Source organism: Labeo rohita, chromosome 22, assembly GCF_022985175.1.
Source record: "Labeo rohita strain BAU-BD-2019 chromosome 22, IGBB_LRoh.1.0, whole genome shotgun sequence".
Taxonomy (NCBI): domain Eukaryota; kingdom Metazoa; phylum Chordata; class Actinopteri; order Cypriniformes; family Cyprinidae; genus Labeo; species Labeo rohita.
The window spans coordinates 30,667,667-30,729,515 of NC_066890.1; the positions used below are offsets into that span (position 1 = coordinate 30,667,667).

At 34.3% G+C, this 61,849-nt stretch overlaps 2 protein-coding genes across 2 annotated transcripts; one reads left to right on the forward strand and one right to left on the reverse strand.

The window, feature by feature from the left end:
* Positions 1-17,483: 17,483 nt before the first annotated feature.
* Positions 17,484-48,003, reverse strand: cbarpb (CACN subunit beta associated regulatory protein b). The gene is given in 11 exon segments (XM_051095280.1): positions 17,484-21,948; positions 25,073-25,125; positions 25,127-25,263; positions 30,292-30,526; positions 30,686-30,838; positions 34,563-34,734; positions 36,087-36,249; positions 36,469-36,530; positions 41,028-41,173; positions 44,797-44,873; positions 47,852-48,003. Coding segments are annotated over 10 exon segments (2,598 nt in total). The 5' UTR covers positions 44,848-44,873; positions 47,852-48,003; the 3' UTR covers positions 17,484-20,522.
* A 4,320-nt stretch (positions 48,004-52,323) lies between these two features.
* Positions 52,324-59,169, forward strand: atp5f1d (ATP synthase F1 subunit delta). The gene is made up of 5 exons (XM_051095299.1): positions 52,324-52,574; positions 53,966-54,119; positions 57,226-57,314; positions 58,391-58,526; positions 59,039-59,169. The coding sequence occupies exons 1-4, from the start codon at positions 52,461-52,463 to the stop codon at positions 58,511-58,513; spliced, it is 480 nt and encodes a 159-aa protein (XP_050951256.1). The 5' UTR covers positions 52,324-52,460; the 3' UTR covers positions 58,514-58,526; positions 59,039-59,169.
* Positions 59,170-61,849: the final 2,680 nt, after the last annotated feature.

Below are 61,849 nucleotides of genomic sequence, written 5' to 3' on the forward strand. Positions count from 1 at the left end.
TGCCATTAAATGTTACACTAAATTTACTGAAATTTAAAATTGATATAGAAATGGACTAATAGTAAGAGATACAATCAAATTTATTTGAAAATGATTCTGTGATAAGTACCTAAGTATGATAAGTAAAAAACGTTACAAGCTGATTAAAGGGGTCATCGGATGCAAAGTTCACTTTTACATGTTGTTTGAACATTAATGTGTGTTGTCAGTGTATGTACAAATCTACCCTATAATGATCAAAATCCATGCAGTGGTTTTTAATTAATCTGTAAAAATATCCCCTTTTTCAAATCGAGCCATTCTCAGATGACTGACGGTGTGGCGTCACACCGACAGAGGCCGCTCCCACGATAGTTGATTGACATGAGTGTCTTACCTCAGATCAGCTGTCACGGTCCAACCTCCATTGTTGCGATGTGGAACAGGAATGTAAGTTAGACAAGAATATCTCAGATTGAGCGACTGAGGTGTTGTGTTGCTGGATGTAATAATGAACATAGTGGTCGTCATTTACTCCGGACATCTGAGCTGCTGAAGATGCAGTGGATTAAGTTTGTTTGTGAAAGGAATGCGCCTCCCAATCTACATAAATGTGTCTATGTTCACGCAAATCATTCGTGATCCAGCTTCATCTACAGCAGAAGCGAGAAGGTTTTTTTTTTATGAATCTCTGCAATCACCTTTCCTAATAATGTGCTAGTTACCAAGTTTAGCGGCTAAACGTGGCTAAATGCGGCTAAAATAAACAGGCTCGTCACTCCACAGAGAGAAGAGAGGGACGGGGTGAGCAGAGCTCATTAACAATTAAAGCAGCCTCGACCAGAATAGGATGATTTTTGCAGAGCTGATTTTGGCAAAGTAAAAAGGGTGTTGTTTTACACTACCATTGAGAATTTTTAACCAAAGTATATTATACACTTTACATTAAGTCCCTAAAGAACCATATCAACTTGTGGAAAATGGGCACCCAATGACCCTTTTAATAAAAAAAGTTATTAGCTGTTGAGTTACTGCTAAATGTAAAAACACTGGTGGAACTAGCAAACGTCAGCACTCTACACTAGTTACGTAGCAGTGCTGCAAGGAACACTTCAAAAAAAAAAAAAAAAGGGAAAACATATGTGACCATGAACCACAAAACTAATCATAATGGGAAATTTTTTGAAATTGAGATTTATATATCACCTGAAAGCTGAAATAAGCTTCCCACTGATGTATGGTTTGTTACGACAACTTTTGGCCGAGATATGACTATTTGAAAATCTGGAATCTGAAGGAGCAAAAAAAATCTAAATATTGAGAAAATTACCTTTAAAGTTGTCAAAATAAAGTTTTTAGCAATGCATATTACTAATCAAAAATTATGTTTTGGTATATTTACGGTAGGAAATTTACAAAATACCTTCATGGAACATGATCTTTGCTTAGTATCCTTTTTGGCATTAAAGAAAAATCTATCGTTTTGACCCATACAATATATTTTTAGCTATTGCTACAAATATACCCGTGCTACTTAAGACTGGTTTCGTCATCAAGGGGTCATATATTTTAAATGTTCAGTTCTGTTATGGATTTACCCAAGTGTCTTCTTCTGCTGATACTATAACAACGCTAAAGTAGTGTTTCCTGAAATCCTGCAAAAAACAGTGTGACAATTTAAATCAGATTTCTGCACAGAGGACCATTATAAGCCGTTTATTTTTAGTGAGTCACAAAAATTTATGAAACGTCTGGAGTAGTTTCTCAGTTAATTTGTCTCACTTACTGAACCACAGTCATTAGGTTAGTCATATCCGAATACAATACCCTGTTGTGACTAGTTGTTTACGTGACATTAAAGATAAACGTTATGAGTTTGGTTATTTTCTAAAAATAAAGGAATGAATTAAATTTGATACAAATTCAAATTGATTTAATGTTCTTTGATTTTCGATATTATTTTTTGAAAAGATCCCATTCAGAGCATTTACAAACAGAATTGCATTTCCTTTTCCCAAAAATATTTCTGCCTCAAAAGAATTAGTATTCAACATTTCCAGTCCATCTTTACTTCATCGATAGCGCTCACCCAGTGCAAAAACGTCATTGTAATTATTCAGAATAGGGAAGGATGCAGCTGTTATTTACTCCTCTATGAAATAAATTACCCTTCAATCACAGGGCGCATCAGTACTCAACATGAAGCAGGATATGAGCCAAAGGTTGAAAGAAGAAGAAGAAACTTTATAAATATTTAAACAACCAAAAGGGCAGACGGGTCTTTAAAATTAACAGCACAGCTCCATGCAGATATCAGCGTTAAGGGGATTTACCGTAGGACGTAGGCACCATGCTGTAACATATGCATATTTAATGACTTCTTTCAGAAAACGTCCTTGTCTTGAGAAGCAGCATTAAGCAAGCGCCGAGTTATTGTATGCACAGCATGTCTTCCTTTTATGTTCTTTTGGCCACAGTGATTTGTGTGGAAATGTATTGGAATCCTAGAACTTTTTCACTTTTATAGCATCGCATCTCTTGTTTGTGCATTCGTGAGGCTGAAATTTACATTCTGCATGATTAACATGGATCAGGTGTAGTCTTTTACATATTCATAAAGAGCATGATGTCTGAGTGAATCAGCTGTTATCTGAATTCCTCATCAAGAAACTTTGACCTTACTCCGTATTTGCATCCTTTTGGGACTATGTAAGGTTCGATGACTCATCGCCAAACTGGCAAAGTTCTCACTTTTATTGTCACAAGATAATGGTTAGAGAACATAAATATATACACACCTTCCATGCACATAGTTGCACCCTTATGTTGCTGACGTTAGAAACCATATGGTCAAAAAAAAGTTCATTACTACCTATGCTGCATAAGTAGAGGCTGAATTGTTCCTCAGTATGATAATAATACTTCAAAATGTGACTCACTGTTTATTCTCATGCAAAATATGCTAATCTGTTCTCCTTGGACCTAAGAACATTTCCATCTGTGGGCATGATTAGCCTGTCCTGTCAGACAAATCACCCTCAGAAGTTAATGATTTTTGGTATGAGGACATCTGCTGTGGCAATTGTGTTTACACTCTTAAAAATAAAGGTGCTTGTAAAGGTTCTTCACAGCAGCGCCATAGAAGAACTATTTTTGGTTCCACAAAGAATCATTCAGTCAAAGGCTCTTTAAAGAACCATCTCTTTTTTATAATCTGAAGAACCTTCTTTCACTGTAAAGAACCTTTTGTGAAACAGGAAGGTTCTAAAGATGTTAACGGTTCTTTATGGCATTGTGAACCACCTTTATTTTGAAGAGTGTAATTGAGAAAACACTGCAGCTTTCTGAGCAATATGTTTAAACTGAAAAACCTCAGACAGACCTACTTGTTCTCTTAGGGCATGTTCACACTTGGAAGGTTCGATTTGATTTAAACAAACTCTGGTGTGACTGCTTTGTTAGAGCGGTTTGAGTAACGTTGGTGCGCACCAATAAAGCGGGCCAAGACTCGCTGAAAAACTAGGTCTCTGTTTGCTTCCAAGCCAACTCTGGTGTGGTTGGATGGAAATTTGAACGTAACAGAAACCAAAGACATCTAAACGAAGTAAAAACAGGACGTGATGTCACAGTAATTCTGTCATTAATTACTCACCCTTGTGTAGCTCCAAACCCGTAAGACCTTCGTTCATCTTCAGAACACAAATTAAGATATTTTTGTTGAAATCCGAGAGCTTTCTGACCCTGCGTAGATAGCAATGAAACTACCATGTTCAAGGCCCAGAAAGGTAGTAAGGACATCGCTAAAATAGTTCATGTGACATCAGTGATTCAACCTTAATTTAATGAAACTACAAGAATACTTGGGTTGTGACCTTATCTTTATGCCTTTTGTTTTGTAGCTTTAGGTTTGTGTTAAAAATGACAGTGTGAACACTTAGCGAACCAGGACTAAATGTACCATTTTAATCTTTGGTGCAGACCCAAAAAAAAAAAACCAAAAGTAGCAAATTACAAGTGTAAACACACCATCAAATGAACATTAAATAAAAGTAATTTTACAGATAGATGTTCATTGGGTTTATCTTATTTTCTCTCTGCGTCGCTTTTTCTTTCTCCGCTCTTACAAATACACACAGTCATAGATTTGTCCTTGAGGAGAATCTGAAAAGCTTTTTTCAATGATCTTTGACTTCCTTGTATCCATTTGCTTATTAAGGTTTGTACCAAAACATATGCCTTTTCAGACAAGCATTATTTCATCATTTAACATGTTGCATCTGATTGGTCGACACATTAAGCTTTATTCCCTGGTGAGGTAAAAGCAATATTGTATAACACAGAGAGCTGGCTAAAAGACTTTTTCTTTGAGGTCATGACGCACGAATTGCCAGAAACTGCTGCTGGGACTTAAAAGGTGTCAATTTTAAACTCTCAAGGTGAAGTTAGACAAACATACTGTATATATTAAAACAAATTGTCACTGGTGTCTCACTATAGACTGACTGCAGGCAGGTTCTCATATATGATAAAATATATATGGCAACTTAAGCAAAAGGTTGTACAGTGTCAGTTTTAGTTCAATTGTTCATGAAATCGAGTCGAGAATATTGATTGACCAAAATTCAATGTCAATTCAACGACTAATGTCAACATTAATTTCCAATACCGATATCAGCTGATGTTGAGATTTTGTTGTTTTTAGGATGTCCAACCAAAATCCAACATTAAGTCAACGTCAAATTGACGTCAAACATTGATGTTAACCCGATTTTCATTCTCAACCAAATTGCAACATCTGTCTGACGTTGGCGTCCAGTGTCAACCTGACATTATATTGACGTCCGGTATCCAGTATAGAAGTGAAAATAATTCGTAACCAATCTTGTCTCCTAGACCTCAGTCTGCAAATTGGAGACCTCTGCAATAGTCCACCCATTCAAAATTGAAAAAGCAGTTAATTTTACCAGCGCATTTGTAGTTTCAGTTGATAATCTAAAATGATGGTTTCCAGGGTCAGGCAGTTCCAACCCCATTACGTATTTCATTATGTGTACCAAGCTCATAATTCAAGCTTGATTTTCTTTACAAATCAGGATGCAGTTTTTGAAGTGTCATTATCCTAGTAAATGGCAAGAAATCTAAAATGATTCATTTGCTCCTCAATACACAATGCTAGCGGGACACCTTAAAGTGCATTTTATTTCTAGGAACTCGTTACTTCCTCAATGTCCTGTTTTGATTAATAAAAGCTTACCTTGGGTTGGAATAATGCTTGGTTCTATGCAATCAGTTATGATAATTTCGATAGTATATTAAGGTGGTAACTGTGTTCTGATTTTAGTCCAAAGGAGGTCCAAAGATGAATGCACAAACGTACAATGTCAATGTGCTTTTACGCATTCGATTGCTTGGTCATGTGAAGTCATCTTTATTTATACAGTGCTTTATTCAATACAGATTGTGCAACCCCAGAATGTACCTGTGGGAACTATTACGCATACCTGTGCAAACTTTTTTGTGAGACGCGAAATATGTACCGATAAGTACATATCATGCTCCATGACGTTTTAAAATGACATATCATCTGCACTACACCTAAACCCACCCGATTTCGTTCTCACATTTTTCAGCTCTTTCTTCATGAGTCATGTTTTTCACGGGATTCGTATCCAAGGATTCCGCATCTTAAGTCCAATTCCGTCCAAAGTCCAATTCGACCCCCTGCCAAATTACTTTTCCCTCTCGTTGAAATCGCTACATGATTGCCTAATCCTAAACCCACACCTAACCCTAAACCTACCATGACTAGGGGGTAGTAATCTGGAAAAACATATGGAGCTGTACACTGTAAAAAACTATTTCTTGAGTCAACTTAAAATAATTTGTAACCTGGCTGCCTTAAAATTTTAAGTTCAGTCAACTCAAAAAAAGTTTCAAGTATTCAACTTGAAATGTTAAGTGTTACTAAGTGACAACTTAGATATTTGAGTTGAATCAACTTAAAATTTTAAAGCAGCTGGGTTACTTACCCATCTGTAAAGTTTAGCAAACACAAATATCTAAGTTGTTACTTAGTACAACTTAACATTTCAAGATGAATAAACTTATTTTAGTTGATTGAACTTAAAATTTTAAGGCAGCAGGGTAACAAATTATTTTAAGCTGACTCAACAAATTGCGTTTTTTATTTTTTACAGTGTAATCATAACTGTGTACGAAAATGATAACAAGTGCTTGCTAGTGACTGCTTTTTTTCGTCATGAGATTAGGTAGGACTGGGTCAAAGCCTGTTTTTTTCAGAATTTAGTTGTCGGAAATTACTAGTCATCCAGTTTTTTATATCCCAACAGTGCATTCTGTTAGTTTTGCTAAATGGTGTGTTCTTTTTTTTCAGGCCACAGAGAAATATAGAGCAGAGTATCATCAGCATAACATTGAAAGCTAACACCATGTTTTCTGATGATATCTCCCAAGGGTAACATGTAAAGCATGAAAAGCAACGGCCCTAGTACTGAGCCTTGTGGTACTCCATACTGCACTTGTGATTGATATGATACCTCTTCTTTCACTGCTTGGTCCAAACCTAAACTCAACCAACACATATTTTTGACCCCAAACCACTTTTTCAAATGGACTTGAATTGAAAGGCAACAGACTTTTTGATGCATAACAATTTGAGCACACAAAACCTTCTGCAACAGTTTTCAACAGAATCCATTAATCATCAATACTACCTGCTTAAAACTCCAGTTCCACTTCTCACTTTCACAATCAGGCCATCATTCTTGTTCATAGAATAATGGTTCTTTATTGGCATATATAATTCCTTGAAGAACCTTTAAGGTCCACAGAACCTTTCCAATGCACAAAAGGTACTTTACTGTGGAAAAAAAGGTTCTTATTAAAATGTTTTTTTGCACTAAGAAAAAATGGTTCGCAGAAAGGTACTTTGGACAACCAAGATGGTTCTTCTATGGCATCACTGCGAAAGGTTGTTAATAGTGAAAAAAAGTTCTTCAGATTATTAGAATGTTCCTTAAAAAGTGTTATTTTAAGAACTGTTCACTGAAAGGTTCTTTGGGGAACCCAAAAAGGTTATTCTATGACATCACTGCAAAAAAAAACTTTTGGAACCTTGCTTTTTAAGGGGGTACTTTCAGTCACGACACCATTTTTGTTCAGCGCCATACGTTGATTATTTCCGGCATGTAGCATTTTACTCAGCTCTGGTTCTCTCTGTCGGGCTGTTGAAATAGCCGATTAGAAAGTGGTGAGTGGTAAAGTTGCCATGGCAACTGTGAGTCATTCTGCGGCAAGCGGAATAGTCACACTTCTACAATAGAATGTGCTCCCCTTTGTGTCTTTCTTTTAACACGGCCACATCTCGGGTTCGGTATGCATTCTTTTGTGTTTCCCAGTGTCAGACACAGGGAAATGACTTCCATCACCTATAAACCACAGGCGCAGAGGTCAGTTGCATTTAAATGAACTCACAGTATCCAGGAGTACACAGTGCTGTTTGCTCTAGACAAGCTAGACTCAAGGCCAGTTCTATCAAGCAACTCCCCAGATTCTTATTCGTTGCATCTGACCTATTGTGTTTTTTAAATAAATTAATAAAGAGCTGTTGGATAAGCAGTGGTGCTCAGTGACACCCACACATTTACAATTGTTGTGTTGCTGTTATTTCAGTCCTGTCGTTTCCAGATGCTGATTATGAGACAGCCAGATTGGGTCGATAGGTGACATATGCCTGTCCTATATGAAAAGTGCTTATGTCACTCTGTTGGTTCTGTCATGGTCCTGACATAATTGAAAGCAATTTACTACGGAAGAAGAAATTGTTGAATAAAGTCATTAGTTTTGTTTTCTTTGCATACAAAAAGTTCTCGTAGCTTCATAAACTTACGGTTGAACCAGTGATGTTACATGGACTATTTTAACAATGTCCTTACTACCTTTCTGGGCCTTGAATGTGTTAGTTGTGTTGCTGTCTATGCAGGGTCAGAAAGCTCTAGGATTTCATCACAAATATCTTAATTTGTGTTCTGAAGATGAATGAAGGTCTAACAGGTTTGGAGCAACACAAAGGTGAGTAATTAATGACAGATTTTTCATTTTTGAGCTTTGGAACTATTCCTTCAAATCAGAAAATAAATATTTGCGCTGCATGTTTTAGAACAAAGTGCAGCGTGTTTATTTAGACGTGAGCAGATCATGATCCAGTGTTTTCAGTATCTTAAAGCATCTCATGTCGCAGTAAATTTTGTTTTAAACTCCATGTCTACATCCTCTTCGAGTTTTGTTCGCTTATAATGTGCATTACAATATTTTTTATATTTTTTTATTTATTAATTACTACAAAAATACTACAAATAATTATAATCAAGTTGATACATAATTGCACATTTTTGGCCAAACTGTGCAACAAGCACATCAAAATTAGAGCTTTGAATGAATCTTAATCACAAGTTTTATAAGAAAATTTAGCATTTTTTCCACAAAATGGTGCAGCCCTATTCTACAGTAAGTCTGCGTGTACACTAGTGTGTTTTCGTTTTAAAACGCATAATATTTGCTACAGTAACACCTGTCGTTTACACTACTCTTGTGTTTTCGACCTTCGAAAGCAGAGACTTTCGATAATGCTGCAGACCCCGTATTAGTTTGAAAACTCTGGGGTGGCGTTTCAGTGTAAACGGTTTAAAACGGAGGTCCTGGGTTCACTAGTGTGTTTAGATTTTAAAACAGCATATGGAAAATGACAGGTGTAACCGTAGCAAAAGTTATGCATTTTAAAACGAAAACAATGGTGTGGCTCCCCACATTCACTCTGCATATCATTGATGACGGCTCATTTGTTGCGTCTCATTTCGAAGACTCATTTAAGAAAAGTAACCGTTAAATTGCAAAGTAAAAAAAAAAGAAAAAAGAAATTACAGTATTTTTACATCCCAAGGAATAACGGTCAGTTTTATTACAGTTACTCCTTTTACATTAAAACATCTTTGATGAAGTAAGCAGCCTGAATGGTCATGTCACATGCGTTTTCGGTTGTGTGGTGTAGATGGAGATTGTTTCTGAAACGCAGTGAAAACGCCAGTGTACACGAGGATCGTTTTCATTTTTAAACACTGTTTTAAAACAAAAACGCACAAGTGCAAGCAGGGCCTAAACTGATATTGTGATAACATGTTCAGACTACACTTTTTTTGTCAGTTACGACAGTCACTGTGTCAGATTATGCAATTTGTCTCCTAGGGGTAGATTTACTAACAGATTGTGCTTTTGATGTCAAAATAGTACTGTCAGGATAGACGCACAGTGAAGAATTAGTGCTGAAAAGGCATGGACATAGTTATTTTTGAGCCTAACCTTATTGAATATGCATTTGTGAAAGATTTATGGGAGGAGAGTATTAAATGTATCACGCAACGTGATTTACTAACGTTTGCGCTCGTCAAATTACTGGTATTTGCGCCATTATTTAACGCCCAGAAAAGCATGTCTTAAAGCAGGCAGTAATTTGCGCTACTCTTGGTAGATTGCACTGGTCATTATGGAAATGATCTGGCTGCGTTTGTGTTCTTTAATGTGGGCACTCTCAGTAAATCACACACAGAATCCCCCCCCTCCCAACCCCATCACATTTATGGAATTGCGTGCTAATGCTAATTTGCCCTATTTAGTAAATCTGGGCCTTTGATCAAGAAACATGTCAGACTACACATTGTTACGACCATTCATCGCCTGCCGTCTTTAACAACGTATGTGCTGTTATCGATAAGACAAGACTAGACATAACCCAGATTGCACACGTACTTCTGCAAGATGTCTGTTAAAGATTACTTGATCTGGAAAGCATCTGCTGTGTACAAACATCTCGCAGACATCTGTAAGATGTCACTTTTACATATTCTAAATCATAAACACCTTAAAGACAGCTAATAGACGTTTATTTGACATCTGATAGGAAACGTCCAGTAGATGTATTGCAGATGTCTTGCAGATGTAAATGCAGACATCAAATAGATGTCTCTGAGATGTACGTGTGCTATCGGGGAAGGCGCCTCGAGAGTAAACAAACAATAGCTAGCAAACAGCCTTTTGCTCTGTCTTGAGAGAAAGAAAGAAAGAAAACCTGACAGTGGACACAAATCTGGATTGCATGAAGAGGACAGTATGGATGTCAACGAGAACTGAGGTAAAAGTGTTTATTTTACTTTCTTTCACTCTGTTGCGGTACATTTCCTCTATTGTAAAATTCAACCTAGCAGAACCAATACTATCATCTCCCTTTCGTTTCTGCGTGTTTGAAAGGATGTACGAAGGCCCTTCTGTGCTCCAAATCGTTGTTGACGACTGAAAAAAATAAACGTGTTAGTCTTTCTGTGCTGACGTTGTGAAGTATCACAGACGTGGCATTGGTTGTCGCCCACTATGACACACTATTCGAGATCAAACGATTGAATCTTGCATCCCGATGCCCATTTAATTTACGAATCCCCACAACACCCTACGTCAAACAGATTGTGGCAAAATCGGGCTTAAATCGTGTAGTCTGAACCGGGCTTATCAGTCCGTTTGCATTAATAATACCTCAAAACATGTGACATATTAAGGAGAGTTTACATTTTAAATAGTAATATATATGATAAAATGAATGAAGATGTCTATTTTCGTTACATTGAAGAATTAGTGAATGGAATATCATCAAAGCTTCTGGTTGGGTCAGTGTGCAACCACCCAGAAACCAACTGCGTTTGCACGCTATTTGGAGACATATTTGTGAGACAGCACTGGATAACAGTCATAGTTTCAAAGATGTCCCACAAAGCGTTTTAAAGGTAAGCATGATCTTTAAATATAAAAACTCCATAAAGTCATACAATAGCTCTCAGCAATGGAGAAGAACTCAAAGGCTGAAAAGCTTTTCATGTGAATTCACTCCTCTCTGGTTAAAGGTTTATGTGGTTGTGCTTTCTTTAGATTAGCACCATTCAAGTGTATTTTTCTTTTTTTTTTTTTTTTTACCACAACAGATAAAGACTATCACAGAAGAATGACGCAACAGGGCTGTTATGGAGGTGGACGCAGACAAGAGGAACCCTACGCTCATCATCCTCAGAAGAGGAGGAAGAGAAACGGAGGAGGGAGAGTGTGTGGGTGGATGTGTGGGCATGAGCTGGATCCTAATCAGCTTTCCAGGGATCACTCGTTCTATCTATTTCTCTTTCTATACCTCTCGGTCTCCCCCTCATCTCGCTCTCTCTCTTTATGTCTCTTTCTGTTTCTCTTTTCCATCGCAGTGGCACCTGCCCATTCATGTGGGCTACACTCCCTATGACTCATTCATAAGCACCAGCTCAATCTCTTAACAAGTTCCCACGTTCCTCTGCCTACCCGGCCCCTTAGGAAAGCAAATGCTAAAATCACCTCACATCATGCTCCCTATGCAGCCATTACCATTCATCATAGTGAATGTAAAAGAGGGTTGGGGATAACATGGCAGGAAGCATTAGCATGCTCTGTCTGGGAGGAAACGCACAAATTTGAAAGGTTTGAAAGTTGCAGACTTATCTGAATGTCCATCAGCATTTTATCTGATTCCACGTCAGAGCGAACGCAGAAAGGAAGAGATAAGATAAAGGTTGCTTTTTCTTTACTCAAGTCTGTTTCCTTTAGTTATCAACCCTTTCTTTGCTCTTTCTTATAAAATTACTTATGAGAAATAAACTATATATATATATATATATATATATATATATATAATATTTATCAAGCTTTGATAATTTGGTCTTGGTGGTATATAATGTGATATTTGAATTATTGTAATAATTGTATTAATGTATTAGTATTAACAAATAAATTAATTTAAATAAATAAATATTTGTACAATTTGTATTGTATTATGTGTAAATAGGTATTGTATTATGTGTGTGTAGATATTAAAATATGTAAAATAATAGTTATATATTGTTGTATTATGTATATAGATATAAATATGTGTAATAAACATATGTAAAATAATTATATATGCTGTATTTTATTTAAAAATTTTAATAAAAATATGTGTGTGTATATTTAAATAGGAAGACAAAAATAGCTCTAACAATTTGGTTTTGGTGGTAAATAATGAGAAATATTTGAATTATTGTAATAATTGTATTAATGTGTTAATATTAACATATAAATAAATAAAAAAATAAATAAAATGTTTAATTGTAATTATGCGTTGTATTACACATGTGTGTCTATAGATAGATATTAAAATTATGTAAAATAATAATGATATACTGTTGTATTATATATATATATATAATACAACAATATATCATTATTATTTTACAAAATTTTAATATCTATAGACACATGAAAATATAATGAAAATATGTGTGTGTTTAGTTAGGAAGAAAAAACAGCTCTGATAATTTGGTCTTGGTATATAATGAGAAATATTTGAATTATTGTAATAATTGTATTAATGTATTAATATTAACATAAATAGACTTAATGTAAATAAATAAATAAGAATAATTGATAAATATATGTACAATTGTAATTATGTACTGTAATATATGCGTGCGTCTACGGATATTAAAAATATGTAAAATAATAATTATATATTGTATTATGTATATAGATATAATGTAAATTTGTAATAAAATATGTGTAGTTATACATGCTGTATTATATATGTATAGATATATTTAAAGATTCAATACATAATGAATACAAATATGTGAATCAGAAATCAGAATATCAGAATCAGAATATGCATTTAGAAATCTGAATATATAAAAGTAAATCCGAATATATAGATATAAATGTAATATTCAGATTAATTTCTATATATTCATGATTTACATTTTTATATTACAATTTGTAACTATATATTCAGACCTGTAACTATATATTCATATTTACATTTATATATTCAGATATCTAAATATATATATTCGGATTTACTTCTATATATGCACAATTTACCTTTATATATTCCAAATTTAATATAATTATTTCCTGTTTGGCACTTCAGAGGCATAGATAATTTGGTCTTCGCAGAATTGAATAACATATTTTGATGCAATAGTGCATTATGCATTATAAATTCATATAATTGTTATACAAATGTATATAGATAGCAAAGCGCTTATAGTTTGGTCTTATAAAGATAATATTACACACACATGCATATTGGAGAAACAAATTAGATATGAAAGTTGTAATTCTTCTTTCCTGTGGGAACCGGATAATTTTTTGGCACGTACATTTCGATGCTTCTGAAGTGTGGTACGTCAAAAAGTCCGTTAACCAGTTTTTAACATTTTCAGCATGGCTTAATTGGAGAGGAGAGCCTGAGTGACCTTCGATAAAAGTGTGTCTTATCCAGTCTGAGTCACCGGTGTGTCCCACGCATTTTATCTCTCGCTCTCTTTCCCTCGCAGAAGGGAATGGGCCGATTGAAATGTTGATGCTGTGCTCTCGCGCAGTACCATTCTGTCTGCTGATGGGATGGGGTGGGGAGTGAGTTACATTTCATCTCCATTAATTTGTGCATTGCTGGTGACTCACTGGCCATCTCTGCTTAATGGATTGCACAGGATATTGTGTTTCACGAAGCAGAGATATTTCAGACACCATTTGTTCCTGCGACTTCGACTCTCGCTACGGTTCTAGGCACAGTTGACGCTTTCATTTTCGAAATAAATTAACTACGTGTAGATAAGTCTGCAATGGCAGCCCAGACTGTTTGCTCTTAACAGGCCACTACGAAAAGATAGCGTATAGAAGACGCTTTCCACTGAAACCATATGTGCTGTCACTATGATGATGAGAAGCACATCGTATTCTGTAGCCTCGAGCGGTGCATATGTACACCAAGCACGCTTCACAGCGTACAGTCATCCTAATGAGTGCCAAGCTTCGAAGGGTGAGCCGAGGATTTTTCTTCTCTTAGCTTTCTTTCCGAAGTACAGAATGAGGTTTCAATTAGCTTAAAATGCAATAAATTACATGTGTAACCATGCAGAAAGTACTCTACTCAAATAAGATTTAAAGAGCGCTGTGGCTCTAGAGTCGTGTTTATTTGGTAAAAAGTCGAGGAAAAGCCTTGATATACTTCAAGCAAAATCGAAGACCAAACTGAAAGGTCTGGACGTAAATATAACGTTAGGTTGACGTTGGACCCCAATGTCGGACAGACATTACATTTTGGTTGAGAATGAAAATCAGGTCGACGTCGGTGGGCCAGTTTTACCTGTCTTTAAACCGCCTTTTGCCATAAAAATTGTACTGTCAGGTTTTACTACAGACGCGAAGTGACGAATTAGCGCTGAAAAGACGTAGTCATTTTTGCGCCTGGCCTTATTGAATATGCATTTGTAGGAGTTTTCCTTTCATAAGCAAAATTGATGGGAGGAGAGTATTCAAATGAGTGATGCAACACGTTTTCTAACGTTCGCTCTCGTCAAATTACTGGCATTTGCATCTTTATTTTGCGCTTACAATGGCTGCAGTTATTATTGCTATAGGAGGAGGCACAGCAGAGAACAGAAAGAGCATGTGGTAGAAGAAAGAATTTATGTATTTGGAATGCCAGAAGTACACATTATCCGAACATATTGTTTGCCAACCATGTTATTTTTAATTTGCGTCAGGAAATAAAAGACGACTTGGAGCCCTCCACTAGGAATCACGCAATACCAGGTCTATCAAAACTTCTAGCATACCTTCATTTTTTGGCTATCGGTTCTTTTCAGCATGTGGCATCTTTATTTCTTTATTCTTTATTTGCAACTACGCTAATTTGCACTGGGCTTGATATATACTGCATTGGTTGATATGTAAATGAGATGTTTCATCTGTGTTCTTCAATTTGTGCATTGTCAGTAAATCACCACAGAAATTTCCTTTCCCATCTGCACTGTTTTTGGAATTGCGCTTTCGAGCTAATTTGACCTGTTCAGTAAAACTGGCCCAGTATTTGATGTCAGCTTGATGTTGACAAACTCGGGGCACCATATCAGTCCATTATATGGAAAAAATGCTGAAATGTTTTCCTCAAAAAACATAATTTCTTTATGACTGAGGGGTGAGTACATTTTGTTCTGGAAGTGGACTTCTCCTTTAACATTAGATTTTGGTTACTTCCCAATACAACAACAACTAAAAACAACAACAAAATATTAACATCAGCTGACGTCGGTATTGGACATCAAATAAACATTGATGTTAAAACATTGAGTTTTGGTCAGTCGACATTGAAATTTCCTACTTTCCATTTCTGAAATTGCAATTAGGAGTTTGTCATGTTAAAATGTCTTGTTGCTGAAAAAAACAAAAATCTTTGAGTATGGCAGATTCATTCCTGGCTATTTCTTGGGGGAAATCACATCAAAGCTAAAATGTGACCCTGGACCACAAAACCAGTCATAAGTAGCACAGGTATACTTGTAGCAATAGCCAACAATCCATTGTATGGGTAAAAATTATTGATTTTTATTTTATGCCAGAAAATAATTAGAATATTATCTAAAGATCATGTTCCATTTAGATATTTTGTCAATTTCCTATTGTAAATATATCAGAATTTAATTTCTGATTATCTATATGCATTCACTGTAAAAAAAAAAAAAAAAGTTGTTTCAACTTAAAAAAAGTGTTTGTGCAGCCTTAATTTTAAGTTTAGTCAACATGAAATGTTAAGTTGTACTACATGAAAACGTGGATATTTGAGTTGAGCAAACTTAAAATTTTAAGGCAGCAAGAACTCTTATTTTTTAAGTTGAAACAAGTTTTTATTATTATTTTTTTTACAGTGTTGCTAAGAACTTCATCTGGACAACTTTAAAGGTGATTTTCTCAATATTTAGAATTTTGCACCCTCAGTTTCTAGATTTTCAAATAGTTGTATCTTGGCCAAATATTGTCCTATCCTAACAAACATCAACGGAAAGCTTAATCATTGTTTTATCATCAGATAATGGATAAATCTCAATTTAAAAAAAAATATCCTTATGACTGGTTTTGTGGTCCAGGGTCAAAAATGTCTAGAAGATATTTATTCGATATCAAACAGATATAATAAAACATAGTGTCCCATTAATTGACAACCATGTAAACATAGAGTCGGTATGTTTAGATGGTTGTCAATTTTCAATATGTTCATATTGTATAACTTGTATAAGATTTCTGCTAGTTAGATTTCGTCGATTTCAGAATTTTAGTCAAATAAATGCTATGTTTGCAGTGTAAAATACATACAAGATGCACTACATAGTTATTTTTATACCGAAATAAACTTGAGAGGGTTTTGCGGCCAATTTCTGACTAGAAAACTCAAATTTACATTAATTCCAAAAGCAAGTCAAGACCCTTAAAGGACTAGTTCACTCCAGGATTAAAATTTTCTGATAATTTGTCATCCAAGATGTTCATGTCTTTCTTTCTTCAGTCGAAAAGGTAAGTTTTTTTGTAAAACATTCCAGGATTTTTCTCCATGTAGTGGACTTCAACAGTGGTCAACAGGTTGAAGGTCCAAAATACAATTTCAGTGCAGCTTCAAAGGGCTTCACGCAAGGGGTCTTGTCTAGTAAAATGATCAGTTATTTTCTTTTCTTTTTCATATATACTTTAAATGTATATACCACAAATGCTCATTTTGCATTAGTTCGACGTCACGCATTACGTAATCACATTGGAAAGGTCATGCGTGATGTAAGAGGGAGTACCGATCCAGTTTTTACAAAGCAAATGTGCAAAGAAAGTCAAACGCCCTTTACAAAAAAAGGTAAAACAATGAAATGGAGTTTTCCACCATACGCTATACCTTTTTCGACTGAAGTACACAAACAAAGACTTAATCGCGCGTGACCTTTCCAACATAATTGTGTAATGAGTGAAGTCATGGACCCGCATCACAGAGCTAGTGCAAGATGAGCATTTGTGGTTAAAAAGAATATAGTTTTATTTTTTTAGTATATGACCAGTCATTTCACTAGACAAGACCCTTATTCCTCGGCTGGGATCATATTTTCCTAAAAAAATCAGTTATTCTGTGTACAAGTTTTGATGCCAAACTGTGATCAAACATTTGGTCCCCAATAGAGAAATGAATCTCAAAAGCCTCAATAGGTTTGGTCATCTTCAATTCAGATGAGGAACATTGAGTACAGCAGAGGGTCATGAATAAATAGGATGTGTCAGTGGTCTTTGTTTGTGTCGTCATGCAAATGATTGATAGCCGCTATCACAAGCGTAAAGGCCCTTTCCCATTCTCCCTGGTTACCCGAGGTTGCTATTGATTTAGAATCATAATGACTGTACAGCCATCTTTAATTTATTAGCTTGGCTGATATGAATATTTGATGTTCCCAAAGGGATATTTCAGCACCTAAGATGGAGAACGGCAGGGTGGAACATAGACAGGTGCTGATAACGGTTTGCCGGAGCGAACAGGCAATCTCTTGATCTTGAGATGAAAAACGAAAAGGACTCAGGCAAAGTCATAATGCATCATTCTTTATTGACTAGTTGGAAAAACATAACATGAAAATAAACGTTTAGATTGGTTGGTCCCTCAAGGCTCAGTAGATCTAGAACAAGAAGATCCAGGTAAACAAAACAAACGTTCAGAAAGCTCGCCTCGCTCTCTCTCTCTTTTTTTTTTTTTTTGACTGAGTAATTAGTCAAGCAGATTTTTACAGATTTTTTTCTTTTCTAAATGGAAATTTGCACATAAATATATTTTCTCTTTCATTGAAATATAGCCAGCAATAGAAATAATCATTTTTGTCCATGGAAATATGGCAAAAAATCTCATCGAGTCAGCAAAGCGGAACTTCTAAAATAACAGACTCCTTAAAATACTTTACAATATGTTAGTACCAAGTCTATTTCTTTTTATTCTCAGAGTCACACAAAAAATATCTGTCTTTTGGTGCTTCATTTTGGATCTTCTAAACAATAATTTGTCATCACATGCAAATCTATACACAGTAATCCATCAACCGACAGGCTATTTGATTGTGCACACATCACCCGAAGGTCCCGACTAGGTTTATGTCAAATCCAAGACATAGACTATTCTAGTGCCTGCATTGGGACCTCATTGTGCTTATATACAATTCTACTTTCCTTTGTACAAATTTCGATGTCCCTGACATGTTACGGATTACAGTGAATCAAAACCAAGGACCGGATTTGTAATCACTAACACTGGTGTACATGTTTTTGATAATGCAATTTATGTTTTTAATAACCTTTGTAAGGTAATTTGGCCTATTCAGTTATGATCAAACTTGGTCATAAGAAATAAGTGCTATACTGAGATTTGACCATAACACTTGCTTACAGTTGACAGTTCATCCAAAAAACAGAAATACTGGCATCATTTACTCACCCTCATGACATTCCAAACATGTATGACTGCCCTTCATGTGTTGAACACAAAATTTTTGTCTATGCAATGAAAGTTAATGACTTTCATTGGATGGACTTTTTTGGATGAACTATCTCATTAAATGTTAAACACACAGGAAGGCACCGTATTAATCATGTGAGATGGTCAGTACACCTTTCGTTTAGCCAGAAACAATCAATCGGCTTATCTGAAGCTGTCTTTTTTTCGCCATTGTTAATCACTCTATGCACATCAGTCATTGTTCACCTAGATAATGAAAGGCTTTTATTTCTGGACAGGGCACTTCAGCTGCACCCTAAATAGTACATGTCGCTTTTAGAGTACTACTCAGCAGCTCAAAACAATTGCCCTAAAAGGCCACACGACAATGTGAGCCTTCATAGACAAGGCCTGTGGATGCTACCCAAGGTTCTTCTTCATTACATCAAAAGCCTCTATATATCTTCCAAAGGCCTTTTCTGAGAGTCCGCCAAGGACAACCTTTTGTTTTCATGCTTACAGGGTCAAACCCATAATTATCAATACAGAACGCAATCCATACTGTGATCTGACAGGTGTGAATGGTAGAATCCCATTTTATTGGGTAATTCAAATCAATGTGAATGGTGCCGTTTGTACCGAGATTCGACAATTGCTTATGCTGGGCAGTGGGATTTGCTTTAAGTCAGTGGTTCACAACTCCAGTCCTCCAGGCCCACTGCTCTGCACATTTTGTATGTCTCCCTCATTTACCACACCTGATTCAGATCATTAGCTCGTTAGGAGAAAGATTCATGAACTGAACTGAGTGTGTCAGATTCAGAAACATACAAAATATGCAAGTTGAAAACCACTGTTTTAAGTGACTGTAAATGACGTAGCATGTGCAGTCGTCAACCTCTAGGGATTCTTGTATTGGTGATTTTCATGTAAAAGTAATGCTAACGAACACACAGAGCTCATTTTGTGAAATACATGCAAGAAAAGGCATGCCCTTCTCACAATGAAATTCATAAAAATATCTCAGGCCTGATTCAAACCCTTAGAGAGGCTTATCTGTGATTATTATTTTGCAGGACTGTTCGCACGTGTTGCTTACAGTGTTTTCATGTTTAATCTTTCAACAATTTGGCACTGAATACTCGAAAATCATTCGATCAGTTCTCACAGATATGATAAACGATACAGAACAAATGATACAATTACGATGAAAAGCATAATAATAATAATTCATTGATCATAAAATTACTGTATCTCACAAAGAGGCAGTTTTAACCATTCAATACTTCAATGATAAAATAACGCTGTTAAATGACAAGGACACTTAATAATGGATTGCAAACATGTCGGTGGGGAACAAGCTAACACGGCTAGTGTTTTAGTGCAACTAATCCCATCTTATTTACCCTAAATTACAAACACTGTGATGTTAAAATGGGAAAGACTTGTTTAATTAGAAACTGGACCAGTGCCATGGTGTTTCAGATATGCTGTTGTTTGTCTACCCATTTCTACAGTTTATTCCAATTATGATTATAGTTTACAAGATTTTTATTCTAATATTTGATTTTAAATCTGAAAGCAGGTTTAGCTAGACAAAAACCCAGATGCTAATAATAAATAGAATTGATTATTTGACAACTTCAGAAAGTAAAATATAGTAACCAAATGGAGGGCTAGCTTGTACATTTAAAAACAAGTAAAAGAAAATAATTGGGGTCATGAACAGACATCCGGATAGGCAGCATTGCAAAATAAGTCATGCAATTACAAATATAATCATTCTTTAATCTAATAGCACCCAATTTCACAGTGGATTACCTAGTGCAGAGAAAATATTGGCTTTTGAAGTCAACGAGTAGCTAAATGGAGCGCTTTAATAACAGACTTTGACATTTCATTTGTTTAAGACTTGGTGCGTTGAGCAACATGAGGTATGAGCCTTAATTGCTGTTTATTTAACACTGAGCATGGAAGAAATGTCTCTACACCACTGGTCCAGGACAGAATGACAATGATTTCAACACCATTTAAATGACCAAAGCAAACCTGTTCCAGTTTGGAGCCAATGTCGATCAAAACTTTGGACCTGTAGTTGCCGCAAAGTGTTCTTGTACGAGGAGATGAAGGGAGCCACATGCTACACTGGACTGTGATCGGGCGATGTGTAGGTCACAGTCACTGCACTACACTCGGGCACTTCCCTGGTCCTGCGGAGATCCGAGTACAGACGTTCTTCGAGGGTTGCCGCTAGCTTATCGCTCAGCTCTTCTGTGATTGTCTGTGGGCCATAGTTTGTACGTTCATCAGGAGGTTCAGGCGGTGGCAATGTTTGCCTAGAGTTCTCCCGGCCCACCGGCTGCTCTCCAGCAATGTCACTCATTGGAGGGGGCTGCGATGCCTCAAGGACTTCCTTTTCGTTGATGGTTCCGCTGCTTTCGGTACTGGAAGATATTCTTATCTTGTCGGGATCCACGTCAACAGCAGTGTCCTGATCTGCCTTGGGTGTCTCGGGAGTACTGGTTGCACCTTCGCTGTTCTCTTCATCAGGTGCACTAATGATTCGTGGGAGCGTGCTGTGGTAGCTAGTCTCTAGAGGATAGTTGACAGTTTCGCCCCGTCGGAGCGGAGTGCGGTACCGGTCAAAAGAGGATTGGAAGCGCTGGCCGGGGTCGCTGTACTGTTTGGAGCGTTGCCACTGCTTGCGCAGATGCACGCGGGAACGATGCTTGGAGCGCAGCGGAGACTCCTGCTGATCGAACTGCGGGTCATGCCGCAAGAATTCATGGAAAAGTGCGTCGGTTTTCTCATCAATGCTGTAGTCGCGGCGGGAAAGGATGGGGGGATGAGGTTGAGCATCGCGCTGAGTGAACATCTGGCCGTAGGGGGACCACAGCATGGTGCTCTTGTCCGTTTCCACTCCGTCCACACCACCGCTGGCACCCGCAGGTTCCTCTTCAAGTTCTTCGTCGAAGATGTCCGTGTCAAAGCTCTCGCATACAGTACCCTTGCGACCCGAACTGAAGAAGTGCCTGCGCTCCACGGCGGAGCCGTCCTTACTGCTACTGGTGCTTCCAAACAGTCGCAACTCCTCGGGAGCACGCGAAGGTGCCTCTATCGAGGCGTAACCGCTGTCCATTTGGAGCAGCTTGCGGTTTCCAGTCTCCCCGTCACTCCCTCTTTCAGAATCGACACTATCCTGTTTGCGACCTTTCTCCAGTCCCTCGTCTTGAGGCAAGTCCACATCCCCCTCCATCTCATCCCCGATATCCTGCGAGGGGTACCTAGGCAGTCCTCCCATCTCGGTCTTACCCCCTAAAGAGCACACACTGTCTGCATCACTACGAACGGAGTCTTTGTCATTGTTGCTGCTCTGGTCAGACGAGACATACCGTTCGAGGGAGGCACGAAGAGTCCAGATATCACGGTACAAGGTCTGAGGTTCTAAGCTCTCCTGATGGTAGCCCATTCCAAGACTTTCATCCGGGGCCTCGGAGGTGAGGCCGATCACCCCGGGACCCATCGCTCTGCTGCAGCTGGGCTCCACCATCACCTCCACCTCTAACCTGAAGGACAGCACACATATGAAATCAGTCAAGCTTGTTTTCTTAAATATAGTCGTATTTCTTTAGCAAATGACACAATGTAGCACAACATCTGTTTTATGTCAGTGTGGGTCTGTAAAATAAATTTAATTTAAATTTATTTTTCCATTTTGTTGAAGCTTTGAGCCAGGATTAAAGGGATAGTTCACCCAAAAATGCAAATTCTGTAATTAATTACTCGCCCTCATGTCGTTTCAAACCTGTGAGACCTTTGTTCATCTTCGGAACACAAATTAAAATGCTTTTGATAAAATCCGAGAGCTTTCTGGCCCGCCATAGATAGCAAGGGTCCTTCCAAGTTCAAGATCCAGAAAGGTACCAAGAACATCGACAAAACAGTCAATGCAAGATCAGTGGTTCAACCATAATTTTACGAAGCTATGAGAATTCCTTTTGTGCACAAAAAAATAACAACTTTATTTAACAATTCTCAACAATTCTTAGTTTTGTATATATATATATATATATATATATATATATATATATATATATATACACATATATATACATTCTCGTAACTTCATAAAATTATGGTTGAACCACTAATGTCACATGGACTATTTTGTCAAAGTTCTTGGTACCTGTGATACCCAGGAAGGTCTACGGAGGGTCAGAAAGCTCTCAAATTTCATTAAAATTATCTTAATTCATGTTCCAAAGATGAACGAAGGTCTTACAGGTTTGGAACGACATGAGGGTGAGTAATTAATTTTTAGAATTTTTATTTTTGGGTAAACCCTTTAAGACATGTTTTACCTTTCATATATTTTTAAATATTTTTGCAATATTTATGTAACATTCTTTTTTTGAAGATTTATTTTTGGTGTTTTTGCCTTTATTATAATAGGACAGTGTGGGGCAGACAGGAAGCGTAGTGGGAGAGAGAGGGGGGCCGGGATTGGGAAAGGACCTCAAGCCAGGATTCGAACTCGGGACACCCGTAGCACACTGATGTTGGCGCGGCCCACAAGGTTATCTGCACCAACATAGTTTTTATATAACAATTATATAAACTTACAAACTTACTATACTAAACTATACTACATTTTAAAACTTAAACTTGCAGTGCTCCAAAAACAATAATAAAACACAAAGCAATTTTTTAAAGGAATAATAAAAATTTTAGTTTAACAATATCTGAGGGGACATCCACACAGAGATGCGTTTAGCTGTATACATACAAATTTTATATCATATTGGTGTTTCATCCCGACAGATCTGGCATTTTGGGAGCTTGAAACTGCTATTTTTGAAACCGCGTCCCAGAGTAAATAAATCTGAAAATGGCACCCTTGTATTTTCATGTGTACAGCCAATTTGTATATTTTGTGAAACGATAATGTCATCACCCTAGTCAGACACTGCTACGTCACGTAAAAGCAACAGCAACATCAACAAACAATGAATGACTGCATTTTTAGTAACTAACATTAACACAGATGGACAGTGTAAAAAATGTATTGTTCCATGTTTATCTTCTTGTTCTTGTAGGGTTTGTATACAACACAAGATTTCAACGCGAGATCAGTGGTTCAACCATAATTTAGCTATGAGAATAGTTTTTGTGCACAAAAAAATAACAACTTTATTCAACAATTCTTTGTTTTGTGTGTATATATATATATATATATATATGTGCACATCTGGTGTGTACAATCGTGGTCCGAAGTGCCACAAGTGTCTACAAAAACTTTTGTGTATCTCAAAAAAACATGGCCACCACTGGCCGATGTAATTTGAGCACCTGTTAGACAAGGTTAACGGAGGCCGATTGGAACGAAACTTGGTGCATCTGTTCAACTCACAGCCCCAAAGGTCCAAGAGCAATTTGAAAGAAATCGGCCATTCGCATTTTCGATGATATCACATTTTGCAAGGGCGTTAATAGTATTCTCGTAGCTTCATTAAATTATAGTTGAACCACTGATGTCACATGGACTATTTTGTTGAAGTTCTTGGTACCCTTGGTACACAGGAAGACCCTTGGTGTCTATGGAGGGTCAAAAAAGCATGTTTTACCTTCTATATATTTTTAAATATTTTCACAATATTTATATAACATTCTTTGTTTGAAGATTTTTGTGTCGGTTTTAGTGGTTTCATGTGTACGCAGATAATTCTTGAGGCGCTGTGTTTACAGAAAAAAAAAAAAAAAAACAGGTCGGATAGGGAAAGCTCTGGCTTTGTATGGATGAGCCCTAAAACTGAGGTTAACCAGTCAACCTGATTAACTGACTAGTCTAAACTAGTTGAGTAGTTAACCACTGTGAACCAGCCCTACTTTATTATTTCATTTGAAAATGCCACAGTATTGCACAACATCATGTTTTATCTCAGCGTAGGTCTTCATTACTGTTTAAAGTTTGGGGTATGCTCATCAAGGTTGCATTTATTTGTTATTATCAGTGTTGAAAATTTTACTCTGTAGCTGCTTTATTTTTTATAGAAACCCTGATACATTTTTATCAAGTTTATCTGATGAATAGATCAGCAAAACAGCATTTATGTAAAATAGAACTCTTTTGTATATTATAAATGTTTTTAATGTCATGTTTGATTACTTCAATGTGTCCTTACTGAATAAAAGTTGACCTCAAACATTTAAATGGTAGTTTATGTCAAATAAATATGTTTATTTTCCTTTCCGTTAAAGCTTTGAGTCCAGATTCAGAGATGTTAAAACAGATGCCTCCATTAGTGCACAGATGGTTGTGACTCACTCTGTGATGGTTAATTTGAGGAGACCAGTACTGACAGATACAGGAAAGTCAGTCGAAATAGGTAAGCAAATATAAACAAATATACTAATTTTCATAAACATGTGTCTGGTCGTTCTTGGCCCATTTTGCAAGACAAATGCAAATCGATTGCTAAAAAAAATACCAAAAGGTGCACTTGTGGTATTTAGCCAAACCACTACCATTTGTAAAGCAAAGCTTTTTGCACTGTAAGCTGATGATGCCATGATAAGGCAATGCGATCAGCGCGCTGAGATCAGTTCAGCATGGAATGGGGTCTGCTGTATGAGGCGTAGTGAGGCAGATGGTTGCTATAGCGAATGCATGGGCGAGGCAATTAAAGATACCTGCCGAGGGAGGGTGGGGGTGTGGAAGGGGGGGATAGAAGGCGTGGACTGGGTCTTGGGGGGGCAGTAGGTGACGTCCTTGGTGCGAGCAATGTACTGAATGAGGTCGATGTGATGGGCGTCATGCTCTTCCTGGTCCATGCTTTCGCTGGCTGCGCGCTGCCGCTGGAACTGCCTCCGCTTGGGGGAACCTGTACGGATGACGTGAATCAGTAGTGTCACAAAGCAATTTAAAATGCTAAAATGAAACAAAATCGACACATTTCAGCTTTTAATTAGTCAATGACTAATTGGTCCACCAAAAAAAAAACCTGTATAAGCCAACTGTAGTCGCAAATTCCATCGTTACCAACATAGCTCAACAATGAATTCTCACCACTTTTACCATTGTTTACAAAGCGAACATGCAGAGAAAGTCAAGTGGCCTTTACAAAAAGAGGTAAAACAACGATGTTGGGCGATTTTGAAGTTGGATGAGAAAATGAGATTGAGTTTTTCGTCCTACACTACCTTTCTGAACCGGAGCACACAGAAGAAAAATAACCATGCGATTACATAATGCGTGTGGCTGAGGCAGTGCAAGATGAACATTTGCGGTTAAAAAGTATATAATTTTGATTAGGGGTTCAAGTGCGTAGCGCTGAAACCCTACTGTAATTGTTAGAATGGTATGGATCATCGATCTCCATGTAAAACTGATCATGCAGACCAAACCGTAAGTCGTAGAGACTTGAAACTTGGAGAGATGGTAGTACTCACACTGACTACAACGTGACCAAGGCTCACCCCAACTGGCCTGACGGGGGTGCTACAGCGATCAAAAGTATGTAATCGCGCATAACTCCTAAACCAGGGGTGCTCAACCCTGTTCCTGGAGATCGACCTTCCTGCAGAGGTTCCAACCCAAATCAAACACATTTGATAATTATCAAGTAATTATCAAGTGCTCCTTCAGATCCTTATTAGTTGGTTCAGGTGTGTTTGGTCAGGGTTGGAGCTGAACTCTGTCCTAAACCATCAGCACTTTTTGAAAAACCTACTTCTGCATACTAGTCCTAGGTTTTTCGGTTTCTCTGGAGAGTGAATATTAATAAATATCAAAAAAAAAAAAAAAGCTCACTCACTGTTGCAAAGGGGCGCCCAAACGTTTGAAAGGGCTGGGCCACTAGTAGTAAAATGCCTGTAACTCTTGAACGGAATGAGATCTCCAGCAAACTCAAAACACTTATGTAAGAGCTCAATCTAAGGTCACAGGGGGGAAAATGACAGAGCTTGGACACTTGGTGGTGCTATCAGAGGAAAAAAAATCATAAAAAATGGCTATAACTGCACAACCATTTGTCCTATCAACATGAAACGGTGTGTACACAGTGTGTACAGTCGTTGTCCAAAGTGCCACAAGTGTCTACAAGGACTTTTGTGTATCTCAAAAAAACATGGCCACCACTGGCCAATGTAATTTGAGCACCTGTTAGACAAGGTTAACGGAGGCGGATTGGAACGAAAATTGGTGCATCTGTTCGATTCTCAGCCCCAAAGGTCTGAGAGAAATTTGAAAGAAATCGGCCACTGGGGGGCAGTATTTTTCAACGGCGTAAATGATAGTACATCACCCATTTTTTTGTACATACGCACAATATTTGTATCATACTACAGAACTCCTTATTCCGGACAACTTCGCCTCTACAACCACTGCTGTCAATCAAACCGTTTGTTAAATGATTGAGAAGATGTAAAAAACCTACTTAGCGAACTAGTCCAAGGTTTTTCACTCAATCTGGAAAAAACACTGCAGTACAATTCTCTAGACTCTCTAGGCCTATAATTATCCAAAAAAAAAATATGAAATTTACCCTTTGGGAAGCTATAACGATGTCGTTTAGAAAAGGGGCCTGTCCAAATTTACCCAAAATCCTTAAATCCTAAAGGAAAACTCAAAACTTCACGAAACCTACTGAGCATATGCGACAGGTGATTTTAAACAAGCATGCAAGTTTTAAGGGGATCAGACCACAGCTGGCACTATAACACTCATAAACATTAAAAAAGACATGCCACTTTCCGGGGACACATTCAGCACAGAATTTCCAAATTGCCTAAAATAACCAGGTGTTGGCTGTTTGTACGTGTCCCCATAAAGTGGCACGTCTGGTCACTCTATTCTATAGTAAATTACCTGGATTTGCCAAAAATGCTTTTTTAAATCATTGATTTAGGTGGGTACTGCCTTGCTATATAATATGCAATGTCTTTTTCCATATATGCTTAAATGCCTTAAGCGACTGAACCTCAGTAATCGCTGCTTGCAGCTATATTTTATTTTGTTATTTTTATTTTTTTAGAAAATGACCTATTGTTTCGCTTAATAAGACCGTTATAATCCACATATATACAAAACCAGCACAAACACAGCATATGGAAAACTAAAAACATTTTCAATTCATTAACTCATCTTCCAATTCTCGAATAATGGATTTCAGCCTCTCCTTTTTTGCTTTCTAAATGTAGTGCATTAGCTTTAATGCATTCAGAAACGTAATTAACATATTAACAATATAACATGTATCTTATTTGTTGCCCTGGGCATCGAACGGTGGAAATCCATTAGATGGAGAGCATAGCTTTTATCATGACCGTATTGTTTCAGAGAATAAAAAACACTAAGCGTTTGGGACGCTAATTTTCGCTGTCTTTCTTTTAAAAAAACAAAGTTTGGAATGGAAGAGCCCTGCGTCAACCGGCCATCTGCTTGAGAGCGAGTCTTGGCACTCAAATACAGCAGCTTTGTCTTGGCTGAGAGAATATTCTATAGTCTGCTACACATACACACACACAGCCGAACCATTTTTCTGCTTTGTGCTACATGAAGGCACTAAAACTCTATTAAGGTCTTCAATCATTTTTCCACGGTAATACACAATGCAGGGGCTAAATGAAAAGCAAAGAAACATTCAATATTGCTTTGCATCCCCTAAGGCTAGGAAACTGATCGCTTCACAGGTTCATAACACTGTCTGTACTTTCCACAGCAGTGTTATCTCACTTCCTTTCATGCTGACAGACCTGAGAGGATAAATCCAGAGACATTTACAGTAATACTTATATAGCGGCAGCTTTTTTATTAATCTATTCATTCATGTTTATTAATTCATTCAAGTCCCATTAGCTACACAATGCACTTTGCTCATATTTAAAACATGAGGTAGAATAATACCATACTTGCGCTGTCTGAGCACTTTTGTCACGTCAGTGAATTAGTATAATACAGAGGTAACAAAATTAGGAGAAGAAAATGAGCAAAATTAGAACTTTTTGGCACCATTCATACCATTGTTCAACACTTTGAGGAACATATGAAAAACACTAGGCTCTGCATAAACGTTCATATACACCACCATTCAAATGTTTTTTTTTTTTTTTTGTATTGTTTTGTTTTTTTAAATTAATATGTTTATTCAACAAGGATGCTGTTATTTTGAACTTTCTATTAATCAAAGAACTCTCGGGGAAAATTCATGGTTTCCTTAAAAATATTAAACTGTAAAAACTCCTTTCAGGATTGATAATAATAAGAAATTTGACTTCAGCATATTAGAATGATTTCTGAAGGATCATGTGACATTGAAAACTGGAGTAATGATGCTGAAAATTCAGATTTACCATTACAGGAATAAATTACATTGTAAAATATATGAAGAGTTTATTTGCAAAAACAGATAACACTAATTTAATTTTTTTTTAAATCATCATGTTTTTTTTTATTATGTTTTCATGTTTTTATTGTGTTTATCTGTTTTTGCAAATGAACTCTTCATAATCAAATAGAAAACGTTTATTTTTAAATTGTAATAACATTTCATATAATTGTTTTTACTGTGCTTTTGATCAAATAAATTCAGCCCTAGTAAGTATAAAAGCCTTCTTTTAAAAACATTTTTAAAAAATTTTAACGATATTGTATTTTTAAGTAAAATATTAAAATATATATTTTAATTATTTGTCTAATTAAAAATAATTAAATGTTAAATATTTTACAATTTCTAATTTAAAAATGCAAGGCATTAAAAAAAATAATGAAATTCACATCTCACAATTCTAACTTTTTTCCTCGGAATTGTGATACAAGCTCTCAATTCTGACTTCTCTCTCAGAATTCTGAGATGTAAACAATTCACAATTCTGACTTTATTTGTTGCAATTGCGAGTTTATCTTGCAATTCTGACTTTTTTTTGCAATTGTGAGTTTATATCTCACAATTCTGACTTTATTTCTCTTAATTGCACATTTATATCTCGCAACTTTTACTTTTTTCTCGCAATTTCAAGTTTATATCTCACAATTTTGACTTTATTTTTTGCAATTCTGACTTTATTTCTCGTAATTAGTTTATATCGAGTTTATATTCTGCAATTCTGACTTTATATTTTGCAATTCTGACTTTATTTCTCGTAATTGGGAGTTTATCTCGCAATTCTGACTTTATTTCTCGTAATTGGGAGTTTATCTCGCAATTCTGACTTTATTTCTCGTAATTGGGAGTTTATCTCGTAATTCTGACTTTATTTCTCGTAATTGGGAGTTTATCTTGCAATTCTGACTTTATTTCTCGTAATTGGGAGTTTATCTCGCAATTCTGTCTTTATTTCTTGTAATTGGGAGTTTATATCGCAATTCTGACTTTATTTCTCGTAATTGGGAGTTTATCTCGCAATTCTGACTTTATTTCTCGTAATTGGGAGTTTATATCGCAATTCTGACTTTATTTCTCATAATTGCAAGTTTATCTCGTAAGAAGATAAACTCGCAATTATGAGAAATTATGAGAAATAAAGTCAGAATTGCGATATAAACTCCCAATTACGAGAAATAAAGTCAGAATTGCGAGATAAACTCCCAATTCTGACTTTATTTCTCGTAACTGCAAGTTTAATAGTATAGTAATTTATAATAGTATAATTTTGTATTCAGTGGTGGAAATTGGCTTCCATAAAATCTAAAAAAAAACAACCCTAAATTTCAAAAGATATCCTAAAACTAAATCATTTTAATCAGTATAGTCCATGAAAACTTGTAGAAAAAAAAACTGCTTTAAACAACAGAATATAGCAATATTCATGTTTCATTAGCACAGCCTGTTTATTCGTGATGAAATTAGCACCCTACATTCACACCGGATGCTTTCTTTAATCTGCTGCCAGCTCTTGGATGTGTCACTGACCTCTCATGTCTAGACTTGAAGCTCTCTGGCTGCTGTCGAACTTCCACTTTTTGATCTTGAAGTAGGGACTCGCTCCCTCCAGGCTGGCATGTCGGCGGAGCTTGGTGAAGAACTGCAGCATGGGGCCCTGCGGGGCTCCGCCAGAGGAAGAGAGGGCCGTGGACGAGGCCGACGCACCCTCTCTACCATTACCCATGATGCCCGTGCTCCTCCCGAGTCCTCCTCTGACCTCCAGCTGTTTGTGTTCATAAGATTACATAAATGCGATTTACAAATGAACAATCGGATGAGCCGCTGTTATGAGTTTGTGACTCAAATGAACTTTCAATTGTCTGTTCGCATGGACTGTGTTAGGATGTGTCAATGGTTGAGTGTATCAGTGTGTGTGACTCACTAGACACGGACTGGACGGCTCAGGACCGACTGCTGTGATGCTTTCACAGAACGTTGTGTCCACAGTGGAATTGAGAGCGTCGCCAGGAAGGGCAGAGCTGGGACTGAGACTCCGACTGGTCAGGGCAGTCTGGGGCAATGAACATATTGGTGGCTGTGCATATGACAAACACAGTGGCCGGTTATTATTTTAGCAGTAATGAGACACAAACCTGAACATACACTATGATGAATGTTTGTTAAAGCTTCAGACTGTATAACTTTTTTGGAGCAGCATTCTAATGTCCTAATCAGGTGAGGAAACATTTCTAAAATTTGACAACCATTTTCTGTGAATGTGCAAGATTTCCAATTTATTAGTCACTATTGGTAAATAACTAGGAGAATAAGCAGCAAATGCTAAAACTACTTGCGCTACAAACCAGTGTGTTTATGTTTATGTGTTTATATGCTCACCTATCATTAATCGACCTCAAATATAGATTTTCATCTGAAATAGTTAAGTACGTAACTTTACGTGGCCCCTCAATCTAATGTTAACCTAAAAAAATGTGCGCTATATAAGAAGCTGAACAGTAGCCCGCCAGTGCGGTCACTCAAATACTCAGACATTTTTGGACATACAGATAAAAGTAATACATCTTACAGATCTGTAAAGACTCTATGTTTATTTGTGCGCACTCAGAATAACAACGAAACGTTGCACTTTTGTAAAATAACGAAAGCTCAGTCTCTGTGAACTTGAGCACAAAACTTCGAAACTCTGTGTATACTTGTCTACTTTTAAATGAACCAATTCAAATAGAAAACAAATATTCTCAGATTATATCATCTGTATGAAACATGAAAACATGTAGGCCAGTGATGGGGACTCGAGTTGGAGACTCGGACTCGAGTGCGACTTAAGTCACACACACAGTGACTTCAGACTCGACTTGAGTTAAGTAATTTCACTTAAATGACAATTAATAGGTCATTTTCATTGCCATTTAAGTGAAATTATTGAACTTAAATATACAAGCTTGATAAAAAATGATCATTCTAAAGAAAATTTCAGATGGCACTTTTGTCTTTTGCATCTGAACTCTTCATATATTTCAGATCATTTGATTTGTTGCAATAGTGTTTTGCATTTAGCTACAATGTGATGTTTGACCATATTTGGTCTTTCTTAATTTTTGGTCTGTACTGTACTGTGTGTTCATGCTACAAGGCAAAATACAGATATTAACTTAAAAGTAAAGCATTCTTGGTGTTTTTGTCATGTTGCAATAGCCTGTTTACACTGATTATATACCAAAATCAAAGCTGATACTGTATGCTAATAGATAAAGGAGTCATTATAACATATTACATGCTTTGAATTCCTTATATATAGCTATGCAGTGTTGGATGGGTCGCTGTACGTGATGCAACACTTATTATAACCAGAGACTTAATATAATAAAGAGACTTGAGACTTGACTTGGACTCTAGCTCAGAGACTTGTGAGCATCTCTGATGTAGGCACATCACTAATGCGGAGACGATGAGTCAGTGTCACCGACTTCATCTCTTAAACTGAAAACAAAGAAAGCACTAGCTTATCAATAAGTTATAAAAACATTAATGCAGTCTACTTGCTGTTTTTCCCTGACACATTCATAATTATTAGATCCGCCAGTGCGCTGTGGCAAGCTTTTTTTGCATGCGCTTGAGTGCTTATTAGACTATGTAGGCAATTAAAGACTCATTATTATGATTTATATGGTTTATTAAAAGTGTGACTACTAGTCGACTAATGCTTAAAATGAACGATTACTAGTCAACCAGAAAAATCTTTAGTCGACGGCAGCCTAATGATGAAATATCCAGCTACTGTTCTTACCCATTTTTTTTTATTGCTTTTTGATTAGACTAGAAAAGAAATCGCTTATGCTCACCAGGACAATTCTGACTTTATATTAATAAAAAATAAATCTTATGTAACATTGTAAAGATCTTTACTGTCAGTTTTGATCAATGTATTGTGTTCTTGTTGAATAAAAGTATTAATTAATTAATTAAAAGTATTAATAATATTCAAAAACTAACTTTTACTGACCCCAAATGATAGTGTAAATGATGTATACTGTTTAACATGATCTTTTAATAGCAGTCAGTATACAGTGTTTATTATGGAAGCCCATTTCAGTCACTGAATAAAAAATAAAGTTATTTATCTCACAGTTATTACATTTTCCTCGCAACTGCAAATTTATATCTCGCAATTTAGATTTCATAACTTGCAATTGCGAGTTGTTAAGTCAGAATTCTGAGATATAAACTCGCAATTCTGAGAACATATCCTGTTAGCTAATCCTCTCATAATTGGATTGTTTAATTTGCAATTATATCTTGCAATTCTGTTTTTGTCGGAATTTATTTCTCACAATTGCGAGTTCTTATCATGCAGTTCTGAGAAAAAAGTCAGAACTGTGGGTTTATATCTTGTAATTCTGACTTTATAACTTGCAATTGCAAGTTTATATCTCACAATTTGGACAGAAAAAAGTCTGAATTGCGAGTTTGTATTATGATAAAAAAAAGTAAACTCGTAATTGCGAAAAAGTAAAAATTGCAAGTTTATATCTCACAATTTTGACTTTATATCTTGAGTTAAAAAATTCTGAATTGGGAGTTTTTATCATGCAATTATGAGAAAAAAGTCAGAATTACAGATGCAAACACAAAAAGTTTTTATCTCGCAATTCTGATTTTATAACTCGCAATTGCGAGTTTTATCTCCCAATTCTGATAAAAAAAAGTCAGAATTGCGAGAAAAAAGTCAGAATTGCAAGTTTATATATCAACTTGCAATTATGACTTTTCTGAGAGAAAAAAAGTCTGATTTGCCAGTTTGCATTGTGATTAAAAATAGTCAGAATTGCAGATGCAAACTCATAATTGCGAAAAAAGTTCAGAATTCCAAGTTTATCTCGCAATTTTGAGGTTATAGCTCACAATTCTGAGATCATAAAAGTCTGAATTGCGAGTTTGTATCATGAAATTGGGAAAAAAGTCAGAATTGCCGATGTAAACTCGCAACTGTGAAAAAGTCAGAATTGCCGAAGTAAACTCGCAATTGAGAGAAAAGTCAGAATTGCTGAAGTAAAGTCACGACTGTGAAAAAAATTCAGAATTGAGAGATAAAAACTCGCAATTGCCTTTTTTTATCTGAGAATATATATTTTTTTTTTTAAAAATCTGAGTTTGTATCACGCAATTATGAGTAAAAAGTCAGAATTGAGGATGTAAACTCAACTCGCAATTATGACTTTCTATCTCTCAATTCTGAGAAAAAAGTCTGATTTGCGAGTTTTCGCTGTGATTAACAAAATCAGAACTGCAGATGTAAACTCGTAATTGCGAGAAAAATCAAGATTGCAGATGTAAACACAATTGTTAGAAAAAAGTCAGAATAGTGAGATAAAAAGTCGCACTTACTTTTTTTATTTTTTATTCAGTGGTGGAAACTGGCTTTTTTAATAGTATATTGTACAGTATATTCTAGGTTAGTACACCATTCTGAACACAGCTGATTTCTTGTCAAGGCTCACATCGAAAAATGTATAATTTAAGAAAAAACGTATGATTAATTATCGCTTGTCACTTCATCATGACGTGGCTAAAGTAAAACAGGAGTAAAAGCTAACACGTTAAACATTAATAACCCCAATATTTGGATAAATCAATTCCTCCACTATAAAAAACATCTCTTTACACACCACATCACTTAACAAACTGACAATCCATCATGACCTCAATGCTTTTAACTGACCTAGAAAAATACGATCTCATGCTGCCCTTGTTATGACTGACATCATATTCTCCTATTAGCAGAGCAATGTGGCCGTCACCTGAAAAATCGAGAGGCTGGATTTAGCGACGGGGCGCGTTGTCATGGCAATACTGTTCTCTGATGACTCACACTCGTGGATGGTGAGTATCTGGAGGGCGGGTGAAGGGAGGTGGAGATGGGTGAGCCGCGCGTTCTTCAAGTGATGGAAGTCGCCCTCCGTAAGCGTGTACCTGAGGTGAGGCGGAAAAATGACACATGCTGGCTGGATTTATCACTTCATTATAGATTTACACCACAAATATATCACAGGAGTGTTTGCTGTGCAAGCTGTGCTTGTAGACAAATTGCATTGCCAAAAGTAGTCGACCAAAGAAACTGTAATGGTACATATGAAAGTAAATATGTAATTCATTCATTTAGTTGTTTATTTTCTAAATTTTAATGTGTGCGTGTGTGTGTATGTGTAAGAATGTAAGAATATATATATATATATATACATATATATATACATATTATATAATGATATATTATATAATGAAATTATATATCATTTTTTTTTATTCTATTCACACATTTTTAAAAAAACATAAAGCTATATATATATATATATATATATAACAGAGTTATATATATAATTCTTGATTACTTTAATGAAGTACGAAGTACATCTCAAACTAAAATATGTGTATTTTTAATCGTAAATAAATAAAATAGTAATTACATCTCAAACTAAAATATATCTAAAATATATATTTTTTAAATATATATATATTTTTGTTTGTTTGTTTGTTTAATATATATATATATATATATATATTAAAATATAAAAAATAAAACAATTCTTAATTACTTGAATAAAATAAATAAATATTTAGTATTTTTTTAAATATAAAACTATATGTATTTAATATATATATATATATATATATATATATAATTTAATTTCATATATATATATAATTTAAATTCTTAAAATATTTATGACGTACATCTCAAACTAAATGTGTATTTTAATTATATATTATATATATATATATATATATATATATAATTCTTAAAATATTTGTGAAATACTTCTCAAACTAATGTGTATTTTAATTATATATATTTACATATATAATTCAATGTTTATTTTATATATTAAATTTTTAATATATAATAATTTTATAAGTATAATTTTTATATTTTTTAAATACTTTTTGATGAAGTACACCTCATATATATTTATTTGATGATTCTTTATTTATTGTGCATACATTTTTATGACCTAACAAATTAAAAATACTTTTAAATATTCAGCATACTTTTTAATTACTACAAAAAGAAAAAGGTGATTAAAGCTAATTTTTTTAACAAAATATATATATATATATATATATAACTTTCCCTTACATGCCTTTAATTCTCAGAATCTTGATAAACAGGTTAATTCCCCTGTTATTCATCAACAGCTCATGCATCTGACAAGCCCAGATGTAAATGTAAAGCGCATACATAAATGAGTAATGAAAGCTGCAGTCTGCTGCGGCAGTGAGCGCTCTGTGTGTCTAGAGTGGGCGGCATGAGTGAGTGGGCGTCTGACCTTCGACCTTTCTCCTGTGTTTTCTTGCTGTGATCGAAAAGCGCTGCTTCGTTGAAGGAGACCCGGCGGCCAGTTGTGCCCGTGGAGAGGAAACGCTCCGTCTCCATGTCGTGGGAGCTGGCTGCCGACAGGCAATCTGACTCATCGACGCGAATCGTAATCTCTGTGCGGGGAGAGACGGATTAGACCAGAGGACATGTTTGTTTTTTCACATGATGCCCTCAGTTGATGTATGTGAGACTGTCGCTTAAACTTGACCTTGACACTTTACTTGAAGCGATATGTAAATACACATGGAAATGCATTACGTCTTTTCAGAAATAACTGTTACTAGGAGGTTGACATGCAACATGGAAATTATGTTTTTTAGTACAGTCCTTACCATGCACTGGCTGGGCCTCCTCAATATAGGTGGTGTTACTTTTCTCGGTGTCATCGCTAGCCCTGAGGCAAACAATGAACCTTCAATGCAAATACGTAACCAGTCAAATTCAAATTTACGTTCATCTCATTCATAACATGCAGAACTGGGTCATTCTCAAATGTGGTGACAGACATGTGCCTGGACTACACTCAAAAAGGCAGGAAAAAAGAAAGAAAGAAAAATTAACAAATCAAAGAAATCCCATATCAGGCATCATTTTATTCATTTATTAAATTATTATAGTTTCACTTTTAATTTATTTATGTATTTTGATTTTCTATTAAAAATTCCTTTTATCCCTTCTATATTATTATATTATATTATATTACATTTTTTACGATTTAAATTTTGGATTCTATTCTATTCTATTCTATTCTATTCTATTCTATTCTATTCCAGTCTATTCTATTCCAATCTATTATATTATTATAAAACTAGTATTAAATTATGTGAAATGGTTCTGTTTTTAATATTTTTATTATTTAAATTTTGGATTCTATTCTATTCTATTCTATTCTATTCTATTCTATTCTATTCTATTCTATTCTATTATTCTGTTAAAGTATTTTAATTTTGCATAAAAATCCCATTCATGTTATATTACATTATAATATATCATACTATATTACAAAGTTAGTTTTTATTAAATTATATGAAATGGTTTGACTATTGTTTTGCGCATATTTAAATTATTTTATTTTGCATTAAATATCCCTTTTATGATTATATAAATTATATTATATTATATTATAATAACAAAATGCAATACAAAATGGTTCTTTTTAGCACATTTTTTTCTAATTTAAATTTTGCATTAAAATCTTTTCTATTCTATTCTATTCTATTCTATTCTATTCTATGATTCTGGTTTTCACATTTTTTTATTATTTCTTTTTTCATTCAAATCCATTAAATTAAATTATATTATATTATATTATATTATATTATATTACATTATATTACATTATATTATATTATATTATGTTATATTATATTATATTATAATATATTTAATTATTAGTTATATTATTTTTTATTATATTATGTTAAAGTTACTAGTTTTAATTGTATGAAATGGTTCTGTTTTGCATATTAAAATACATTGTCAATTAAATTATTATAATATATTATATCATATTACATTTTCCATTACAATCCATTATATTATATTATATTATATTATATTATATTATATTATATTATATTATATTATTATATAAACTAGTTTTAAATTATATGAAATGGTTGTTTTGCAATTTTTTTATTTAAATTTTGCATTAAAATCCAATATGTCCATTACATTATTATATTATATTATATTATATTATATTATATTATATTTTCCATTAAAATCAATTATAATAAATTATATTATATTACATTATATTACATTATTATAAAGTAAGTAATTGTTTATTTAATGTAAAACAAATGTTTATATTTTGTTTCATTTGTGTTTGTTTCATTGGTGCCAATGTTAAAAAGTACTGAAATTCAAGAAAACATTAAAAACAATTAAAATTAAAACCAGTACACATTACATATGTACTAATTTTCAGGTAATCTATATGCTAGTACTGTATAGCCTATATATGAAACAATATAATAAATATAACTTAAGTTTACAGTCTTTTTCTTTCAAAAAACAAAGCACAAATACTGATGATGTCATCCTGCACTACACAGATTGGTGTCCAATCAAACGCTGTTTAGAATGAGAATGTCCCTCCCCCTAATACCACCTGCAATCAAAAGTACACTGTAAAAAAAAAAAAAATATATATATATATATATTTTTTTTTTACAGAGCTTATCAAGGATTACCGAAGTACATTTTATGATAAAATACAATTTTAGTTGTTCTACCTTAAACTTTAGTTTAATTGAAAGTGTTACTTGTCATTTCCTTGTAATTAAATAGAAAATTTACTATCAATTTAAGTGAAAATAGTTTCTCCACCAAGTGTAGTAAATCACTCATGGCTGCGATTTAATTAAAACCAATCGAGATGTCCTGCCAAAACATCATTTTACAGGCTCTTTAAACGTTGCGCAAGTGAGAAAGTCACGAGATTTCAAAAATGTCCCAGCTGTGAAGAATTGTGAAAAAAACTCTCATTCACATTCACCTGCACTGACATCCAAATAAATGCCTTATGATAGGCACAATAACAACACCGGCTTTATTGCGACAATATACAGTTTCATTCGCCATAAGGCACTGTGGGTAATGAGAAACTGGAAATGAGTTTCCAGTCCTCTAACCACAGTGAACGGTGGCACACTGCGAGTGTGTGTGTGTTTTAGTGGGTGTTGGCTAGAGTGCACTCTCTCCCGCACCAGGAGTGATTTATCGCGGCTGATGGCTGCTATGAGATCTCATTATACTCGTCATTTGTGTGAGCCTGCACTCCTCCAGGCTGCCTGGAGAGCAGGCAGACTCTACACCTCTCAGCAGCCACTGAGAAATACAGCCAGGCTGTGACGAATGTGCACAGAAAACATTTTCAGGGCTGAGCATCCTTGGCTTCACTAGAGGAACGGTTTATTCCAGTTGAATCTCTGTGCTACGGTTTTATTTGATGTGTAATTTAGTGTCAGACGTAATCATATGCATCATCTGTCAGCATGCAAACATCACGCTGTAAGTGAGAATTGTAAGCTATGTGTTCAATATACACTCAATATTTACATATTTCCTTATTTTATCTGTGCTATTTTTCTTTAATTGTGCCATTTTTGGAAAACATGTTTTGTGATGTGTTTTAAGTAAATTCTTCTAATTGTAAAACACATCTTGTGTGAAAGCATCCTAACCTTAACCTCATGCAGTCTTATCATTTGGTGCGACCATCTGTCACGCAGTGCAACCAATTATGGAAATAAACCTAAAAATCCAAAACTGTATTATTAATATCAATCACTGACATGAGTTAGAAATAAAAAATAGGAGTAAAAATAATCCTGGAATAAATAAATAAAGAAATAAATGATAAATAAATACATACATCCATAAAAGTAGACTGCTCTGAAAAGGTAAATAAATAAAGATAATAAAAATATTACTTTATGTACATAAATATATACATCTACAATGAAAACTTAATTTTATAAACCATTACTGTGCTATTATTACTGCACTGTAATTAAAATTGAAACTAAGTATTAAAGTTGTTTTTGTTTGGTAGCTGAAATAATGCTGATATAATTATTGCATTTCATGTTAATTAAATGCAATAATTAATGTTTACTTAATGTTTACTTATAAAAAATTGGAAATTTTGCCTTGAATTGAAATGAAATTAAGCTGAAATATTAAAAAATAAATTAAATATATATATATATATATATATATATATATATATATATATATATATATATATATATATATATATTATACACAATAAATAAATTCATAATAATAATAAAATATCTAACTATTACTACTACTAACTTAAGGTATATTTAAGTTGCACCACATGACATTTTTTTTGGAACAAAGAAAAAAGTGGGACACAAATCTAAATTGAATTATTGTTAGAATCCCTAAAATAATCTAAAAAAAAAAAAATCTAATCTAAAAAATTAAATGAAAAAAAAAAAATATATATAGCTAAAATAAACCACAATAAAATATAAATATTACACGAAAATTACAAAAAAAAAAAAAAAAAAAAAAATTAAAATGTTGACTTGCAGTGCTTAAAATGACTAAAATTAAAATAAGAATGGAAATAAATAAATAAATAAATAAATAAATAAATAAAATGATTAATAAATACTATAATAGTATATAAATTCTGAAATAAAATAAAATAAAACATAACTGACAATTACTACTTCTAACTTAAAATATTATGCATATGAAGGTAATATATTGTTTTAAATATATATTTAGGTTGCACCACATGACATGTTTTTAAGGAACAAAAAACAAAGTGGGTCAAAAATCTAGAATATTGTTAGAATCCCTATAATAATCTAAAATAATATATATATATATAGCTGAAATAAAATATGAATATTAAATGAAAATTACATAAAATAAATAAATAAAATATTTTAAATATATTTTAGATTGCACCACATGACATTTTTTAGAGACAAAGACAGTTGAAATGTTGCTAAAATCTAAAAAGAAAAAAAAAATCTAAAAAAATTAAATAAAGCTAAAATAAAATACAATAAAATTGTAATATAAAGGTAATATATATATATATATATATATATATATATATATATATATATATATATATATATATATATATATACATATATATATATATATATATATATATATATATATTATATATACGTATATATACATATATATATATATATAAACATATAAATAAATATATATATATATATATATATTTCAGTTACACCACATGACATTTTTAGGGACTGAAACAGATGAAATATGTATTATAATGATTGGTTGACTGAAATGTTCTTTCCGAACCAACTATGTTCAGGGGCCTGTGAATGCGTAAGTTGTGAGGGATTGCTTTTACCATGCATGGCGTCTGTCCCCTTCACAACAGCGGCGACAGACAATCAGAAGGACAGAGAGCAGGACCAGCGTCCCTCCGACAAAGATGGACAAGAGGACCAGCAGGAGGACATAGCCATTCTGTGTCCCTGATGACAGTGGGACGTCCTACATAAACACCAGAGAAAGAAACAAACCAGTCACAATGGAAATTCCTTCTCCGAGTAAATCCGCATGACTTCAATTTTCACATTATACTGGTTTCTCCAATTTCATTGTTCAACTTTTTCAGGCCTCAAACCCAAAAAAACCCTTAAGTGCTACCATTTTACTGACATAGACATAAACCAGAGACATTTTTTTGCATAAAAGCCCTTTGTTCAAGTAATATTACATAAAGCCAATTTTCTGGAGAAGAGGACCTTCAGGTGTGGGGGCTTTTGTGTCTGAGTTGAGATGTTAAGTACAGTGTTCACTACGCCAAAGACGAGTTTAGAAAGATCTAAAGGCGGAGATTTTCAGAGACAAGAATGGAAAAGACAGAAGGTTCCTTCCTGAAAGACATCAAAGCACAAAGGCATACAACACCTCTCGCCCCGCCACCTGCTTAATTGTCATCTTCGTTCATGTAAATGAAGAGACGTTCAATGGTAAGAATGCTAAATAAGAGCATAAGAACAAGGCCTGAATGAGCCTTTGGGCCATAGATGAAACACCTTACAATTACTCTTACATTATACAGTGTTTCAATTGGTGGAGCCGAACATCCTAATCACCAACCATTGTTCAGGTGAAGATGTGGAAAGAGTTATTCAGATTAGGTCTATTGCTTTGTTAATGAAAGAGTTTGCAAGACTGATTTCCCTTCATTAAACAATAAATGGTAAGAAGCTATTTATCACCAAGTCTGCCATTAACCTATAGCTTGGCAAGAGCAAAGGATGTTCTCGATCGAGAAACTGGAAACTCTTTCATGGACAGTAGCATCATCGTGAAGGTCTTAAGAAGTAGTAAGGCTAACTTGGTTTCAGAATATACAGCAAAATGCACAAAACAGTAACTTTCACTCTTTAAAGTTTACATTCTGAGTTTTATATTTTCATTGATGTTTTGTAAGGCTGGGTAAAAAAAATATAGATTTCTCGATTTGAACTTAATGAACTTAACATTTTAGTGCGCCTCCCATCCAAGAAATTGCAATAAGCTTTATGCTTTGTTACTTTTGATATGAATCAAAGTCTCAGATTTCAAATTCTGCCCATTTTATTACAGTATTCAAACAATAAATGCCATTTTGGTGCTGTTTAATGTGGAATGACAGATCGCTGTACAGCGCTTCACGTGAACTGATCGTCTCCTCTACTTTTCAGGTCGAAATAAATGAATGAACATCCGAAAATATGTTAAAAGAAAGAGTACAGCTCACCGAAATCCGTATCCTGTCTCATGTAATCGCTCAATCAGTGTTTCAATCGCGGAAAGACGTTAGTATAACAGCATATAAACAGCTAATGTCACCTCAGAAAAAAACATTTGGTGACCATAAAACCGTTAGTCAGCTAGAAAAATATACTCCAGAGGGGAGTATTTTGCTAACCCTGGTGAAAAAAACAGCATATGCTGGTTAGGTATGCTTTGGTGCTGGTTTAAACTGGTCCTTTGCTGGTTTATGCTGGTCCTTAGCTAGTTTACGCTGGTCCTTTGCTGGTTTAAACTGGTCCTTGACCAGCAACATGACCAGCATAAACCAGCTAAGGACCAGCTTAAACCAGCATCAAAACATACCTACCAGCATATGCTGTTTTTTTCACCAGGGTTGGTTTCGAAACTCAAAGAGGTGCGCGCGTTTACTAGTAGTTCGCTTGACTTCAAGTTCGCAACAACACAAGCTTGTTTCTCCAAAGACGTTATGTTTTCTACTAAACGTCTTTCATGTTTACGTTTTACGTGGCGTGAGAACAAAATAAAGCTACGCTAAATCCGATCTGACCGTTCAGACTGAAACGGATTTCCAGAAATGCGATTCAAATGGGATTCCAAACCACATATGACTGTAGTTCGAAACGGATTTGCACAAATCGGATTTCATGTAGTTTGTTCAGACTATCTAAATATGATCGGATTTCAATCGGATTTGCACAAAAGGAACCCAGAATTATATGCTGATCTGAAGAACCATTAATCTCCAAAAAACATATTGAAACTCAAGAAATCCATACAATCATGTCAAAATGTTTTGTTAGGAAATCTAAAAATATGCAACATCTAAATTAACTGCTTTTATTCAAGACAACAACATTATTTCAGGTTATTAAAAAAAATCAAAATGAACATATAGAATTAGAATTAAGTTGAAATCCAGTAATTTTCAAATTTCGCATGATCTGCACTGCAAAATGCTTTTCTTACTTAGATTTTTTGTCGTTTCCAGCCAAAATATCTAAAAATTCTTAAATCAAGAAGGATTTTCTAGACAAGCGAAAATGATTGTCTTGTTTTCAGAAAAAAAACAAGTCAAAATTAAGTGAGTTTTTGCTTGAAACAAATAAAAGATTATTTTGCTTACCATTGGGGTAAGCAAAAAAATCTCGTTTTCTGCTTAAAATTCACCCAATAATTATAATTTTGCCTAATAATGCACTAAATTCTGTAAAGCAGTTTGTCTGTTTAGGGCTATTGTAGAAATATGGCAGCGCAAAAGAGCGATTTCCATGTATTTGCTCATTCTAAGGTAATAAAAACATAACGGTGCATCTTGTAAGGACTTTATACACCTCTGAAAACATAGTTGTGTATATTATATTGCAAAAATTATCTTAGAGTGGTACTTAAAATTTGTTCGGCTGAAATATCAAGAGGTTATTTTCAGTACAGGTTTTTGGCTAAATGAAATTTAGAATGTTTTTTGCCATTTTAGTTTCTAATTCTGCCATCATTTCCTCACCCTCATGTTGTTCCAAACCTGTATGACTTTCTTTCACTAAGTTACAATATGGGTTCAGAAGACTCAAATACACACTCTAAAAACTGCTGGGTTAAATACAACCCAGTGCTGGGTAAAATATGGACATACCTAGCAACTGGGTTGTTTTGACCCAACGGTTGGGTTACTACCCAAAAGGTTGGGTTAAACATTTAAACATTTAACCCAACCGCTGGGTCAAAACAACCCAATCGCTGGGTATGTCCATATTTTACCCAGCGTTAGGTTGTTTTTAACCCAGCAGTTTTTAGAGTGTAGCGCATGAGTCATACTGACCACGTTTATGATAATTTTATGATGCTTTTTCATCAGCGTTTTTTATGGTTCATTCCCAATTGTTGTAATTGCATGGAAACGAGCAGCTAGGACATTCTTCAAAGGTTCTCTTTTTAAGCCAAACTACATGATGGTTTAGAACTACATGATGGTGAAAAAATAATACATTTTGTGGTAAACTATCTATTTACAAAGCTCAGAATCACATAACATCCTGGAATTAGTCGCTATTCTGTAATAAACGTCTCTATTCTAATCTAATCTAATGATGCTGCTTATGCCGGTAATTGAAGTTCCTGACAGTAACTCTGGGTTGTGATGCTCTATCACATCGTCTGACGGCGCGATGGATTCGGTCTAACTCGGAGTTCTCTCGCAAGGGCTAATTTGCTTAGATCTTGCGGTGGATCCAATTACGAGGGACGCAGAACAGGATATTTTCAATTGGCATGTCTGGAGATAGCGCTGCAAAAGAGAGGGAATGGGCGTAATGAAAGTAACCAGCACAGGAAGGAGAGGCACATGTACTTACGGTGGGGTAAGTTCTGTTCTGGTTTGTCCATATGGCAGACTCATTGCTCATGGTCCAAGCCAGAGAGAGTGTCCCCCCTGAGGAAGACATTACAGGAAGTCAGGCAGCTGCTTTGAAGCCGGTTATGGCACTAAAGAAGGATTTGAATTCACAAGGAACATAAAACAAATGCATCCTTGAGCAGTTTCCTTTGAATGATTGCGAAATATGCAGCTTTTGTGCAAAAATATTGTTCCCCAATATGTTTGAATGTAACTCTTGTACATGCAAACACACACTTACGCAATCCTGTGACAAAATGTCACCCTTTCCCCCCAAAAATCCTTTTTCATTTCCTCTTTCATCCGGTGGCTGAGGCCCGGCAGCATACGCTCCCCTCAATACCATAAACGCCACAGCTCTCTGCATAAACCGCAAAAACCCCCTCTCTCTCACTCCTGCACTCACCTCCCAAGCAGTCCTCGTTTCTTTAATGCTGCGACGCTGCCTTTTCTCCCATTATCTGAAGGCAGCGTGCATTTGCGTGCAAGGGATGCAGAGATAGCAGCGTGTTTGAAGGCTCGGACTGCAAAGCTTTCAGCTCTTGCTGCATACTCATCCAGCTTCTGCCCACCTACCTGTTTTCATAGCTTCTCTCTCTCTTTCTCCATCTCAGGGTCTTTAGTGATCATTTAAGCTCATTTTTTTGTGTCTTGGATGCATAATGCTGCTGTAGTGTTCGCAGAGACGTCTAAAGTACTGCGTTATTAGGTACAGTTATTAAAATAAATCAACAGAGACTCATTTGAACCGTTCCGGACTGTTCTTTCAGATTTAATGGAGTTGCCAGATTTCCTTTTTAATTACTTTGTCACTTTCAATTCACTTGTGATTTATTTGGTCGGTGTAGCTTAAGTAGTCAGGTTGATTCGGTTATAGTTTGACTTAAATAAAACTAGTTAGTTTGTGTTATTCCATTTTAGGTTACCTGAATTACGTATTTTACAGTCTCTGACAACCAACAGTTCAGCTATCGTGAACATTATGCAACATATGCTCTTTTCATGCCTGCCAGACACTGCGGAGGTGTATCACATACAAAAATCTCTCCATAAGCACTTTTTATAGATTTTTTATGTAATTTTTAAAACATAATTTACATTTGAACCTAAAACAAACTGGCATCCTCTTGTGTAATTACTAGTTAGTAATACAAAACCAACAATTATCTTTTTTTCAGACTCATTATCCATTAAGTTCTAGTTATTTCAACAATGATGAAGAATACTTTATTTCTACTGGTAACAAATTTCATTTTATTTCAGTTGGAAAAATGTCATTCTTTTGTTCAAATATATAATTAATTCAGACAATTACTCAAAACTCCTGGTATTTATTACATTTTTACTAAAGTATTTATTTTAGTTACTTGTAACTACTGGGGATTTTATAGTTAACAAAAAACTGAAATCTTAAAACAAACAAACAAACACTTGTATCTTGAAATAAAATACATTCTGACTGATCAAAAATGATAGAAAAATCTTTCAAATCTTTTTTTAATTTTTTATTTATTTTTAGCTAATTGCCAAGTTTAAGTTGATTTACTAAAATGACTAAAACTGAAATGAAAATTAATCAAAAGTGTACAAAAAAAAATTCAAAACTTTAACTAAAAATTAAAATGAAAGAAAGAATATATATATATTAAAAACATTAATTCAAATATTAATAAAAAACAAAATTGTATCTCAGTAATAATAGATTAACACTGGTAACTGTTTAAAAAGTTACAATTCTGTATTTTTGCAGTTTTCCTACTAAATGAATAGATACTATTATTACTATTTTGAAATACTGTTGGCAATTAACATTTTTAATTGTACTGGTAATATTTAAATTATAACTATAGAGTAGCTATTCTGAATGTTCATTTAATGTGACGTAAGAAAAACAATTGCAAGATTAAAAAAATATTTCTAGTAATGATTGTGATAATAGTCTCATAGTACTTGTACTATACTGAGAAAAAAAAAACACTTGTATCTTCAAATAAAATACATTCTGACTGATCAAAAATTATAGAAAAATCCTTAAATTCATTTTATTTTTAGGTAGTTGCCAAGTTTAAGTTGATTTACTAAAATGACTAAAGGTGAAATGAAATTTTTGCATTAATAAAAACGTATAATATGTATAATATAAAGTATAATATAAATAAAAGTATAATATAAATATATACAAATATTTATTTATATAAATATAAACAATAAGAAAAATGATTCAAAAAACAATAAAAGTGAAATTTAAAAGCAGAAAATATAAAAACCAAACCGAATTCAAAATAGTAATAAAATTCTAAAATGTCAATAATAAAAAAATAACACTGGTAACTGTTTAAAAAGTTACACTTCTTCAGTTTTGCAGTTTTTCTATACTAAATGAATAGACACTAGTATTACCTTTTTTAATTACTGTTATCAATTAACATATTTTAATTGTACTGGTAAGATTTAAATAAACTGTAAATCAGCTATTCTGCATGTTCATAATATGACATGTAAGAAAATCAATGAACTTGTGAGATTAAAAGATATATTTCTACTAATGATTGCGATAAACAGTAATAAATGAGTACTTAGCTGTACCGGGATAACTGCTATACTGAGATAACTGAGTTAACATTAGAATTAAATGAATAGTTACTAATGACAGATTAGTCCGTATCGAACTACTCACTAGTAATTAAAGAGTATTGGTGATATAAAAATCGATACTAGTTAGTATAAATGAATAAATGTTTAAACCGCTTGCCATAATAGCGATGTGAGCATCAACAGACAGGCGATACAGACCCATACAGATGAATTTAAATCTCATTCCCAAACCAGCAATGTTCAGGCTACTATTTCTAATCGACAGCCGTTTTAAACAAAAGATAATCCATGTCTGTTTTCCAAACAGATGCTCTCCGCATTTCAGACTACCATCATTTCCAATAATAAAGCTCGATGTCATTCTAAGACGCTCTTGACGGAAACAACAGCAGCGTGAATGGCAAGCCGACAAAACTCACCTAACTATAATTCACGTGGTCCATGAGACAAAACGGTCGCGAACGATACCCTGGTCTTCTCTTTAATTTGGGCTTTTAAATCTTTTTGTATTTATGAATGAAGTCCCCCGTTAAACACACCCACTCTCCCATCGCCCAGTGAGAAGCGCAGACCGTGACGTCAAAGTGAGGTGTCTATCACGCCCTCATCCTCTCCTGATGTTATGGAAATGAGGTAATCCCCCATTTCAGTCAGTGCAAAATCCTCAGTAACGGGCATCCCCATGCGGTCTGGGCTCGCTGCAGTTTGGGTTAGCGTATGGATTATGGTGATTAAAAGAAAGCAATAATACTGAGGTGAATTATTATTCAGTTCCACACTGATGCTCACTCTGAAGTAGAAACAATATGAGAATCAATTCCAGTCGTGCCATGAATGTTGAATTGATATTTACTGAGCGCCCCCTCCTGGTCTTAGCCTCCATTACACCCTGATAGTCTTTTTTTTTTTTTTTTTTTTTTTTCAGTATTTACATCAGCAAGTTTATTTTTGAAACAGACTAAAATAAAAATATAAAAAATACAGTTCACTGCACACACTGACTTTTTGTGACAACGTGCCCCAATAGCTTTTATAAGCTATTTAATGGCTTATGAGCAACAGTTAAAAATCGTGAAATGTCCACCGAGGAACATGCATGCATATCATGCATGCCTTTTTTTCCCCCACACTTTCTCATATTTGGTCGTAAACACTCTTCACTGACAAGTGCACTAACTTTGTTGAAAAACTTTGTTGTAGTGGGAATGACATCAGTAACTGCGAAAAGCTGATAGACATCAATATATCCTGTTTTTTTTTGTTCTGTTATTTCCTCTGCTTATGTTTCCATTCATTAAATGATTTTTATGACCACTTTTGTAAATTATAGTTATATTTATTACACTTATTATACTCATATTTGTGTTATATAATATTTATTTATTGCTGTTCTGTTGATGCTCTTTAATATTCTCCTAAAGATATTTGTACAGTATCTTTTTTGTTTCTTGAACAACAACAACAACAACAACAACAATAATAATAATAATAATAATAATAAACTTTGGTGTATATAAAGGTGAATAAATAAATAAATACATGAATGAATGAATGAATGAATAATAAATAAATAAATAAAACATTTTACACTATAAATATTAAAATGTATTTTAATATTTGATCTAAATCTGTGACAAGGCTAAAACAAATATAAAAATGCCAAGACAAATGTTAAAAAATGTAATAATTATGTTAATAAAAAAATAGTCTTTGCATTAAAAATGTAATAAATAATTCAACATTTTCACACAATAAATGTTCCAGTGGTTTACATTTATTTCCCTCCTTGTTTAATATTTTTTTAAAATAAATTTCAAATGTTTAATGATAATGAATATTTTAATGTTTATTTTAATGTTTATTTTAATGCGTACTCTAAATCTGAGATATGACTAAAAATGAATCTATATAAAATGATGAGGCTTGCTCGTTTTATTTTATTTATTTATTTGTGTTTTTTTATTTATTTATATATTTTTTTTGCTGTTCTGTTAATTGTCTTTCATGTTCTCCTAAAGATATTTGTACAGTATCGTTGAAAAAAAAACCTTTTGGGTGTATCAAGGCAAAAATAATCTTTAAAAAATAAACAAATAATAATAATAATAAATAAACACCAGCTGGTTTATGTTTATTTCTCTCCTTGTTTAATCATCATAATAGTTTCAAACATATAATAAAAATGTTATCTTTTTATAATATGGGAAAAGGCTAAACAAATATAAAAATGCATGACAAATGTTGAAAAACTTTTAATAATTATGTAAATAAATAATACCCTTTGAATACAGTTTTTTTTTCACACAATAAATGTTAAAATGGTTTATTTTCATGCTTGTTTAACCATCATAATAATCTTGAACGTGTAATAATAATTCATATTTTAATGTTTATTTTAATGTGTTATCCAAATCTGGGATAAGGCTAAAACAAATCTAAAAATGCAAAGGCTTGCTTGCTGTATTTATTTATTTATTTATTGCTGTACTGTTAATCCTGTTTAATGTTCTCCTAAAGACGTTTGTACAGTATCATTTTCATTTTTTTTTAAATAAATAAATAAATAGTTAACTAAAACTGAAATCTTAAAACAAACAAACAAACACTTGTATCTTGAAATAAAATACATTCTGACTAATCAAAAATGATAGAAAAAGCTTTCAAATATATTTTTTAGATTTTTAATTTATTTTAGTTAATTGTCAAGTTTAAGTTGATTTACTAAAATTACTAAAACTGAAAAGAAAATTAATCAAAAGTACAAAAAATTAAATAAAAAAAATTAAAATGAAATTAAAAATTAAAATGAAAGAATATATATATATATATATATATATATATATAAACATTAATTCAAATATTAATAAAAAACAAAATTGTATCTCAGTAATAATAAATTAACACTGGTAACTGTTTAAAAAGTTACAATTCTTCAGTTTTGCAGTTTTCCTACTAAATGAATAGATACTATTATTACTATTTTGAAATACTCTTGGCAATTAACATTTTTAATTGTACTGGTAATATTTAAATTATAACTATAGAGTAGCTATTCTGAATGGTCATTTAATGTGACATAAGAAAACAATTGTAAGATTTAAAAAAAGTTTCTAGTAATGATTGTGCTAAATAATAGTCTCATAAATACTAAAAGAGTACTTGAACTATATTGAGAAAAAAAAAAAAATTGTCTCTTCAAATAAAATACATTCTGACTGATCAAAAATTATAGAAAAATCCTTAAATTCATTTTATTTTTAGCTAGTTGCCAAGTTTAAGTTGATTTACTAAAATGACTTAAAGTGAAATATAAATTTTGCATTAATAAAAATGTATACAATTATAAAAACAATAAGAAAAATTATTTAAAAAAACAATAAAAATGAAAATAAAAGCAGAAATGTAAATATAAAAACCAAAACTAATTCAAAATATTAATAAAAACTAAAATTGTATCTCAATGATAATAAAATAACACTGGTAACTGTTTAAAAAGTTGCACTTCTTTAGTTTTGCAGTTTTTCTATACTAAATGAATAGACACTAGTATTACCTTTTTAAATTACTGTTAATTGTCTTTTATGTTCTCCTAAAGATATTTGTACAGCATCGTTGGGAAAAAAACAAACAAACAAACAACAAAAAAAAAACCCTTTGGGTGTATCAAGGCAAAAAATAATCATCAAAATATAAACAAATAAATAATAATAATAATAAATAAAACCCAATTAGTTTATGTTTATTTCTCTCCTTGTTTAATCATCATAATAGTTTCAAACATGTACTAAAAATGCTTATTTTTATGTTAAATCTAAATATGGGAAAAGGCTAAAACAAATAAAAAAAATGCATGACAAATGTTGAAAAACTTTTAATAATTATGTAAATAAATAATACCCTTCAATTACAGTTTTTTTTTTTTTTCCACACAATAAATGTTAAAATGGTTTATTTTCATGCTTGTTTAACCACCATAATAATTTCGAACGTGTAATGATAATTCATATTTTAATGTTTATTTTAATGTGTTATCCAAATCTGGGATAAGGCTAAAACAAATCTAAAAATGCAAAGGCTTGCTTGCTGTATTTATTTATTTATTTATTTATTTATTGCTGTTCTGTTAATCCTGTTTAATGTTCTCCTAAAGATGTTTTTTTTTTTTTAATAAATAAGTAAATAAATAAATAACCCTTTCATGTATATAAAGGTAAAAAATAAATAAATAAAACATTGTTCGTCATTTTCACATAATAAATGTTAAAATGTTTTACGTTTATGTGAATAAATAATACCCTTTCGCGTAAAAAATTAAAAATAATTCGTCATTTTCACACAATAAATGTTAAAATGGTTTGTGTTTATTTCCCTCCTTATTTAACCATCATAATAGGTCTGGTTACAAATGTGTAATAATAATTCATGTACTTATAAAATATTTATTTCAATGTCTAAATCTGATATAAGGCTAAAACAATTATATATATAAATGGCATGACAAATCTGTAATTGTGTGAAGAAATCATACCCTTAAAAAAAACCACACACACACACGTCTGGTTTATTATCTTTGTGGGGACTCTCCATAGGCGCAATGGTTTGTATACTGTCCACACTGTATTTTCTATCCCCTTACCCTAAACCTAACCCTTACAGAAAACCTTCTGCATTTTTACTTTCTCAAAAAATCTCATTCTGTATGATTTACAAGCTTTTGTACCCATGGGGACCTCAAGCCGGTCCCCACAATGTCAAAAATTTCAGGTTTTACTATCCTTGTGGGGACATTTGGTCCCCACAATGTAGCAAAAACAAGTACACACACACACACACACACACACACACACACACAAAAAAAAACTACAAGTCCCATCAGCCCCACAGTCCTCGCAAGGCCTGACGGGAAAGGTTGCTCGTGCCCTTGTCCTATCAGCCGCGCACTGTCTGACTGACTGCCTGTGTGGACAGGGAAGCCGAGGCTTGTGCATTATCGTGTTGTAAAGGTCGGGTCGCTTCTCCGTGGTAAAAATGATGGCAGCGAGGTTTCTCTTTCGTCGCGCGGTTCCCGCGCTGAGACACGTCCGCTGTTATGCCGACGCTCCCTCCGCTCAAATGTCCTTCACTTTCGCATCGCCGACACAGGTAACGTTACTGACGCTCCGGGCTCGGGCCTACACACGGTCTGCTAACACGCTAGTGCTAAGCATGGACACCGGCTACCATTATTTTTAACGTTATAAGTTGTAAACATCCCGATGTACGTTCAGGTTGTCATGGATATTTACTCTTTAGTCTAGCTGCAGTTTAATTTGTTTGTGCGCGTGCATGCTATGCGTGCTACTTTTGAGGCTAAACTTGTCAATATATAAAAATACTGTGGTATACATTAATAATTTTGCAGTTGAACTTAATGCATTTAGTGTAACGTTGTAAAATGTTTACACCGTAAATATATAAAACACTTAACGTTAGTTTTTTGTCTTGCAAATCATGGACTCAAGTTTGAATGACTTTAGCAGGCTGTTAGCATTGCTACCGATCACCTTGACTTGTTTTTTTGACACATTAGGGTGTAGATCAGATTTTTACATGTCTTAGGACGGCTTATGAAATGTGTTTCTTATTGTTTGACGTTTTAACCCTCACCATGAAATTTACATCACTGATAATATTGTTATATTAGTGTTATAGTGTTTGGGTAAGCAGCTGTAACACAGCATCTACAGTATTAAACTGCACTGAATTTTTGTTCACACTCATGCAAAACCTGCACATGTTTAAAGTTTTTTTTTTTTTTTTTTTAAATTATCATTATTATTTGTATAGTTAATAATTTATGTTGTTTTTATTTAATATAATTATTTTTTTTGCTAAAAAAGCATGTGATTAGTACAGAAATTTCAGAGTAAATAATGCATGTAAATTATGCATAAATATTAAAGAAATCAAACAGAACATATCTGACAACTGTACTTTTTGGTACTGTGCTTTATTAAACCCATCTCCAGATGGGCATAAAATATAAAATGTTAGATATTAAATAAATTGACGAAATTGCATATTGCAATTTTTGTGCCCCCACATTTTACATTTTTGGACCTTTTTTTATTTTGCATTTTTCTGTAAGCATTGGTTAATTTCTACACCTTCAGCTTTTTTCTTATTTACATGTTTTAAAAGTAATCTTAAAATATCATAAAATGTTTTTTAACATCTTTATTTAGTATCACAACTGATCACACACAACTGGTCTTGTGATTACTGTCACTGTTATAGTTTTATTTTCTTATTTTAATTTGGTTTTTAATGTTTTTCATCATTTTTTCAAGGTACGCTGTCACTGTCTCCCTAGACTCAGGCCCTAGAGTGACCTGAGGTTAAATGTTTTGTTCAAGGGCACCGTGGTCATTGCTAATGCTTTAAGCATTGTTGTCCCGTTGTGGAGTTAAAACTTTTTGAGTTTTATTGCAAGATTTCATATTTACCATTGAACTGTGCATCTGGTGCATTGAAGCTTGTTCTGCCTCTTGCAGGTGTTCTTCAAGGAAGCTAATGTAAAACAGATTGATGTCCCAACACTGACAGGCGCCTTTGGTATCCTCCCAGCCCACGTTCCCACACTGCAGGTGCTCCGGCCTGGCGTAGTCACCGTCTTCAATGACGATGGTTCCTCTACCAAGTATTTCGGTGAGCTCTCTAGTGCTGTTTTACCAAACATTATAATGCTCAATAATAGGCACCCACTTCTTCTGGCTCTGGTTTCATTAGTTTCCTATGGAAGCCTGTTTCCACCACTGAATTAAAAAAAAATGTCTCACAATTTTATTTTATTTCAGAATTGTGAGATATAAACCTGTAGTTGCAAGTTATGAAGTCAGAATTGTGAGAAATAAACTCACTATTCTGATTTTTTTTTTTTTTTTTTCAGTTGCAAGTTTTGTGAGATGTAAAGTCACAATTTTAACGTTTTTTTTTTTTTTTTTTTTTGCTGCGTGATAAACTTCCAATTGTGAGAAATACTGTCAGAATTGTGAGATGATAACTCACTATTCTGTCATTTTTCTAGCAAATGCGAGTTTGTTTCTCTCAATTCTGGCCTTTTTTCCCTCAAAATTACAAGATTATATCTCATAATTCTGATTTTTTTTTTTGTAATTCTGCCTTTTTTTTTTTACAAAATTGAAAAGTCCAGTTTTAAGAGGCAAAAAAGACTGTTCTCAGAATTGCAAGGTTATATCTCAGAATTTTGAATGAATAACTCTCAATTGCATATTATAAAGTCACAATTTCAAGATATAAACTCACAATTCTGAGAAAAAAAAGCCAGAATTTTGACTATATCTTGCAGTTCTGAATTGTGAGTTTATGTCATGTATTTCTGACTTCATTGCTCAGAATTGCAAGTTCATATAACAATTGTGAGGAAAGAATGTCAGAATTACGAGAAAAAAGTCAGATTTGTGAAATGAAAAGTTGCAATTACCTTTTTTAAATTTTTTTATTCAGTGGCAGAAACTTACTTCTATGTTTGAAATTCATAGGGATTTCAGAAAATAATAATAAAAAAAGAAAGGATTGCAGGATTTGAGTCAAAGCAAAAAATAAAATAAAATAAAATTATACATACTCACCATAAAAATAGTCAAGAAAGTTGGCCTAGGGCCCTATGAAATCATTTTATTTTTTCTTTATTTTTTTTTTTCTGGATTCCATTTTTTCCATTTAAATTTTTCTGGACTCTCTTTTTTTAATGATTAAATTACATTTTATTAATTAAAAAGCCAGTCTAATTAATTAACATTGTGAAACGTATACAACTTAACATCAGTTTATTTAAAGTTTAACAAAAAATACATGTTTAGGGCCCTAAGAATTTTTTTTTTTTTCCCTCACCTTCTCTTTTATTGTTACCAAATTCTGTTTAAGCATGTCTAATTACAACTCAAAACTTAATTTAGTAAGGTTTATTTTTTACAGTATTTCAAGTTTTCTGGTTATCTAATAAAGGCATAAAATACTAATTTAATTTCTTTTAATCAATGTTTAATTAAAATTAAACAAACTTTATTTTTTGGCAAACAGAGTTACTATTAAAATTAAAACATGAAAGAACTAATATGTGATTATTCTGTAATAAAATCAAGTTTTAACAATTTTAGTAGTAATAGTAGTAGTGGTATCACATACTTTCTACCAAACAATTAGGCCTGTCAACGATTAATTGCCATTAATTGCATACAAAATAAAAGTTTAAGTTTGCCTAATATATGTGTGTGTACTGTGTGTTATTATCATGTATATATAAATACACACAAATTAATGTGTGTATATATATGAGAAATATGTTATTAATATACAAAATGATTTTATTTATATATAATATAAATTATATAAAAATTATAATAAATACATATGCTTGTAAATATTTCTTAAATATATACATGAATGTGTTTGTATTTATATATACATAATAATTATACACAGTACACACACATATATTAGGCAAACTTAAACTTTTATTTTGTATGCAATTGATCGCGATTAATCGTTGACAGCCCTACAAACAATAGTAATATATGTCTTTGAGTTAAACCAAACTTTTATTTTAACGGGTTGCTGTTAATACCTTTATATTTCTGTGTGTATGATATGACACTAATCTCTCTCAGAAGAAACCGTAAAATGCTGAGGAATAAACTTCAGAGCAGTTCTGGAAACGTTATGTCATGTATTTATGTCCTCATTTGGCGAGACAGCAGGTACTGAAATCACAGTAGCACACAGAGACACATAATTTAAATAGTCTTTTTGCTTAATATTTAAAGATACTAGTCCATATTGTGATTTGAATTAAGTGTAATGTGTAACCTACTTTTGATTAATTCATCCAAATTTTTTATGACTGGATTTCATGACTCTGTCTGCTTTTTCCGCATCACGGAAATCATAGGGCCCTAAAAACGCCAATCAACCAGTGACTTTCCATGAGGATAATTTCAGTGTTATGGGTAGTTTACGATTATTATTCCTTCAGGATAATGCATAGTGTAGTTATTCATTAAGCGAATTTATGGTGGTTATTAATTTATTCCTTTAGGTGAAAAATAGTTCCAGTAGTCTTTATCATTTTTAACAACCATGGAGCAAAGGGTAGGTATCACTTTATGTAGATTTTATCTATCGAAGTGTTACGTTTTATTAGTCCATTATTAGTTCATGATTGTTAATTATTTACTGTTTAAATGTGTATCTTATTTTTATATGACTTGACCTGTTCTGAAACTTTGACATATTTAAAATGAGCTAAAAAGCACATATTTATGTAATTATAGCTTTGGAAATTTTCATAACTTTCTACATTAACCTTTATTTAATTTAAATCCAGTCTGACTGGTAATACCTGACCTGATTAGTTAACATTATATAATTTGGAAGGCGTGCTGTGAAAAGGATAAAATATAATACATGTTAATTATAGAAATACTTGCATGGAGAAATAAAAAGACTTGTAGGTTGTTTCAATCCTCATTTGCACACTTTAAAGAGAGTGATTCAGATTTGTAACATGATTTCCTGTGGTGAATTAAGCCGATTTAAATGTGATCCACCATAAACACTCACAATTGTTCATTTTAGTCAAATACTGCTTCCTTTATTAGACATTAATTTGCTTTGAGAAATTCATCCAGAAGGGGTCAGGCTTGTCCTACAAATGAGAGCATCTTCAAGCATCGACGAATAATACGGCGTACCCCGTGAACTCCCATCCATGCTTGAGCTTTGTGTTTTGCAGTGAGCAGCGGATCAGTCACCGTCAATGCCGACTCTTCAGTGCAGCTGCTGGCGGAGGAGGCCGTTCCTCTGGACAGCCTGGACCTCGCAGTGAGTCTTATCTCAACACAAAGAATAATTGGAAAATCCATTCAAGCATAGCTCGGTTCTTCACTTTTCACAGTCCAATCCGTTTCTGAAGTTTTTTTTTTTTTTTTTTTTGAATTCACTCAGAAATGTCACATTATAAAAGAAAAATGAGTTACGAGTGCCATGTCATAAATGAAATGGACGGGTGTTTTGGGTTTTCGTCATTTTTCTGAAAACAAAGACTGTTGGGATTATAATAGAAGGTTGATTAATGAGGCTAAATCTGCAGTCGTGCCATATTTGAAAGTTCAAAGAACTCTTTCGGAAACGCCCTATTGTCTGTCCTTTGTTGCTGTAGACACTCTTTTATAGGATTATGATTTAAATCTAGCATTTGAAACTATATCAAGCCACCCTTTTATTGTATTCATGCTGTTTATTCTCCACACAACGTCATTAAATAGAAATACAACAGTCTTTGTTTTCTGTTAGTCACCGCTTTCTCAGAACGAGTCGAACGTTCAAAATGACACACCGAAAATGAGCTCATTCCAAAGGGGATGTTCTCAGACATGCCCTTTTTCCGACACGGAATAAAGAGCACTTTCGGGTTCAGTCCACATAAATAGGCCGCTTTTTTATTCTTCCTAGAGATAGCTGTGCTCGGGGGCCTCGCTGGTTAATAAGGAAGGAAAGGTCAGTCACCGTTGAAGTGGTGCAGATGTGTCAAATCCCCACTGAGAGACCTTTAACTCCCAGCAATGTTTGGCCTTTACACTGTGTAATCGCCACTGTGACAAATGTCCTTCACAGGAAAGAGGCCACGTTTATTTGCTCACACTGTTGAGAAAACGGCCGAGCCTGGTCTAGAATGTGGCTCAAGTAGCAGTGGCATTGATTTTTAAGGCAAAGATGAGTTTTCTCACTTATAAGGCGCTTCAAGATATTGAAGTTCTCGGATCCGTACGACACTTGTTCCAATTGATGGCACCTTTTATAATGTCAGCTGTTATAGATTGAATCGGCGCCCGATACATCAGTGTCGAGATTACAGTAAATGTGAACCAAATGTCAGGAGTGCCATGTCTTTTGTACAGGCGGCGAAAGCGAACCTCGAGAAAGCCCAGTCGGAACTGGGGGGCGTTTCAGATGAAGCAGCCCGGGCGGAGGTTCTGATCAGCATAGAGGCAAACGAGGCGATCGTCAAAGCATTGGAGTAAATGATTTGTGTTGGTATGTGCACATTTTAAACGTATCCAGGATCGGGGTTTGTTCACCCAAAAATTTAAATTCTGTCACCCTCATGTCGTTCCCATAAGACACGTTCACCACCTGAACACAAATTAAGACATTTTTGAAAACCAAGAGCTCTCTGACCCTGCATAGACAGAAAGGGTCCTACCACGGACAAGGTCCAAGAAGGTACCAAGAACATCGACAAAATAGTTCATGTTGACATCAGTGGTTCAACCGTAATTTTATGAAGATACGGAAACCTTATGAAGATATGACGTTGTTAATACATTTCTGTGCCTTGAACGTGGCTTTCGGATTTCGTCAAAAATATCTTAATTTGTGTTCTGAAGATGAATGATCGTCTTACAGGTTTGGAACGACATGAGGGTGAGTAATTAATGACAGAATTTTCATTTTTGGGTGAACTATCCCTTTAAATACAGTCTAATTAATGTTGCATATGAATGTACTTATGGCAGTTTATACCAGTTTCTCATTTTGTTTCTCAGTAGGATAATCTGTCGGTGTGAAAAGGTCTCCGGCTTTGTCTGTTCCCCACCCCAGTGAAGTCAGAAACCGCAAGACTTAACTGCTTGCTTTGTACAGTGGATGAAATTAACAATAAATTTATTTGAAATAACACACTGTGTCACTTTAATGTTCTCACAAAATTAATTTAAGCTGTATTTGTGCTATGAATTGGTTTGATGGTATTTACACTATTGTTCATGAGAGAAAGGGGGCAGTATGGTACTGTTTAAACCTAAATGATCTCTGAGCTGTCTGCCAAAGAAACTGGAGCGAATCAACCCTTCTTTATTGTTCAGTCAATGTCACTATTTTTGTACAGAGTGTACTATTTTTATTATTAGCCGTTATGCTAATTGTCAGCCTACTCAAGTTGCCTTCGTGTGCATTTTCTACATCCCCAAAACTGGTAAACAATTGGCTTAAGGCACTCGCAAGCCAGCAACAGAGATGGAAATATAGCTAGTCTATGCTGCCAGAAGAAACATCCTACAGATGGTGGACATTGTGGTGTAAAAGTCTAGAATTTCCCTAAGTACAGGGTAATTTTACATGGCCGCTCCAGAGCTATAAGCATGTGCCGACTGGAGTTTTACGAGACTAAACCACATGCATCTTTATGAACGTCAGACGTCTATCGTGGCAACATGCTGCAGCTTGCTCCAGTAGGACATGTACAGAATTGGCAGTGAATAAGAAAGGAGTCATTCTTTGCTAAGAAAAGTTGCTTTTGGTGTAAAAAGCTAACTAGTTTGTCTAATTTGTTACTTGCACTGCAAAACGTACTATGTATTTGTGTTAAATAACTTACAAATAGTTTACAATTTCATGAAAATCTAGGGCCACCAGTCAAAATGTAGACATAAGGCTAATTTTTACTTTTCCCACATACTGTTGGTGTCAAAAATCTCTCTTGCGAAGACTGAAATAAGATTTTAAGATTACTTTGGTTTGTTACGGAACCACAAGGTTCTATTTATGTCACACAATGTTTCCTTTGTTGCCATATTTTGTTCCTACATCTCGAGTGTGAGTATAGCCTCTATTCTTAAACTTCCTCTACAGGATGGTCCAAATTACCATTCTGCAGTCTTAAGAAAGGACAGTTTTAGGTCATATGTCCTGCCCTAGCCAAACTCTTCATCATATTTTTTTTTTATATAAACCTCTGTATGCTAATATGCAACTTTAGGAACAAGATGTCCTAGCTTACAGCACCAGAGAGTTTTTGAAGGAACGGTATACCAAAATGGTATAAAACGATCTACTAGTGTCCATAATCTGGTTTGTAAAGCTAATAGTACTGTTTATTGCACTTCTGGTTCTTTACCTATACTTATAGTACCTATATGGACTAATGAATCAGAAGTCTAATGCAACAATAAAAACTTAGTTGTGCATTGCAAATAAAGTGGCTACGACACGATTGTTCAATTCTGCCACCATCATGAAATTCAGCTCCAATCTGCTTCAATGCATCTCCCTGAAGACTTGATTACAAGTTTCGGGTGTGTTTAATTAAGGGTCTAGCTTAGGGGTCTCCAAACTTGGTCCTGGAAGGCCAGTGGGTGTCCTGCAGAGTTTAGCTCCAGCCCTAATTAAACACCTGAACCAGCTAATCATGGTCTTACTACGCATGTTAGAAATGTCCAGGCAGGTGTGTTGAGGCAAGTTGGAGCTAAGCAGTCCAATCCTGCTCCCAGAGGTCAAAGTTCTTGGAGAATTTATCCTCAACACACCTGTCTGAAAGTTTCTTAAAGACATTGACCAGCTGGTTCAAGTGTGTTTAGTTGAGGCTGGAGCTAAACATGTCTAAAAGGTGACCTCCCAGGAGCAGGATTGGACACCCCTGAGCTGAACTTTGCAGGAATGGTGCTCCCAGAGAAGGATTGGACACCTCTGTTGTAGGGGACACCTACTTGCCTAGGTGTAACAATCATGCTTCAGATGTTTGTAGAAAGACGGACAGTTGTAGGAAAGAGCTGCTTGAAGCTCTGACCTTGTTTCGCTTGCAGTCTGCACAGCTTCAGACTCTCAGGTGGCTGCGAGATATTGCATGCAGGCTGGGAGTGGGCGCGGAGGCCTGACGCTCCCGCCTACACAATCATACGGACCGACGCAGATCCGCGACCAGTTCTGCAGTTACTGGAACTGACTAAGGCTGGAGTTCCGAGAAAAGCAGCCGGTCTTAGGTCAGTCTTTAAGAGCTGTTTCTCGATGTAGACCCTACACCACATCCTTTTTTGTCGTTCTCACCCACACATGCATAGGTGTCTACAAATAGAACATAGAGCAAGCATTCTAGAGAAACCTGCAAATCCACAACACACCTTAAAAACTTTTGGCTGAACTTTGTCAGCTTTGCGCTAATGATAAAGAACTGACATCTCAAGTAATCAATTATACAAATGGGCATTTAGGATACCATCGCCCACTTTCATAACAGTCATATTAAGTATACTTCTTTAGTATTTTTGTGTGTGTGTGGTACTAAACAGAATAGCAAAAATAATGACTCCCCTGGTCTCTTCTGTCTGGCTATCATTGACCAGTTAGCCCCTGCTAGCCAATGTCGTAAGTAGACCATCTGGCTGCGTATACCTTTCCAGAGAAATTAGTTACCAGGCATTTACTTCCGAGGATCCAAGCTTAGCAATGGAGATGAATGGGAATGTTAACGGCTAATGTTCTCCAGTTATTATAGACCTACTTGGCTCGGACAAACACATAGTCCTTGACGAACCATGGCAGAAAGGTAGGACATGCTTTTTCATTTTTGCTTGCAAATAAAG

Bases quoted from the DNA above. Each gene is read 5' to 3' on its own strand.
- atp5f1d (XM_051095299.1), top strand. From the start codon at position 52,461: ATGATGGCAGCGAGGTTTCTCTTTCGTCGCGCGGTTCCCGCGCTGAGA. The intron at 52,575-53,965 runs GTAACGTTACTG...TGCCTCTTGCAG, and splicing joins CTTTCGCATCGCCGACACAG to GTGTTCTTCAAGGAAGCTAA. The intron at 54,120-57,225 runs GTGAGCTCTCTA...TGTGTTTTGCAG, and splicing joins TTCCTCTACCAAGTATTTCG to TGAGCAGCGGATCAGTCACC.